Source organism: Alnus glutinosa, chromosome 2 (genome assembly GCF_958979055.1).
Source record: "Alnus glutinosa chromosome 2, dhAlnGlut1.1, whole genome shotgun sequence".
NCBI classification, from domain to species: Eukaryota; Viridiplantae; Streptophyta; class Magnoliopsida; order Fagales; family Betulaceae; genus Alnus; species Alnus glutinosa.
The window spans coordinates 2,969,398-3,028,075 of record NC_084887.1 but is presented as its reverse complement, the minus strand read 5'-3'; the positions used below and the strand labels follow the sequence as shown (position 1 = coordinate 3,028,075).

The 58,678-nt window shown below is 35.1% G+C and overlaps 6 protein-coding genes across 6 annotated transcripts in view; 1 reads left to right on the top strand and 5 right to left on the bottom strand.

The window, feature by feature from the left end:
- Positions 1-2,184: 2,184 nt before the first annotated feature.
- LOC133861185 (mitogen-activated protein kinase kinase kinase 18-like) lies at positions 2,185-3,609 on the bottom strand. Its single transcript, XM_062296908.1, has one exon. It carries the CDS (start codon positions 3,475-3,477, stop codon positions 2,188-2,190), a length of 1,290 nt encoding a protein of 429 aa, XP_062152892.1. The 5' UTR covers positions 3,478-3,609; the 3' UTR covers positions 2,185-2,187.
- Positions 3,610-8,897: 5,288 nt separating this feature from the next.
- Positions 8,898-16,144, bottom strand: LOC133860680 (aspartic proteinase A1-like). The gene is made up of 14 exons (XM_062296255.1): positions 15,987-16,144; positions 14,571-14,949; positions 14,421-14,481; positions 13,612-13,706; positions 13,412-13,524; positions 13,031-13,199; positions 12,835-12,874; positions 12,656-12,720; positions 11,944-12,057; positions 11,701-11,765; positions 11,409-11,568; positions 11,213-11,332; positions 10,815-10,903; positions 8,898-9,173 (listed from the first exon to the last, which is right to left on the bottom strand). The coding sequence occupies exons 2-14, from the start codon at positions 14,940-14,942 to the stop codon at positions 9,089-9,091; spliced, it is 1,548 nt and encodes a 515-aa protein (XP_062152239.1). The 5' UTR covers positions 14,943-14,949; positions 15,987-16,144; the 3' UTR covers positions 8,898-9,088.
- A 3,107-nt stretch (positions 16,145-19,251) lies between these two features.
- On the bottom strand, positions 19,252-21,662 carry LOC133861074 (probable WRKY transcription factor 31). Its single transcript, XM_062296773.1, has 5 exons — positions 21,115-21,662; positions 20,917-21,015; positions 20,298-20,825; positions 20,083-20,196; positions 19,252-19,970 (listed from the first exon to the last, which is right to left on the bottom strand). Exons 1-5 carry the CDS (start codon positions 21,487-21,489, stop codon positions 19,329-19,331), a joined length of 1,758 nt encoding a protein of 585 aa, XP_062152757.1. The 5' UTR covers positions 21,490-21,662; the 3' UTR covers positions 19,252-19,328.
- Positions 21,663-37,077: 15,415 nt separating this feature from the next.
- On the bottom strand, positions 37,078-42,751 carry LOC133861081 (uncharacterized). The gene is made up of 5 exons (XM_062296784.1): positions 42,584-42,751; positions 39,929-40,071; positions 39,688-39,817; positions 38,721-38,912; positions 37,078-37,482 (listed from the first exon to the last, which is right to left on the bottom strand). Exons 1-5 carry the CDS (start codon positions 42,734-42,736, stop codon positions 37,273-37,275), a joined length of 828 nt encoding a protein of 275 aa, XP_062152768.1. The 5' UTR covers positions 42,737-42,751; the 3' UTR covers positions 37,078-37,272.
- Positions 42,752-42,776: 25 nt separating this feature from the next.
- LOC133861078 (putative pentatricopeptide repeat-containing protein At1g10330) lies at positions 42,777-44,586 on the top strand. Its single transcript, XM_062296783.1, has one exon. It carries the CDS (start codon positions 42,906-42,908, stop codon positions 44,322-44,324), a length of 1,419 nt encoding a protein of 472 aa, XP_062152767.1. The 5' UTR covers positions 42,777-42,905; the 3' UTR covers positions 44,325-44,586.
- A 12,793-nt stretch (positions 44,587-57,379) lies between these two features.
- The window catches only part of LOC133859355 (uncharacterized), a 3,714-nt gene continuing 2,415 nt past the window's right edge, over positions 57,380-58,678 (bottom strand). Inside the window, exon 1 of the mRNA XM_062294744.1 lies at positions 57,380-58,678. This exon is cut by the window's right edge and continues 2,415 nt beyond it. Coding sequence (XP_062150728.1) covers positions 57,380-58,678 — 1,299 coding nt within the window.

The window sequence follows — 58,678 nt, the reverse complement described above, 5'->3', positions numbered from 1 at the left end:
GGTGTGTAGGGACCATTTATCAATTAGTTCAAAATTTTCCGTATGAAGTAAATTTTTTGCCACGACCCACACTTGCCTTAACGTGGCTCTGCCAATGTCAGGATACAATATTACCTGGATATAGTGTACATATTGCAAACTCCGAACACTATGTACATTCAACAAGAAATGTGTAACAGCAAAAGAGAGGAAGAAGAAAAAAGAAAAGTAGTAGTTCGAATTTAAGAAATTGTCATTTTATATATAATTATAATAGTAGTTTTTGACTGTTAAAACAACACTTACTGACCGTTGGAAAAGCAGTTATTAATGTTGAAATTTGAACCAAATTATGGCGGTTAGAAATGCAGTTGTATAAGTTCAAAAAATCGCATCAAATTTTCACATGAAAATAATAAGCACGTGGCTTGTGCGAATGTACAACTTACTACGACAATGCGTACATACCCCTAACGCGCCAATTGGTGACACCAAAAACATGTCTACCCAAAAGTTAATTTAGACTTAATGAAAGACAATTTGTTATAAAGCACCAAAAGTTCTTATAACTTTTCAATGTGTGGACAAAGTGAAATACACAAATGGAAAGAAAGTTGAATTTTTTTTTAAAAAAAAATGAGGGAAAAACTTATTTTATTAAAATAATCTAACAATATAACAAAATAATCAAAATAACTTATTTATCAAAACAATCAATGCCCTTAGACTGTCGAAACCCTTTGGCTACTAATAAGCCTTATTACACCGGGTTTCAACTTTTTCTTAAAAATTCATTTACATCCTATGAGTTTAGAACCAAAAGGTAAATTTCTAAGGATCCATGTGTTATTGGACATAATAGACCTCATTTCATTATCAATAGCTTCCTTCCAGAATGTGACATCTCTAAATTGCATAGCTTCTTCAAAGCTATAAGGTTCATTTTCCAAGTTATAAATCATTACAAATTGGAACACAATCTTGTGAGAGTTTCTTCTATAAAGTATATCATAAAATCATGACCAATACTCATTTCCTTTCATTTTTTTTTTTTTTGGATTTCCTAATTCCGAAATTCTCTTAAAACAACATTTTCAAAAATACTTTCATTATTAGAAGTACTTGCTTCAAAAAAAATTAGAGTTTTTAATAGTATTAGATTTAAAAAAAAAATATATCTGCATCTCTTGATTCAATAATAACATTAGAATCTAATTTTATTTATTTATGTTTTTTAAAACGATAAGCTTGACCATGTGAAGCGTAATCAGCAAAACACTAGAGTTGCTTAAGTTGGTGGTATGGGAAATTACATTTTGTGTGTGGCTTCACCCACTTGCCTCATGGAACTTGATCCTGTTTTACCTACCAAAAAGGGAAGACAGAGGAGATGGTGGACAACTCTATAACTGAAATGGCCACTTAGTTACCCCTTTTTGAGTCATGAAAGTTAATCCTCATTTACATACCTAACAAAGCAAAGTTAAGGGTGGGTGTATGATTTTATATTGGAAGTTGCCCAAAACTTTTTGTACGCGGTTGAACTTTTGTATATGTCCCTGGATATACCCAAAGTGCATTTGTGGGGTAAACTGAAACAGAGGATAGGGTGAGGCAATTAAGAAACTCCAATGTGGGCAGGATAAGGTGTGGGACTTGACAATGTCAAACTTGGGCAGATTGACTTGGAAACCATACCTTCATGAATGAGTTTTATCTTGAGTTCAGTTACATTGGAACTAGATCAATTGTACTTGGAATCGAACACGTGTTTCATAACAAGACACAAGAGCTACGTGTTCTATTCCAACGGATCTGATACTAACTGAAACTGAACCCAAGCTGAATCTTTTATGAGTTTGCTTCTTATTAGTGTTTACACTCTAACTTGTCCCGAGATGTAAAATTTGTTCATGTCCATGTCGGTACATGAGTTGGATGAGTTTCTTTTGAGGCTAGTTACAGTAGGAACTTGATTTATTAGGATTGGATAATGTGTTCCATAGTAAAACACAAGGGTTATGTGTCTCATCCCAATGGATCTAGTGCCAATTGGAACTGAACCCAGGCCGAATCCTTCGTAAGTTTGCTTCTCATTAGTCTTTACGCTCGAACTTGTTGTCCCGAGATGTAAACTTGTGCATATCCGTGTTGGGGCGTGTACGTGTGTGTGTATGTGTGTGTGAGAGAGAGAGGGAGATGATCTGTTTATGAACTTAAAAAACTTGAAATTGAAGGAAGAAACAGCTTGTCTTTGTCCCTCTCAAAACTAAAATTGCTCGAAGCTACCCTACTTTTCCTACATTTACAGAAACCCCGTAAATTCTCAGAGCTACTATTTACATTGTTACCTGAAAAACTCAACCACCCCTCACCACCAATTGTGCTCTCCAGCTCTTCCACACCGCTAACAATGGAATCTATGGCTGACCCACAAACTATATCGGCTTCACTTTCAAGATCATCCATAATAATATTGCTTTCCTCACCAATATTCCCTCTAACCGTGAACCAATTCTCATTCCATGTCCAACTGGGTACCCCTGAAAGTGACGACAACCGTCCGATCCTATCATCTGCCGGATTTTCCTCACGTGTACCAACCAGATTGCTCCGGCTTTCTGACACTTCTAGCGAGTTCCAAAAGCCTTGATCAAGAATACTTGTAGGAGAACTTGAATTGGATTCCTGAATCGGCTTTGCACCGGAATTGAATTCCACAAGAAATGGATGCTTTAGAAGTTGACTAGCTGTCCACCGCTCCTCTGGACTCCTTCTCAGGCACTTATCCAAGAAATCTTTTGCTTGCTCCGGCAGACAGCTTGGAAACTCCGGCAATTCCCCGGAACATGCAATGTGGTACAAGGCCGTTACTGGGTCAGCCACATTAGGCCACGGCGCACCACCGGTAGCCATTTCAATTATTGTGCACCCAAGTGCCCAAATGTCACAAGGGAACCCCTGGTCCTCTCCACGGGCCGCCTCCGGTGCCATAAACATCGGCGTGCCACCAATTGGCTCGGCGGTGTCGGCTTCTTTGGCCTTATCAACCCACTTAGCACACCCAAAGTCAGCAATTTTTGCACCATTTTCACTAATCAAAATGTTCCTACCTTTAATATCACAATGTACCAAGCCATGTGAGTGCAAGTACTCTAGCCCTTGTACAATCTGCCGGGTGTAATATCCGATCACCGATTCTTCAATCCGGCCTCCACGGTTGCGAATTGCATCGGTAAGCGTGCCTCCGGGGACATACTCCATGAAAAGGTTGTACAGGAGCATGTTGTTGTTCTCCATAGTAATGTCACACCCCTTGTAGCTAACTACATGAGGGCTGCTCAAAGAGGACAAAATATGTTGCTCTCTTTGCAAGAACCCGGATTGGGATAGCTCAGCGGACTTCACGGCAAAAACACCGCCGGACCGGTGAGAGGTGGCTAGGGAGACGGTGGCTGATGAGCCATGGCCTATGGTCTGGCCTCGAGTCCAGTCCATTTTGGTAAGCTGAAATGAGAAAGGCTTTGCTGGGTGTATTTAATTTTCGTTGCTTCATATATATATAGAGGGACTCTTATAGGTTGGTTGAGTCTCTCTCCCTACTTCTCTTTGGGAGTTGACAATTCCTTTAACGCCAGTCTAGCTACAACGTGTCAAAATTTGGGTGGGGTTGACGGCTTGGATTGGCTGGTCGGCGATGGATTGGCTAAACGGCACGTATTCACGTGTTAATTAAGAATAAGGTTATATAAGGCTTAAGAGTGTGGAAATGGGAAATAAATTTTGGAGTTATTGTTTGGTACATGTGATGGGAGAGGTTGGAGAGGGTAGCTTTGATGGATAATCCACATTAGATCCTCTTTTTTGTTTGAGAGTAGACTTTGAAAAGAAAGCTTTGGGAATATAAGGGCAGGGTGTATGGGGGTGGGTTGAACCACCAAAATGGTTGAAATTTAGTATCTTTTTGAGTTGAATACGTCTATAATTAAGCCACTGTATTGAAGTTTTCTGGATGGGGAAAAGTACAAATCAATAAATGGAAATATGGGAATTTATCAAAAATAAATTATTAATATATGTCAAAAATCAAAAATAAAAAAGAACAACCAGATGGTGCCACGTAGCCTAGGTTGTTAGACTGATCCCATCTTCTATAAGTAAGTAGGGGCGGTAATTCGTGTTCGCATGTCTGTTTTTTGGATCATATTGAGTCTCCTTAACCCTAATCTACTAATTTTGTTTTGGGATCGTGTCAAAAATTGGCATCCTTATAAATAGAAGACTACCACATGTAGCGGATAAGTTTCTAATTAAGCTCAATTTTCTAATCACTTTTCTCGCTTTTTATTAATTCACCCTCCAAGAACTTCCTATTGACTTAGGCATCAGAGTGTCTCTCGCCGGTACTTCCAGCGAGTCAATACTTTTACCTCTTTTATGTTCTCTACACAAGTCTCCTTAACTGGACTACTGACGCACGGTTATCTGTACATACTAACCGAAGTTATGCAATTACTTTTCTTTTTCAAAGTATATTTAATGGTGCTAATTCAAAATTTTGGTAAGCACAAGAAAAGCGTGGCTGCTGTAAAATATCTATATATTTGGGTGGTTGAACTATAATATTGGCTAAACGAAAGAAAAAGAAAGAAAGATTATTTTGTTTGAAAATACACTTTATTACATTCGTAGAATTGTGTCCATGATGCATGGGTTTGTCAAAATACAGCTAAAATTTGGTAATTTCTTTCAATTTTTTTTGACAACTTGCCAGAATTTTCAAATATAGAAACAGGACACAAAGAAAAATCACCTAATTAGTCCAAGATCATTTATTTAATGAATATATATATATATATATATATACCATGCTGACTTATTTTTGCAGTTGAATCATTTATATAATTCCTAATTAATCAATTAAGTTAATTAATCAGAGGATTAATTTGTGTCCCCTAAGTAAAGTAATCATGATAAAGAATTACACATGGACGTGTGGGTGAGAATGCTGATTACGGACCAAGCACCAATTTCTTTTGTCTAGATTGTATGCAAAGAAAATATTGCAAAAATTAATTGATTGTGATGATTGTGAAGTTGATCCTACCATAGTAGTCAAATCAATATATATGTTGCTTCTTAAAAATTACAACGTTAATCATATATAACAGAAAGCTACCCTCTAAATCAATCCAACACCTTTGACATTTAATTTGATGCTATTATGAACTCTTACAAGTCACACGTAGCCGCCCCCCTCTTTTCTTTCTTCCTCTTCGATCTTCTTCTTTTTTTATTTTATTTTTAATGATTACGAATTACGTTTTGTTGCTTCACGACTCATGATGTATTGGGAGAGATCTCACAAGAGTTTTTTTTTTTTTTTTTTTTTCCTTAAAAATAAAAAAATATGTCATTCATCTCTTAAATAACATTTTTTCTTAAACCGATAGAAAATAATAAATTTATTTATTTAATTAATAGTTTTAACACTCTTTTTGTCTGATCGAGCTCAAACTCCTCTTAAATAAAATTGGAAGTGAATCACGGCGACAACACCCCCCCCCCCCCCTCCCCCTTGTCTTTTTTTAAGAACTACGTGTTGTTTCAAGACTCATGATTTAGATCCCAAAAGTGTTTAAAAAAAAAAAAAAAAGGGGGGGGTCCTTTTCTTGTTAAAATATTGTCATTTATCCTGAAATTAAAGCTTGAGCCGATAGATTAATTAATATTCTATCACAGTCTCCTCACATCATATGTGGGCTCAAATTCCTCCTAATTAAAGTTGGAGGTGACTTACGTACATAAACATAAGACAATATTCAAATTCAAAATCTCTATTCTGATAGACTGATATGACCACGTTCACTCGTACACAAAAACAGAGACGGAACTAAAATTTTAGGATTAAGAGACAAACATTAATTGTGACTTGGGAGGCTGAAATCTCCCCAAATCATCATGTTGTTCCGCCCCTGCACATAAAGAACCTGGCCTATAGCATGCATGCTACATATGCATGCTATCCTAGTAGTGTATGCCTCATTATTAAGAAGGCAGAATATGGTAGAAAGTATGATACTAAAAGCCAAAAGGAGAGGAGGTGGTTTGGAGTAGAAGTTAAAAGGGGAGGGAATCAAAGAAAATGGTGTATAGCTAGAGAGACGACGTTGTAACCAATTATTCCAAAAGTAAACAAATCATGCACACTAGTAATAGCTATGTTAATCTAGGCAAAGCAGCAGGTGGGAGTGGGAGTTTAGTCGTTGCTTAATTACAAAACAAAACCCAACAACAACAACCACAACCACAACCCCCCTCTGCCCTCTGCTTTCGAACAAATTAAAAACCCTCCAGTACTACTGTTTCACACTAACTGTCAAGACCATATCTGTCGACTGTCGAGTTTAGCTCAGTTGGTTGCACCAATTGTAACGCTTTCCCATCTCTCTCTCTCTCTCTCTCTCTCTCTCTCTCTCTCTGTGTCTCAAAAATCTAATCTAATGCGTGGCTTCTAAGACTGCTAATCATGAAGGAAATGAGAGAGGCTTTACTCGCACGCAAGCCACGATTATATCTTTAGTATATGCTTTTTGCTTAAGCCTTTACGTATTTAATTTGGGAGGAAAGTAGGGTCCACGTGATGCATGAACTACGTACCAATAACGAAACACGTGTGCCTTGAACCTCAAACACCACGTTTTCGGTGTCGCTCTGTCACTGTGTGTGGTGGGTGTCACGGTGTGTAATCTATGTGACGACGTACCGTGTGAATATGGAAGTGCCAACGTTTCCTTCATTTATGTCACACCTATTCACAGTTTTTTTTTTTTTTTTTTTTTTTTTTTTTTTTTTTTTTTTAAATCAGGGTTAATTCAAAAGTTAACGAACACCCTTTCATCATCCCAGTAAAATTGAGTTTTTTTTTTTTTTTTTTTAGAAAAAAAGAAAAAGAAAACAGATTTGATTCAAAGGTCGATGAACACTAACACATTTAGTCTAATAGAATAGAGATTAGATAAGAGTATAGTATATAGCATTACTCATAATAAATTGTGGTGATGCTTTTAGTACTGCATATGTAGCATTAATTAAGTGTTTGTTTGATTCAGTAGTTTCAAAACGTGCTGTTTGAAGAAATAGTGATTTCAAAACATAAATTGGGTCTCTTTGGTTTTACAATTTCACAACATGCGACCTGAAAAATATAGATTTCAAGACATGCAATTTGAAAACACGATTTTTAAAAACGCAGTTAAGCATTTGGTAAATTCGCGGTTTGACCTTTAAAATATTGTCTATGATTTCATAATTGGAGCTTTTTAAAAGTGCGTTTTTCACGTTTTCAAAACAAGATATTTTCCACCATTTTGGTTTGAAATGCACTTTTGGCTTGTGAAATCACATGGTCAAATGGGCTCTTAATGGAAATGCAATTTTGAAGACAACTAAAAAAAATTTGGCAACAGGGCGGTTTCAAAACATAGTTAATAAAACATATATATATATATATATATATATATATATATATATATATATATATATATATATATATATATATATATATATATATATATATATATATATATATTATAATTTTTAAAAATGTAATTAAGTGTCTAGTAAAATCCGTAAAAGAGTAATTTTTTTTGTCAATTTAGTCTTAAAAAATCGTTATTTTCTAATAACGCATCTCCTTGCTTGTTGCGCGAAAATGTGGACTTTTATACGTTTTTAAATTGTCATTTTTTTCAAGTGCACTCAAAAACAAGGCATTTTGTACGATTTTGTTTAAAAATGCATGATGTTTGACCTACGAAATTAATCGCGTGGTCAAACGCACCCTAACTATTCTACTGTTGATATTGATGGAACTTTAAAAATAAGAATTCCAATTTATTGGTTTATCAATCTTCAAAACAATGTGAACATTATGGGAATTTTTTGGTCTTTTTTTTATATATTTTTTTATGATAGTTAGTTAGACCAAGATCAACTAAATTACACTCACTTAATGCATGATTAATATGTAAAACATCTTTTTGCTTTCCCATCAGTTGGTTACTCGTGGGAACGGTTTGATTTATTGATGTACTTCTTTCCTTGTTATTTTGAGTGAAAAACAGTCATGAGTGTTGCTTTAACGTTGCTATGATAAGGTTGTTAGCAGCCGGCTGTTTAATGAAAATAGATGTGTGTTCTTGAATCTTGATTGCTTTGAAGTTCCGTTATATGTACAGATCGAAAGTGATGTCTAGTGAATCCGACGGCCTAGATTTGTCACAAGTCACTCGTTGATTGGACTGCTAGAGACACGTGTATCGAAGTAGTTCTTATTATAGTCTCAAATTGTCTGCCACTTTGGTGCTTCTAGACCTTGGAGCAACCAATAAGATAAAATTTTCATTTTTTCTTTTTGGTAAAATAGCAAAAAGAGAGAATTAATCGTTTAGCTCACATCATTCCCTTATCAATAAAGGAATTCACTTGCAAGTCTTTGTCTCAATTATTAGCAGTTCGGATAGTAAATGAGAGAGAGACGATCTGAGCAAATCTTGGGCAGTCTACCTACTTGTTGGGACAAATAGATCACATAAGAACTCTCTCACATTTATTATCCGAATTGCTAGCAATCCGATCAAAAAATTGTTGAAAATCTATATCCTAAGTAAGGATCTCTTTCCATTTTGAGATGCCCTAAAAGCCTCTCAATTAAAGCTCTAACCTAACTCTGAAGGGTGTAGCTAATAAGCTTCCCAGCAAGTCTAGGGCTGAAGTTGTCACTTGCTATGACCTAGTGGTGGCAAAAACTAAAATGGGCACCATCCTCTACTGAATTTCATAAGACTCACCTATAAATTTGGAACAAATTAAAGTGGTAAAGTGGGTTTCAATCATGCTAGCTAGCAAGAGAATAATAATTTCAAAAGGTTCTTCCCTTTTCTTTTATCTATAAAAACAAGCACATTGTCATGATATATTTACATATAACAAGTTTAAGGCCAAGGTCCATCACTTAGACAAGTTCTACTGCAACACCACAATAATGTAAAGATTTTTACACGAGTATGATTATTGAAGAGACAAACGAGAACATAGATGGCTTGATTTATGCAGCTTCAGCAAACCCGACTCTCGAGTTCCCGTAGTCAAACACCGTGTGATAGCGACCCATGAAAACATCCCCCAGAATCCTGTATTACAGAACCAAAATTAGTGAATTCATGGCTTCATCATATGCAGCAGGCAGATAATAAACAGAAACTAACAGATCGCCACAATACAAAAGTCAATCAATCAAATTCCTTAATATGAAGCTAGCAACAATGAGTACATGTAACCTCACTAAGGTAGGGCCCTTCAGACCTACCCCGGATACACGATCCCACCCACCAGAATCGTGTCTCAAGTAATCTTGATAAACTTCTAGAGTGGAATCGAACTCAGAATGTCCGAGTCTACAGCTCATCCCAAACCCTCCCTTTGACACCTAGGCTGCATCCTAATGGGTTCTCATTCATTCTTATTCCACTCGATGGTTTAAAATCTGGTTTATGCTACATTTGCAACGATAATATACTAATTGGTTCATGTGTCAAGTGTTTTACCAATAGTAAAAGTACTAGATTTTAGTGATGGTGTTTGAAGACCATGTTCGTAATATGAGACACTATTGCTAGGGTTTAATCAGAGTTAAGGCCAAGATTTCACATCTAAGGTTAAACAAACTTTATAATATTTTAAAAACGGTTAATCAATTCAACAAGACAAATAAGTTTAATAAGTAAAAAATTTTATTGCTAGTCAAATAATAAAGAAATGAGATTTTCATTCTTTTTTCTTATGCCAATAGATTGTATATTTCAATCCAATATGGGTTTTACTACAAATTTAATTTCGTTTTGATGGAAAATACACCAATATTTTTTCCAATTCAAAATAAAACCAAATGGTCAATGCTTTGTTAGCTTTAACGGTCAATCTTTAAAATAGGAAATTATACAACCAACTAATTTAGCATAACTTAAACAAGTAAATAAAAAGAGTAACGTATTGCAAAAAGAAATTATTTAATGGCAAACAGAAATTATTTAATGACTAAAGATCAACCAAAATGAGAAACTGATGCAACTAAAAGTATATTAGAATAATCAACAATAATTCTTCCAAAAGAAATTTTATATTCTTTGCTTTCTCTGATGATATAAAAATAATGCTTCACTAGTTCTTTGTCTTTATCATATTACTGGAGGTTTCTGTTTTTCCTTGATCACATTTTTTAAGTAGGATTATTTAACAAAATAAAAAGAAAATACAAGAGGTAAAATACGAAAAAAAAATAAATATATATATATATATATATATATATATATTTTACTTCAATAAAGAAGGAAATTTTTGGCATGTTGTATTTCAATGTGACAAGAAAATAATACAATTCATAGGTACTATACTTTCCTTAGTTTTTACAAAAAATACCTAGTTATTTGTTATTTTCAGAAGGTATTCTCATTGTCTTTATAATCTTTCTATATATGCTTGGAAGTAATATCATTGAAACAAAGTAATCTTGTGAAGTTAGAAAATAAAAATGAAACAACAAAAAAGAATCTTTGTGAATAAGGGGACATTTTGCAGTGATAGGCATAGTGAGAATGCCATTGAGGGGGGGGGGGGGGTCCTCAGTTTTCCAGTGGGGGCAATAGCCCACCATCGGCCCCTCCTCCCTCCTCCTCCATTCAGCTTGATCATCAATACTTCTTAAAATTGGGTCCATTTACCGTCAAAAAAGAAAATATTAAAGATGCTATTAGTAACAATAGGAAGAAATATACCAGAGAGGTCCACGAGGCGGGCCGACATCCAAAGCAATAAATCCACTAATGCATTGAGCTGCAACTCCCTCTCCTACTTTGAGAATATACTGATACATGACAACACCATCCAGAAAAAAAATACAGAAAAAATATTAGCACAGTGAGAAGACCAATTCATAGTGGTTCATGGATGGGAAGATTACATACATATACATGATCAAGTATATAAGACTATTTTCCAAAATTGAATTTAGAGAAGTGTCGATGCTAACAGGTGGAACGAAAAGTGACACAAGCATTTGACTACAACTAACATTACTTCAGTGATCTGAACTTTAAGGAAGATCAGATGGCATAGTTCATTGTCTAGATGGAACTCAAACTCATAAGCTTTTAAAATCAGCATGACACTGTACCTGATCTGGTGCAAGATCGAGCACTTTACCACCAATGGTGAATGAAACATTGGGCATGGAAGATAGACTGCTACAATCAACTGCTGATTCTCCATTTGGACTGGGAAGGCGGTCACAGAGCTGCAAGTGCAACTAAAGGCTTGAGCTCTCTGCAAGGCCATTTATTCCAGAAATGTGAACAAAAAGGCTAGTTTACCTCATTGACATAATCCAATATCTGATCTTCTGTCTGATTCTTCTTTATCTGATTTTGCATCCATACCACTGCCATCTCACAAGCAGTACACATGGCGTCATTCACCCCACCAGATGTCTTCTCTTTGTTCTTCTCATTGACCACACTCTCGATGCCCATACTGTACAAACAAAGTAGAAATTGTTGGATGATCACAATTAAGTACTAACATGGCTGCTTGCTTGCATAGAAAGATGCTGGTGATATTATTCTACCATTTATTATAACTATAAGAAAAATGTTTAACTCTAACCTAACACCATGAGTCCCATCAAAAGTACAGAAACCAATCTGGGAGCAGATTTTTTGTGGTCTCGCCTACAAAACACCACCAGAAAAAGTAGAAGTCAGTTCATTGGGAGGGATTTTAAGATGAAGTTGGCCAAAGTAAAATAGAAAACTAGCATCATATTTTACCCACACATTCCATCTAAAAGGGAAGAATGGTGATATGCAACAGAGTTTCATAAGAAATTGAAAAAAGTAAAATATCTACCTCGGCTACAATCATGTCCAGTATGGTTTTTCCATATTGTGTAACCACTGTCTTGCATTCTTGGCTTACAATACCAGAAGCTCCAATTGCATGATTGATTTGAGTAACGACAGTCTGAAAATAAGATATCAAACAATAATACCCATCACAAGTCACTAGATTTCAGTAGGTATAAGCTCAATCACAGTGAAGCACGGGGGGACCTAGATTGGCCTAGGGGAGACATGGCGCCCCATTAAGATTTGAAATTTTTTCTGTTAGCAAACAATAATAACCATTTTATATAAAGAGTAATGCTATACACTATCCTTTTATCCTCCTTTATCCCCCCAAAACTGATCTGGCTTTTAAAATAATTATTGGATTTATGATAAATCACTATTAAATTTTGATTTAATGGTGATTTTAAAAGCCACATAAGGATAATGTATAACATTACTCTTATAGCTTTTACATATATCATTACCATAAATGAATAAAAGTTAACCTTTCCTAAACTTAGGGATGAAGCCCTAAATTAACTATATTGAGCTTTTTTACATAGTAAATAGTAAATAAATAATATATCTTATGAATATTGAGTTTAGAAAATCCATATACATATATGAAAACTATTTTTTGTTAGCTGATTTGTGGTGTTTCTGCTGCTCAACATAGAGCAGAACTCCTTATGGACAAAAAAGAAATGGACATAGCTGTCCAAAGTACGTACCGTAGGGCCTGCCAACAAAGATGTTCCAGAGTCGGCAATTGCTGAACAACCATCAGCGCAAAATCCTGAAAAATGATATGCTTAATTTTCAATACAATAACTAGCATATTCGACCAAAACCGTAGAAAAAGAAATGTCTCCAAATAACGAGGACACAAAGAAAAGCTCAATATAATTACCAGTTGTTTCACCATCAACTAGTACATCGTCCAAATCAAACTGCCAATAAGATAAATAAATAATTAAAATCTAAACATTAAACAAAAATAAAAAAATAAAAAAATAAAAAATAAAAAAAGAAGAAGAAAGAAAGGATGATGAATAAATCATATGGGCAACAGCAAAAACGGATGGTGGCAATTTAGGAAGGCTAACCTGCCAATAACCTTTCTGAGTCACAGGAACATATGTGTGCTCACCAATGTAATGATCAGAATCAATCCCACCAAACACAATCTCACCCCCTTCTTCCCCTTCAATATTGCGGTTTAACCAAAATGAAAAAACCGGTTCGTTTACAAGACCTTGATTGACCATATTATACCTGCCAGAATTGCATATACACAGTTAAAAAATATTAGTCAGTCTGAAGGCAATACCAAAAACAATAAGTTAACAAGCCAACACCTAAGACGATATATCATGCAAAAGCACTGAGTCAATCAATCTGCTAAAATAAGCACATTTTATCATGTAGACTTCAACCATTAATCAAGTTATTCTTAGTATATTAGCAGCTGAGATGCCCTGACTTACCAGACAGGAACAGCATTCCCAACTGAGATCTCTTGAAATCCAAGTCCGAGTAGACCATCAAACTTGGCTGCCACGAATGTGATGCTAGGCTCTCTGGTTGCCTCAATAAAATCCTAATGACCAGCAGCATTAGTATCGGTAAACTCCAACTACAATGCTGAGCTGAAGAGAACTAAAATGTGCATTTTATCGAACTTTACCTGATTCTTAACAGCCAGATCACCAAGTGTTACATGGTCCTGGCTAAAGAAACCTGAAATTGCTCCTGTTCCATAATGGATCTCAGCAGATTTACCTGCACCAAAAATGAAGATTGAAACATCGTAACATATTAAAACTACTGCTAGCAAAGAAAGAGTAAGACCATTATTGAATTGACAAAAAAAGTATGTTTTCCTAATGCTTATTTAATGCAAGAGAAAGTATAGCCATAATTGAGAAAAGTTTAGCAGTTACTTCACATTTCATATTCCAGTGATTGTAATTGACAGATTCTCTTAGCCATCAATCTTTTTCAGTTTCACATCAACATGCTCACTCAATGCTGGAGAATAAAACTATATAGAGTTCTCATCAGTTTATATAAGAATGGATGCATTCATACAACATAACATGCAGGTAGTAGAGAACAGGTTAGAATGGTGAACTGTCCCAATAGACATCACCATGCATAATCGTGATTCATTTTATCATATGAAGAACATTTAGCACTCATAAACTAGAAGACTAGGATAAATACAGGTTACAGGAATTTATACACAAAAGTATAACTCTTTACGATTAGTCTCTCAATAAAGTTTTGTTGTTCAAAAAGTTAATGCTTTGATTAGCTCTCTTTAATGGACTTCCTTCATCCTTTTAATCTAGGCTTGAGAAATTAGTCATCTGAGAGTACATCCCAGTCTTTGTAAATAATCCCAAGTGTAGACAACAAGGAAAACGAGGAGTGCGAGAAGGCAAAAGGGAATGAGAAGTGATGATCAAGGAAAACCAAGGAAATTGATAATACCATTCTTTTGATAAGTACTTGATTGGCTGGACTTGTACTTTGAGTGAAAAAAGCAAGCAACCTGCACCCAAACACAAAAGCATATATCTTTTCTCCTTCCCAACCAATTGCAACAAAAATCCATTGAGTAAATATTCGAAAGATACTTACTGAGAAATAACACTTTGACGACGGCACCCAAAGATTAGAACTTCCTGTGTCAAATATCACGGTGAATTTTTGAGAAGGCGTGCCAATACCAATCTCACCAAAATACTGAGCATCCATGTAGTTCTTTAGCTCAACAACACTAGTATCCTCAGAGTCGCCAAGATTCCCATGGAGATAATATTTTCTGATAGGCGCTCTTAGCGTCGCGCGCTCCTTAGAGTCAATTTGTCCAGCAAGTCGGTTGCTTTGATCCAATTTCTGCTTTTTCAGTCCAATTCGGATCAACCCATTATTGGGCACGGAAAACACCATCGGGGACAGAAGGAACAAGAGAAGAAGAGTGGCCAAACTAGCTCTAGATTTGGTATTCATCTTGGAACTGCAAAATAAATAATCCATATTTTTTCTTTCATAGAGATCATTCACAAAAAGCAACCCAAAAGTTACACCAATTCCCACAAACCAATGACATATACTCTGCTCAATTACTTAGGACATTTAGGGAGTGAAAAGAAATTAGGAGTGCACTTAGCACTGCGATTTTGCAAACCGAAAGTGCGTTTTTAAACCAAATCGCAAAAAATGTATCGTTTGGGAGTATGTTTTTTAAAAAATTGCGATTTGATAACGTAGAAAAAATCTGTGTTTTCAAATCGTAGGCAATGAAGTGTTTTAAAAAACACAATTTTAAATGCTAAGTAGCAATTTTAAAGGTGAAACAACAATTTTACTAAACGCTTAACTGCTTTTTTTAAAATCAAATTTTCGAATCACACGTTTTAAAATTGCTATTTTTAAGTCGTATGTTTTGAAATCGCAAACCCAAATGAAACCTAAAACTGTTACACTTGTAACTCTCAAACTAACCGGTCATAATACAATCATGTGGGCTAGTCATGCCAACCTTTTTCCTCTTTCTTTTTGGCATGGGAAATCAAATAACAAACTGGGTTGTTTGAAATATATTCATTCTCTTATTCCGATCCTAAGAATCAGCAAAGAACGACAGAAAATTACAAGACCGCTAACATGCAATATTAGCCCTAATTGAAGAACCTGATTGAAATTTTAAAATAAAATAAAAAAAACGCTGCTAAGGTGAGAGTTATTAACAAAACCATTATCTTCAGCTCACACATGAACATTACACCACTAGTAAAAAGTCCAACCAAACAAAAATTCTACGAAATTTATTTTCTTTTTTTCTCTCTAATATTTTCTCATCAAACAAACGGAGCTCATAGAACCCAAAAATCAACTCGCTAGAACAGTCCCAAATAAAACTAGAATATCCGAATTTTCACAGCCAGTTACCGATCAAAGAACAGAGATTTAACCACAACAATCGTTGAAAATATATAATTAAGGGAAAAAAAAGAACAGGAAAATATAATAATGGGAAAATTTGTTCCATACCTGAAATTGCTACGAAGGGAGCAGAACCAAGTACAGGGGCAAGAAGACCACCGAGGAAACCAAGTCTGAGGTACCGAAGGAACTGATACAGAGAGAGAGGTATTTGTCTACTTCAGAAGTAGGTACTCTCAGGTATTTTGACTGTTGATTTCAGTTGGAGCTTTTGGATCTAACGGTTAAGGAACTGGTTTAATTTCGGTGGCGTTTAATATGGGGACGTGGAGAGTTTCGATTGGTTGATGGTGCACGGTATTGAATATTGCCGTATTTCAAAGATCAACTACCAGTCAACTTAGAGAAAGACGGTCAAGTGACTTTGGTTCCTGGCCGTTGGATCTCCAACTAAACTTATTGCTGTTTAGCGGTGTGGGTGCTGGGCTTTTATTTGATCCTCACGCTTCAGGCCCAGGATAAGGCCCTTGGACTTTAAAATAATTGGGTGGCCCAAAAAAGAATATTTGGACATGAGAATTTGGTAGTGGGCTTTCATTCGTTTTCTCCGTACTATTTTTCTCCAAATAGAGCTTATTACAATAAATGTGGCAAAGATTTTCAGAATCGCGGACAGAGTTTTCTTTTAAATTGAGTTAAATTAATTATTTAAATTCAGTTTATTAAACTAATATTTATCTTTAGAGAATACAATTCTATTATTCATTTAATAGGATTAATAGAGCATGTAATAATGCATGTGATAAACACCAAAAAAAAATTGAGGAAAAAAAAAAAATTAGTACACAAAGAAGAGAAACTTGAGTACTACTGCTAGGTTTGTTGGGCAGGTTCAATAACTCTTTTGGGGTGCTGTTTGTTTGAAATTTGAAAATTGTAATTTTTAGAGTTTTCCACGTACCCTGTAAAATGCTAAACACGTGTGGTTTGTCATTTGGGTAAACAAAACTGAGAGATAAGACATTGCAGGTTGAAAAATTAACCCAAAAAAACTTTATCAAATGGATATGTCTTTTGCTTTTTGGGTAAAAAGCCTCCCCCCCCCCCCCACCCAAAAAAAAAGGCCTAAAACACGTTAGCAACAAAGCCCATTGTCTTCATCCTTTTGATCCCTCTCAATAAGAATTTTGCACCAGTACTTTTGATTCAAAGCTATTTCTTACTTGGTATGCTAATATGTAAGCAAAATGCTGTAAAAGATCAAACCTAACTTGTCCATGGAACATGAGCCTTTCAATAGCTAGGATTGCCTTCTTCAAAAACCTATATATATAGTTGTTAAAAAAGAAATTTTTTTTCTTTTTTTCTGTCTCACCAATCACCATATTGTCAACCTAGCTAGAATCAACAGTAGTGTTAATGAAGCCAAACACATGCATGCGTACTTAACCTAGTTACTAGCTATAGGCTTCCCCCACCTCGATCAGAACCCAAATGCCGAACCCCATATGCAACCTGAGCTGCGCGCAGCCTTAATTTAAACCTCAATTTTAAGTGCTATTAATTAGTTGAGAGACTTTGGATACCGGCGGCAACCGGCCATCTTAATTGATTAATTATTAAGTCTTTACAACTATATTATTCTTGTTAGCAAATTTGACAAATTGCCCCTAGCTAATTAATTACGTAGCCCTTCATATCTTCACCACTTTTCATGGTTAAAATTAAATTCGATCGTGGTTAACTTAATTGGTAGGTCTCAGATTGTTTACTTTTGACATGAATAAACTTCTCTTCTTAATTATTTGTTCTTTCACTTTACAGTACTTGTACAACAACGATGTTAATTTAATTAGTGCATTGAGTATATGAGAAAGGGTGGCATGTAGTAATTAAAGAATAATTCTCCATCCATGCATGTACACAGTCAGTGAGAGGTTATTGTATTAGGAAAATGCTCGAAGTATTACAGTTTTTACTATAATCCACGTGTATGACAATCTACATGCTCTCCACGTTACACAATTCATGCACGTACAGGTGAAAAAATTATGCAATAAATTAAAATTTGATAAATAAATTTAATTATTTAGTGGCTAACATAATAATTAAGCGCCATGTGAAATACACATCGGTTTGTAAGAGACTAAAAAACTGTAATATCCCTAACTACACTCATTGAATTATGCCATCAATTAATTAATATGGTTGAAAAAGATATCCTAACCAAGCGTGGGCATGAATTGTTCAAGTATTAACTAAATTTATTATTTTTCTATCAAGTTAAGTTTTTGTAATTTGTGATGATTTAAAAAGTTATCAAAGTCGAGGTCCTAACTTCGAAGAGTATGTTACATTTTACACCCATTTATTGCACCCATGTCACACCGATTAACATGACGTGTTTTAACTTTCAAGTGACTTACACTTTTATTTTTTGAAGTAGCTGCATTATAAGTCATTTAAAACATGCATTGTCAGCTAATGTTTCGTGGGTATGAAAAATGACATTATTCAAGTTCGAAACTAAATAACCCTACCGTTTATTATTCAATTTTAATCAAAATATTCCGCATGTTGTCTAATCCGACGCGAGTCCAACATGAAGTGTTTTGAACGGAGAAGGCATTTTGAAACTCAAGGCATTATGAAAAGAACATTTTTCTAATTCTTTTTTGCTAGGGTAGAAGAATACACGGCACTACAAGTCTTTCATTATTACTTCATTGAATGTAAATGGACAATGACTGTGGAAAAGAGAGGAAAGACCAAAACACTATCAATCGAAAGAAACCCATCTACTTAACCACTCTCAAGTAGAATCAAATGCCTAAAGACAAGATCGAATGTGACAAGAGCATAAGTCTCTCTCTCTCTCTCTCTCTCTCAGGTTTCATTACGTGTCAAACAAACCCCATCTTTTTCTAACAACTCTTAGACGGTTTTCTTGACTCATTCCATGGAGTATTGACTACAACATATATGAAGCACTTTTAATTTCTTTTTTGGCAAGTGCCATGTGATTCACACGTAACTCCAAGAAAGAATAAAATCTATTGCACTCTTCTCTTCAATTCCTTTATCTTTTTCCTTGTTCATCTTTTCCTTTGGCTTACTCTTTAGGAACAAAACAGATTAATGTCCATTCACGAATCACGAAAATAAAAGATGCAAGACAAAACAAGGAAAAGAGACAAAATACGATTCTTCTATTTATTTCTTGTTTTCCTCTTTTGATTTTTTTTTTTTTTTTCACTATGTATATATTGAGTCAATTCTATTGACGTACAATTTGGAACAGATTAATTATTCAAATAACAAAGAATACAAGGAGATCTATGCTTAATCCCAGGGGAAAAAAACAAAAAACCAATGAAGAAAAACAAAGAAAATGAACATGTATAGTCTCATTTTTTGGCCCCGAAAAGGAAATTAAACAGAAAAGTAGCCTTATTTGCCTTGAAAACTTGAATTGCTGTTGCTAGTAGTACTAGTAATATTGTTGCCATTGCTGTTGGCGGTGTTTGTGAGGTTAGCATTATTGCTACCAATAATAGAAGTGATGGCTGCTGCAAGCGCCGCAGTGAAGTTGGGATCCGCCGCAATGGCGGCGGTGGCGGCGGAAACCGTGTCGGAAAGCGAGTTTTGCTGCGCCTGGTTCATCGGCAATGCTTGTAGCTGGTGACTCAAATGGGCAGGGTCCATGTCTTGTGACATCTGTAGACCAGAAAATTTTGACTGGTTTTGAAGTGCTTGACCAAATATTTGAGGCAGCTGCAATGGGATTTGGAATTGGCTTGGTGGCCTTTGGAATTGTAATGGGTTGGGGGATTGAGTTAAATCCAATGTAACAGTGGGAAATGGAGCTGATGCTGAGATTGTTGCCATGCTGGAGGAGCATGGCAGGAGTGTTCTTGTGAGGAAATTCGAGTTCATTAGCCCGTCGGCGCTAGACATAGACCCCGACAGCAGCATTTTTGCTGCTGATGATGTTGTGGATGCCATTGCCATGGCGTTCGGCGGCAAGGGATGGCTGTGATTGCCTTCGTATGTTGTTATCAGGATTGTCCGATCTTCTGCACATCTTTGTACCTGTTTAAGAAATCAAACGTACCTCACTTAGAAAAAAGTGACAGCTTCCTTAAAATAGAAGCAAGTTTAATTTTGTAAAACTTATCCACAAAATTAAAGCAAACAAACATACTTGTTTCCGAACTGGGCAACCATTGGCCATGGTGCATCGATAGTAAGCTCGAGGACATGGGTTTCCCTTAGCCATCTTCTGCCCATACTTCCGCCATTGGCACCCATCAGTGATCTAACATCAACGGATCAAATTCAATTTAACCTTGATGAATACAATTATGATACTACGTTAAATTTAATCATTTAATTAATACTTTAACAATAATCACATACCATGGCTGCCTCCGATCGAGCTCTAACGGAGACGCGGGCCTTCCTCATTGTGGCCTCCGTTTGATCGACTTCTTTTGGAGAATTGAATCTAGGAAGCTTATTAGGAGTCCATCCTTGTTGATCCGGGCTATCCTCTCTCCCAATTTTACAACCATGTTCTTCCTTCTTATCCTGATGATCAAACACGATCCCCTCCTTGGGTGCCTTGACTTCTCCGTTAGTTCCGGGCGGCGATCCTGACCGATCGTGGCTTCTCCCTTCCGATGAAGACAGCGAATTCTCATCAGCAATATCGCCATTAGTAGCAAGTCTAAGATCCATGAACTGTCTTGGCACTACTATATTTTTACCCTCTACTTTCCCATCTACCAAACCATTTTCTTCAGTCTTTTGGGCTTTCTGAGAATCCGTAAGAGTAACGAAATGCATCTGGAGGGCATTGTGATTAGTAGTAACCTGATTAAGCATCTCTTTTAGACGCTGATTCTCCGCCTTCATTCGCTCAAGCTCAGCTTGAAGAACAGCCAGCTGAGAGATCACAATAATATAAACTGATTCAACATCAGCAAATCTAAAACCAACCCATGATAGAATTCAATAAGGCTTTTCATTCTCTTACCTCGCTTTTAGCTCGTTTATCTTCCACGTTCGGTGATATGCCGTCGTCCACCATGGATTGGTCGCTACTGGTGTTCGTAGTAAGAAGATTCAAGCCAGTCTATATATATATATATATATATATGAAAAATTATTCGAGATAATATGGTAAATAAAAATGATGGAGAAATTAAACTTATAATACGGGTCGGGCACGTACGTTAACGTTAAACTCTAACGAGGTCGGACAGTCTAAATCTTTTTTATCGGTAGAGAAAGCCTCGTTGTCGTGGCTTTTCTCGGCGAAGAAGTCCATCTCATCGATGACCATCCGTTTATCATCGGACAGCGGAGGAGAATCTTCGTGGTGATGGGAGCAGTTAAGGTTGAGTGGGAATTGGATAGTACTGGATGAAGGAGGCGACCTGTTGAGCGTGGCATCCATGGTAGAGAGCTTCCACTTGTGAATATTTCTGCTGATGATGTTGTTGTTGTTGTTGCTGTCTTCAGGGAATGAGTTGAGTACTATTGGCCGGTGTGGAAAGAACCCAAATGGATCTGCTGAATCAATGGATAGTCCACTTCCTTTGGCCATAAATGCAAAGGAAATGAGAAGAGAGAGAGAGAGATAGAGAGAGATGTGTAAAAGTCTCTGAAACGGTGCAATGGACTCGGCAATAAAAGGGGGGGTTGGAGACTCTAGAAGATGACCAAAGAAGAAGTAGTCGAGTGGTGCTGGTGTTTGAATAATGAATATTTTGTGTATTAGATTTTGATGGAGAGAAAATATCAAAATAAAGGGCTTTTGAAGAGGTAAGGTGGCTGTACTTTCGTGGGTTGCTTTTAAGAAAGCCTCTAATCTTTATGACTGTACTTTGTAATTAAACAATGACAACATTTTATATAATTTTCCTTTTATTTTTTTTTATTTTTTTTTAGAACATAGTAAATACTATGAGGGAAACAATTATAATTAAATTTGTTAATGCTTCTTTTTTTTTATTTTTTAAAGAGTGATTTTTAGTTTTGGTTTTAAAAAGTGTTATGATGTAAGGTAGTTTGAACCAGTTTTAAGGATGCGTTTGGTATTGTGATTTTTAATTTGTAGATAAAAAGTGTGATTTTAAACCGAATTACAAAAAATAATAGTTTGAAATTGCGATTTGAAAATGCATAAAATCCAAATCGCAAGTAAGGGGGTGCTGCATATTTTGAAAATACATAATTTTAAAGGCTAAACTTTAATTTTAAAGATCAAACTATAATTTTGTCAAACGTTTAACTGTATTTTTATAACTTAGGTTTTTAAATTACACTTTTTGAAATTTTAAACCCAATCGAGCCCTAAATTGTTTGTTAATTTTTTTAAAAAAATATATATATATTATAACAAACAAAATGTTTTTAACCTTCTTATTAAAACGAAAAGCCAAAATGAAGATGGGTTTATAGTCGTAGAAATGATGACACATGAATATGTTTTCCACCGTATAATTAGTGCACTAAACCCTCCCATATGATGCACAAATTAGAAAGGACAATTGTCGCTGAGGTAATCGCGTCCGTCAGATTCCCAAATGGGCCCCACGCGGCAGGTGGGGGCCACGTAGGAAAGTTGTTTGAAATAAATTTTCTTTTTCCTTTTTTTTTTTTTTTTTTTTTTTTTGGGTCAAAATGTGGAGTGGGAGGAGATTGACGCGCTCCAAAAATTCACCGCCCCAATTGGCCCGGCGCCTCTCACTCGTGAAAAGGAGTAGTCCCAGTCAACGGTCCTGATGGCAACCTGGGCCCACACAGCCGACTAGAAGTGGGCCCCTGATCTGTCTTTTCCTGATTGGACACGTAGCAGATCCGGACCGAGCGTAGCGGCTGGTTGACTCTGTCGGCTCAATTGGACCGAATCCCTATCTTGAGCTAAATTGTCCTTTTAATCTTTTCTACATTTTTGTAAGAATTTCTTTGGAGGAATTTGATAAATCGTAAGATTGGCCTGATTTGATTTTGAATTAAAGTTATAATAAAATTGAAATCGAAATTTGTTTTATTTTGTCCTATTATAAGTGATTTTGCATATCAAACCAACATTTTTAAGCAAAATTATATATATATATATATTATAAAAAAAAAAATATTAACATTTTTTTCGGCATTTATGTTTGGTACGAGATAATGTTTTGAGATTTTCAAAATTCTTAAAAGATTACTGCAATTTAAACACCCCATAATAATTCATTTAATGTTACACACAAATAATATGTAGTTAAAAACTTCATTAAAAAAAAAAAAACAAATAAATAAAATCAGAAAAATGAAATAAAAACCTTGTGGGTGTGTTTGGTGAAGCTTTATTAGTGATCATTTTTTTTTTGAATAATAATAAAAAAATATTAATGTGATATAAAGTTGAAAGAAGTTTTGAATTTTTTGTATCAAAAAATGAAAAATATTTTGTTTTGTAGTAAATTTTTTTTAAAAAAAAATTATTTATGTAACATTAAAAGTGAAAAAAAAAAATGGAATATTTTGTTCTTAAAATGTCTTTTTGTTGCATTATTAATTAAGTTAATTATATTGGTAGGTTGGTTTGAACTTTAATTAATATCCCACATAAGCATCAAATGTAGAGGAGCTAGTGACTCAAAAGTCTTAAAATCTTGTAATTAATTGTGTAAACATCTAATGTAATTATCTTCTTGGCCTGCAATTATTAGGCTTAAAAAAATGATTGATATGGATTGATCGCTCATTAGGATGAAATAGTAAATTATTTTTTCCAAATTTGACATTTACGAAAGCATCAAATCATATATCCACATCAATTTGAACCATAATTGAATGGACCCGTTGAATGGTTGATCAATTATATCAAATAAAAATATGTCTAAATGTTGTCTTGATATCAAAACGGTGATAGCGGCTCCTAATTATTTACTTAGATGTAAACAATTGATAGGATTAAGGTAAATCCAAAAGAGAATGAAAGTTTAATAGAGAGATAGAGAAAGAAAGCTTTTCTCTCTCTCTCTCTTTTTATTTATTTACCAATATAAAGAGAGATAGCTAGCTAGATAATGACATTTACAGCGGTACAGAGTCGAACCATGTGAATTAACGACTTCCTTTATTAATGGTTTTTGGAAAGTACTTTTTTGTTTTTGATTGAAAAAAGAGAGAAATATTATGTACTACACCCTAATTTTATTGGATTGATGTTAAATTGTTCATCGGCCCTTGAATATATATATATATATATATATATATATATATATATTAACAGTAATTAGTTCAAGGGTTAATGAGCATTATCGCATTAACTCAATGAGAAGGGTCAGGACGTAGTAGTATGTAGCATTACTCTTAAAAAAATATTCTAAAGTGATATCAAGATGGAAACAATTTTAAACGTGTTTATGAGTGTTTTAAATTTTTTATTAATATTTTCATTTTAAAAAGAGAATAACAAATAAAGGACGAAAAAGCTTTAACAAACAAAGCTAAGATCACTATTACAATTCCAAACATCTATCAAAAATATGTTCTCACACTTTTTGCTCGAGGTTGTAACTTTGTAAAACTCAAGAAAATTAAATGACTTGCTTTATAATAATAATAATAATAAAAAATCAAAGAAAAATATTTGGGGCATTACAAATTTTATTACAATTTTCTTACAGTATCATATGACAGTATTTTAATAGTGAAAAAAATTTAAGCAACAAAATTTGACAGATAAATTTAATTTTTTAGTGGCTGACGTAGTAAGTGTCACATAAATTGCCACATTAATTTGTAAGAAAGTTATAGTAAAAGTTGTTAGTACCACAAACAACACTCAAAATCTTATATCATTTTCTTAGAAAATTTGAGGTTGTATATATATGTCACAAAGAAAATTAATTATCAAATGAAGTCTAAACATATCTATGACCTTATCTACAATTTTTTTTTTTAAAAAAAAAAAAAAAAAAAAAAAATCTTAAATTTATAGTCACTTAAAGTAGCAAATAAATTAGGTATAATCATGCTCCTTACAATATCACTAACAACTTGTGGAATTTCATTAAATTATCAAGGAACAACTTGCTCAGCAATTACAATATTTTTAACAATTACAATATCTCTAAGAAAGACAAGATAATCTTCCACCCAAACATGTTCCAAAAAGATTGATTGATAGCTGCATTATATTCGTTAAACGGTGAGCAACAAAATTGGCTTCCCTCGTAATTAATATGTTCCATAAACCGTGAATGGAGACTATTCAGCACAATCTTCGCAACATCGGTAAGTTGCTCATATTGACTCCCACACTATCACTCCTTCATAAGGCCTGTCCTATTTTCAAAGCATCTCATTCCACAAAAATATATATTTGAAACTTCAAGTCTTTGTTGAAATGCACAATTTTTTAGGCTGTAAAAACTTAAAATTTTAAGATAAGTGATGATTTAACAATTTTACCATATGTTAAGCACATAATTAAATTGAAATTGGCTTAATTATTGAGTAAACAAGCCAAAAAAAAAAAAAATCTATTTTTGTTTGTGAAGTGTGAGCTATATATATATATAGCTTAATTTTTGAGCATATTGTTTTCATTGCACCAAAGAATTTAATGAATTTTTTTTTTTTTTAATTTTTTGAAGGGAAGAATTTAATGAATTATGTTTATGCAAAGGACCCGGATTCGTTGCAAACTGGGATGCTTTCATAACAAGAAAGTGGAGGCGGCCGCATTATTTGAAGAGCAAGTGGGTCTTCTTTCTCCTCTCTCCCCTTCCCTATTTACCAGCTTTTTTGTTTATATTTTTAAGGAAAAAACTATTAGATTTTACAAAAAAAAAAAAAAAAAAAAAAAAAAAAAAAAAAAAAACCCAAATATATTTCTTTTTCTTATTTTTTTAGAAAGGTAAGGATTTTTTTTTTCTTTCTAATTTTTGAAGAATTTAAAGGTTTTTTTTTTTTTTTTTTTTTTTTGAAAAAAAAAATTGAGAGAGTTAAGTGGGGTATTTTCATAATTAGAGAAGGGTTTGGGGGCCGGGGGGTTTTTTCAAATTTTTGGGAGGACAATGAAAAGTCAAGGTTTTTTTTTTTTTTTTTCAAAACTTTAAAGCTAACTAGGGAATCACCTTGTCACATAAGCAAGATGGTTAAGAGTTGTGTCTTGAGGTGGCAAAAGATCATATCTCATTAACTTATTCATTCATTATATAATGTAAATATCATGATTGTTTATTTTTTATTTTTGGTAAATCTATACTAATTATTAGTTAATTAAACATTTGAGTTAATTAAACAATTAACTTGAATCTTAAAAAGTCTAATTTTGAATTTATATGTATGTATATAAATTCATTATGCACACAAACATATATATATATATATACACACCTACACACAATCACACTCATGTACACATAAATACATATATTTATATCAAGACTCACAATAAAAATAATTCAAGCTATATCTATATTATATTTGGGAGAGAATTCCGCTTTAATTAAGTTGTTCTAATTATGAAATTAAAATAATATATACTATAAAAAATAATAAAAATGAATTTATATATACGAGTTTCTATGACTCAAGCCGAGGTTATACGAATATACCTCATTTAATAATTGAGCCTAATTTTGTGTTAAAGATCAGCTCATTTATTAAACGAACCGAATTTGAGTCAAGTTTATATGAGTGGATATCAATCGAATTGTCAAACGAACTTGTTCATTTACATCTCTATCCATTAGATTCAAATACGACAACTTTTGTTAAAAAATTTGTTTATTCTTTTCAAAAAAAAAATTGACAAAAAACACAAATATAAAAGTATTCCAATTAAAAAACACACAAAGACATATTTTACATTTATGTCACGTTCCGAAAAACATAAAACACTCTCAAAACACGTTAATAAACAAAGCCCATGGTTGTTAATTATATATATATATATTTCTAGATTGAACTCTTATTTGATGACCCCTTTAGAGGTATCATTCAACAATATCGATCATTTGATTTAACAGCTAGAATTCATGTGACAGACAAATCTAGTTACTTTCCAATTCTTTTAATTAACCAATTGTTGATGAACATATATAATAACTAATTGATCCTTTTTGTAGTGGAAAAGAGAGAGAGATCGAAAAGACTCGAAGTCCTCTAATGTGAATGGAAAAGAAACAGTAGCAAAACGTGATTCAATTAATTGAGATCTTTTGGGTCATCACTCATCAGAAAGCTTTGGAAATACTTTTGAAAGTGAGTGCAGCTAAGCAACTTTAAAAGCCACTCTCGTGAGTATTCATTTGCCATCATAATAATGATGATTTAAAATACTTCTTTCTCGACCTCCCTTTCTCTCTCCTCATGAAAAATCTTTAAAATTAAGGATAAATCTATTTGCACAAGGCATCAACAATTGTGGGTAGGATCTGAGCTTCAACAATTTTGTTATCGGAATTGTTAGATAGATATAATTTTTATAGGGTTCATTTCTCTAAACCGATAGGCATGCATCTTAAAATTTATTTAGACAATTAGGTCCTATATTAGTTTTATCATATTTACTATTCGAATCGTTAACAATCTGAATGAGTAATGCTAAATGTATGTAAGACCTATATTCTCCTTGTGTTTCTTAAAATTGACGTGACTCTTAAAATTATTATTAGATTAGTGATTTCAAAAGATACATCAATTTTAAGAAAACACAAAAAAGAAATGAGAGCTAGAGACATCTAGCATTACTCAATTCGAATAGTAACTTTAATACCTTAGCTTAAAATTTTAATCCAAGACTTTTATATATTTTTATGTCATTTTTTATTCTATTTTTTTCAAAAGAAAAAAAAAAGCTAAGGCCAACCATGATCCCATTACATTAAACCGGCCCTTCTTTTAGGGGTGGTGGCGCAAGCGAGGCCATTTAACATATGAAGGGGTTGGTAGGGTTGGCAGGGTTGGCCATCTCAATTCAAGAGAGTGGCTAATGGGCATCTCAGGGATGATTCATTGTTATCGGTACAGCTACGTACGGCTATTCTTTCAGAGGCCGGGTGACTCACCATCACCCTAGTTATAGAGTTGTAACTTTTATTGTTGTCACCTCTTTTTATTTTTGCTTTCTTTATTTGTTTAAAAAAATAAATAAATTTTTTAATAGGAAGGATGGTTGTACTTTCAAATCACTTTTGTTAATTATTTGAACAAAAAATTGGCGAGGGTATTAGATGATATATTTATTTATTTATTTTCGGGAACCGTGTGGCACTGGACCAAGGATATCCCTATGTGTATCAAGTATGATCTGTCACAGTATTATAAAAGAACGCTACAAAGATAATATATTATTTCGCTATAAAATATAGGTTTATGAAAATAAATAAATAAATAAATAGAGAAGACTGAGATTACGATGACCATAAGGGTTGTTTACACATATCAACTTCAGACTTTGAATAAATGGATAATAATTGACCGCCAAATTTAAAAATAGGTAAAAAAGAAAAAAAAAATCTTTAAATTCAATCTATTAAAGAAATTGGAGGGAAATTTATCCAAATAAAAAACAAAGATTTAACTTAAGACTTAAGAGGTGGAGAGGGCAAAGTGTAGTAGAATTTATGGAAAAAGATACTTTTCAGACACAATTGATTCTTGTGTCGTAAACGAGGGAGAAACGTGTAAGCTTATATCCCAATAAAAAAAGGGCATTGTTTTCAACGGTTTCAATATATAAAATTATAAAAAATATAAAATTTCAGTCAACAATAATAATAAAATCACTTGTGTCAATGTTCAGCACGATTTCTCTTAGAATTTCAAACCCACTTTGATGACCAAAAGAGATCTGTTTCCAAAAGGCCCGTTTATCCTTTGGATCTATATATACTAGTATTATTTTTCTGGATCAATAAATCTATATATATATAAAGGTAAACCCCATCATTTATTGTCAAGCAAACTGCAAACTTGTTTGCCATTCTTTTGATCAGTTTTGTCATGCCTATTACCAAACCATGTGATGGGAGTTGTCTCCAGCTTTGTGCAAAGGGAGAGCCCTTATGTAAAAAGACAAATCTATGTTTGTTATTTGTCAATGTGTTTAGACCCTGTTTCTTTGAAAAAGTGTTATTATATATATATATATATATATATATATATATATATATATATATATATATATATATTGGTACTTATAATATTGTTTAGTATTTTGAGTTCGTTTGTTTGATAATGTTTTTGTTTTGATAACAGAAAACAAAAGAGAAATACTACATATTATACCTTAATCACACCTCATTATACTGGACTGATGTACGTAACTGTGTTTATTAGTCCTTCATTTTATTTATTTATTTATTTTTAAATAAGAGTTTATGGGCACTTAGTCCAATGAAATGAATATGGGATAACTGTGTATGTTGTATGTAGTATTACTCAGAAAACACAAATTTTAAGAAAAAAATTAAAAAAAATTAAAGAAATTAGTGCACATTGCTCTCACTTGGGTTGAGGTTCATGCAAAGGAAAATTTTGATGAGACACTCTTTTTTTTTTCTCCAATTTAATGATTTTGATATTAAGACCTTAGTTTTTAATTATTTTTAAATTAAGTTCAAGATCATTTGGAAGTTCAGGCATTCGTTCATTTTTTTTTATCAAATAAATAATAAAAGTAGTATGAAAATATAATTATGTCCATATTAAATAACTTCATAGAGAACAAAGCCTGAATCTATATCGATTTTGTGACTAGTTCAAAAAATTTGGTTAATTTCTTTTGAAGGAAAACCGAAAACGTGGGTCTAAAAGATAATTTAATATTAAGAAAATTGAAACGAGCAAGGAAAAAAGAAGAAGCCCTCGTTTAAGTCAAGGCCACACTTTATGACCAGATATGAACGCAACCCAAGTCTTCATCTGCTGAATAAATGTGCCATCCATAGACCATTTCATTGCTCCCACAGTGACTTAATTCTACGAGTGATAAGGTTCGGGATTTTTTTTTTTTTTTTTTATATAGATTGATAAGGTTCGGGATTGGTTTGCAGTTTATGAGACTCGTCTATTCGAACAGGTAATCGGTCGGTAAGTAAATTTTGTCAGAACTCTCTGTTAATTATTTATCTAAATTAATTGCAATCCGAACAGATAATTGCAAGGAATTCTTATCAGTATGTTACAAGTCATTTATCAAAGGGAAAGCGATATTATATTTGTAGTTATATATGGCTTTCAACACATAAAGTTGACACGACTAGTTGAGTGAATGATTTGGGTAAAATAAACCATATCAAGAGTCTTAACAGTCAACATGTATACAGTTAATGTTGTTTAAAGTATGATGACATAATCCGATTAAAGTTATTCAATTAAAGAATTCAAATCCAACTTGGTGTAGTTTCTTGTATTGGGCCAACTTTACCATAGAGAAAGCAATATGGTTCATAAAAAGAGTCGAGATTCGGTGAATATTCAGAATAATTATTATTTTTATGTCATATTTAAAAGGGATGAATTCGACAACTCATAAGCTTAAAAAAAAAGAAACCCAACCTTGACCCAAATCAAATATGAATTGATTGTATTTTGACATGTGTTTGTAAAATTGTACTATCATAGACCCCGACCGATCCGGATATTTAGAGCCTTGAGGCTCTAGTTGTTTTTTCATGTTATATGAATGAAATTCAGAAATCTTTATTAAAAAAAAAATACAAAAATCACCTAATTAAATAAACATTAACAAAAGTAAACCATTTTTATACAAGGTAGCCAAATTGTCACCGACATTTAATCACTGATTCCCAAGAAGATTTGGATCTGAGCCGACAGAGGAGCAGGAGGCAGGGAGTAGATAATTTATATATATAAAAAAAAACATAAAATATTAATAATAATAAATAAATAAACATGTCATGCATTAAGAAAACTGTCCACACGCATGGAATTTGTGGCTTCTCCTTCAAAGTATAATTTCTTACGAACTAATATCTTTGGCAGCTTCTCTCCACCTCAATAGGTTCATCCTTGAAGGTGATTCTCAAGTTGTCATCCTTACTCTTCAATGTCCAACGATTGTCCAAGACTGGCGTATCACCGACATCATCAAATCCACATTAGACTCTATTCCTCCTGATTCTTCTTGGTCAGCACGGAAAGTCAATAGAAGTGCAAACTTCGGTGCCCATTATGTGGCACATTGGGCCGCAGCTAGATTTATTTCAAGCAGCATTCCCACCTCCTCTGGTTTTCAATCATCTCCTATTCCATTAGTCGGTGGCACTGTTCCTTTGTGCAATGTTGTACTATCTCCGGATGCTCCTTGTAGTTTGATTCCAAGGTCTTCTACCTTTGGTTAGTTTGTAATTTTGAAACGTACTTATATAAAAAAAAAAAATATCTGGGACGAAATTAGGATTTATATTTAATTATATCCAAATATTTTTTTTTTTTTAAAAAAATGGCTCCTAGCCCCTTGTTCGGTCTCTAATTAGTGATTATTATTATTCTTTTTTATTATGAAAGATTAGCCTGTTCGTTATAGACGTATTATAATTCTCATACAACATGAATGCCCTTCTTTTTGAGGTAGGGATTTTTTATTTTACTTTTTAATTATTCACTGTTTGGAATGGTCAAACCAACATAATCTGGTCAAGCTAATCAGGGAGAGAAACTTGAATAATCAAAAGATTTTATTTGAAAATCAAGTAAAGATTAACCGCATTGTGCGGCCTTTTCTTGGTCTTTAGAAGACCAAATTAAATTCAAAGTATTATTACTATTTGTATTTTTATGCATTATAATTTCATTTGAATTTGTTGTTATAAAACTGTTAAAGTATTAATTAAATGTTGAAATTTATCAATTCCTATCAACTTAAACTTTTCAAAAAAATAATAACATTTTAATAGATCGAGCTAGCCCACCTCCTATTGATTTTTATTTCCTCGTAACCCTTTTCCCATTTGGCTTAGTAAAGTTAACCCATGAAATCATGAGCTCCAACAACTAAACAATTTTTTTTTTTCTTTTTTCTTTTCTGGTTTAACGACATTAATTACCCCCTCTAACTAATATCTTTCTTACAATATCCCTCGATGTTTATTTTTATTTTGTGCAAATTATTTTTGGTCGCGGACGAGGGACAATATAAAAATTAAAACATTAAAAGGACATAATTGTAACAATAATAATAATTAGAGGAAAATAAATTAATGTAGTATTTTTTTTTTTTCAATGATAAATGATTTGGAAGCCATATGGGAAAATTAAAGGCCCGAAAGGGCTCATTGGCTGTTAAAGTCGGCTGAAATATTGGTGGGAGGACTATGTACGTAGCATATGCAGTCATGGGGGCAGCCGCGCCGCAATTAATTCTATCAGTCAGGTTCACACTCGCGTTCTAGCTAGTTTCTACTTCTACAGCTGGCCTTCGCCTAACTCCAAGGGATTTCTTTCTTTCTTTCTTTCTTTCTTCATATATATATCCAAGTTGATCGATCGAAGGGACTCGTGAAAAATATGTGAAATCCCAATAGTGTATGTCTTATATATATATAGTAGGTAGCAAGGATAATAAAAATGGTTGACAGGAGTTTCAACATTTGATTGTGATTTAAATGTAGTGGTTGAAAGGTTGGACCATGACTCCAAAGTTTTGGTATGCAGTCCAAAGTATTAGTTGATTAAACAATCGTTAGTCACGGGGAATGGGGATGGAGCTTGTAAGTATTGGCCAAGCCCTCTTAGCTTGGTTTTCAAATTAGGTTTGCCTTTTGGATTCTTATTATTAGCGGTCCCGGTCCGCTAATTCGAACAACAAATGTGAGAGTATTGGCCAAGCAGAAAGTTGTGTTTTCAATATCTGTTTAGACATGTGAATTGAACCATATAAAAAGATAGACTCGTTCACATTCGCTATCCGAACTGAAATAACAGAACTAGTACCCTTCACGTCTCATTCATACTTTGGTCTTCTAAGTAAAAAATTCTAACTCCTGTCCCCACGTAACCACAAAAGTTGTGATTTGATGAATTTGGTCACGAGCATCTCATCTCATCTCAAGCTTTCACATGATGCATGCATGCATGCATGCTCTCAAGTGGTGAGAAAAAGAGACCACTTGCCCTTGCGTGCTTATCAAGAAGAGCTGCACATTTATGTAAAGATGGCTGTATTTTCAAATTAAAGAGGCTACGTACACCACGCAAGCTAAGCAAATTGCATTTGTTTGGTAAAGTCTCGATCTGCCAGCACCACCCTCGAGAAATTCAACCTTGAAGTTCAATTTTTTTTGGCTATTTTCTACCAACTTTTGCACTTTTGGCTTTGTTTGGTAAGCTTAATTGCATGGTTAATTCATACTTAGCTGATCAGGCCCTATTAACACGTGAGAGTACTGTGAAACAGGGTCCATAAGTTGGTGAATGCAACATTGAGTTAATCATACATTCACACCCCGCTAGCCAAAAAAATTATTTTAACGGGTTAATTAAAATAGAATTTTGGATAAAAAATTACTTACATCCAGCTAACTACTTTGACAAAAAATTAGTAAGCTGCTATAGTGCATGCTAACCAAATTTGGTGAGCACTATTGTTCGCTCACCAAAAAAAAAAATTCTATCATTTTTTTTTCTTACAAAAAATAAAGAAATTATTGAGAAAAAAAATTTAAATGGGATAGTACTGAAAGTGGATAGCTAAATTAATAGAAAGTGATCGAGATATCGATACTTTGAAAAAATTGATGGTTAAAATAGAAAAATATAATTTTTTTTAGTTAAAAGAGAAAGAAAATTTGCCGAGCCGAATGTAAATGCTCGTAAGGATGCTAGCTTGAGAGTAAATTTTGATAGAGAATTTTGGAATGATATAGAATAAAAACAAATCATTCTTTAGGTAAACTATATATGTTGATGCAGATTTTGCACAGTAAGATTGAATGATGGGCTCTTGCAAAACAAAGGAAAAGACAATGTAGGTGACACTAGCGTGACGGGGTCGGCGGGAAAACCTCCGATGATTAAGCCATATAATTTTTCTAAGATTACCTCAATAGAGTTTTAGGGTTAATTACTTTATGTCATACCATTTCTGGATTTCTACGACCCGTTTTACGCAAGAAATTTTTTTTAATTTTATTTTTTGGGAAGGATGACGTTTTCTAATTTTTCACCACATAATGGGCACATATATGTGTAGTAACGGTCTAATTAAGAGCATTCGCATATGACTCATAAAATTTTAGCTAAAAAAACAACATTTTTGTATTGAAAAATGTTAGATATTATAATTATATTCAACAAGGTTGATGTGACACTCTCAACTAACTCTTGAATTAATTATTTTTGAAAAGAAAAGAAAGAAAGATCGAATGGTTGATTTGGAGTGTCATATCAATATTATTGAGTAATTTTAGGATAAAAATATATATAGTATCTAACATTATTTATTTTCTATTTTAGCTATTCACTTTCATAATTCCTTAAAAATATTCCATCTTCATACACTTTCAATACAATTCCCAAACAACAACGAGAATTTGATTAATTTTTCTCTTAATTCTTTTTATACATTGTTGAGCTACTTTTAAGTTAAAAATAGCTAGCCGAATGAGGTTTGTTTGTTTTTTGTTTTTTTTTGGTAGAGCCATTGACTAGCACAATAAAAGAATGCTCTAAAGAGTACGTAACCGTGGGAATAAGATTCTCTCGATTTCAAATGAAATTGATAATATCTATTTTATGATAATGAGTTGAAGTTGATGTATTTATCGGTGTACGTGATTTCACATTATTTAAATTTTTAAAAAGCGTTCTAACATCAATTTCATATACATCGTTAAATACACCAACTTTAAATTTTAACGATAAAATAATATCTATTTCATTTAAAATGAAGATAATCTCGTTTTGTAACCGTAGAGTAGCTGTCCTTCAATCAAATGATTTGATTGAAGGGCCCTTCAATCAAGTGGGCTATTGATTATTTATTTTCCATATATATGAAAGTCCTTTTTTCTATTTTAAGATATATATATATATATATCTGAGAGTAGAAAGCTCCCAACCCAGATTTGAGACCGCCTTAATAGACACAAGGGGTGATAATTGGTTGTTATGTCAATTCCGAATGCTTTGGATAAAACTGCCATAATACAGACAATCTTGATAAGATCGAAGATCCACGATGAAGTAAACCCCAAAACAAGAAAAAGGCAGTATGGAATACAACAAATGATGCTGTCGCCATTCTTCCCTCGAGACAATGATGGATGGACCAAGAGACTTGTTTCTTTGTGGTACTCGTCTTGTTTAGTATTTGGAAAACAGTCTACTTTTTACACCATATTTTTTCGAGTTCTCGGAGTTGATTTATCGTGTTTTAAGTGGTTAACCTAGTAGTTTTAAAAGTTGTAGTACCCGACTATCCGTTTGTTTCGGTGTAGAATATTTTTTGAAAAAAATTAGTTATTTTTTGCTATTTATTTGCAACCTTGAAAATAGTTTGAAAATATTTTTTGGCGTTTGACTTGTATGAAAAATAGCCAAAATATTTCTTATTTCATATAATGTAAGGAGTCGTGAGGAAGAGAGAGATTATGAAGATGAGCCACAGAGGGAGAGGGTGCGAGAAAAGAAAGCATTCGGTGGTGGGATTGAAATTTATTACAATTATTTGCAATTTGAACAGACAATTGTGAGAGAGTCCTTGCACTCTTGTAGAGCCTATCTGCCCGAGTAGGTGATCGAGCAACTTGAGAAGGGTATGTAGGCTCCATAAAGGGCCCTTTCACAATTACATATTCGGAGAGTGTAAGAGAGTGATGAAAAATAGTTTACGCAGATGAGAAACGTAAACCATTTTACTAATCTTGAATGTTATTTTCTTAGGTGAACTGAAAATATTTTTAAATTTATTAATATTTTAGTCCACAACAAACACTCAAAAGAATAGATAAAACCTTTTCTATAAAATATGTGTTTTCTTTTAATTTTAATCCTTTGGTCAGGCACCTACCAATTTCCAGCATCTTCTCCAAGGTTTAATATGGGCTTAGGGCTCCATCAGGGCCTGGGTTTTCCAACCCCACTTCCCATAAAAGTTATAAAACAACCCTAAAAATTCAACAGTTGGACCAAATAATCAAACATTTGACAGAACAATGGTAGACTTGGTGGCCAATTATTCAGGTCCAACACTTGGAAACTCTGGGGCCACATGAAGACAATATTTAGCTCCCATTCGCACGGGAAATCATCTGTACGGACAAAGTAAGGAAACTGAAATTATTGTGCCCCTAAATATCTAGAAATGTCTAGGGAAAAAATAAAGAAAAAACAAGTCAAATAATCTATATAAACCAGATGGTAACTTTGATTAGGGGTGTGTGTGACGTAGATGCGAGCGGATATTAATCATTTGCATTTGCTATTCACAATTATTCGTACACGCAGATGCAGACATAGTTAGCAAAAACTACTATCCGCATATGTAAATATGATTAGCGGTTTTAGAGTATACATATACAGTTATTAACTAAAATAACTGCATCCACATATATATATATGTTATGTTAAAATTGATTTAGTTGGTTGTGTTGTTTTCTTGTGTAACACTTGGTCAAAAAAGTAAAAGTAATGTGAAATCAATATATTTTCAAAATATTAAGGCTTAAAAAAATTAAAACAAGCCTAAAATATTAAAAATCGGCCTAAATTATTTTTCAAAATCATTTAAAATAGGCTCTAATGGATACTCAAAGAAGACCCAAAAGACTAAATAGGCCAATTACCTAATAACCGCATGGACGCGGTTAGTAAAAAATGATGCGGATATCTAAAAGTGATTATCGCATTTTGCGAATGCGGCTGTGAATATTACAAATAACTACATCCGCGTCCACATCCACATTTACACCCCTAACTCTGATAGACAAACCACATTTAAGTAAATATATACAAACGTTCTAGAAATTTCAGCACCAAATAGAATCCTCAGAATCGTGTCCATTACGTGTGGACCCAAACTCTCTTTCAACAAGTGAGATCAAACACGTGGAACGTTTAACTAAAATCAAACTGAACAACAGATACAATGTTCGAGAATCGAACTCAACATATTTGCTATGATACCATGTTAAATCACCATTTATCTTAAAAGCTTAAATTGATAAGAAATAATAAATTTAATCTTTTAAATTAATATTTTAACCATCATAACAGTAATTTATTTGATAAGTAACCACCATAACAGTAATAACAGCATCTTGGGCAGCGAAGATGTCCTGCTAATACAAAGGGCCACCATTGAAGGTAGAAGTAGCATAAGAGGGATATGTATAAAACAAGGAAGCTTAGCTACTTAAGCAGACAAGTAAAGTGTCATCCATGACTGGAAGCGAGACCAAGCCAACTCAACTGCAGTTTCATCCTCATCAGGCAATCCCATGCTCTTCCTTCTCTTCACACCATCTGGAGACCTGTTCATGAAAGCATGTGCGTTGCCTGGATAAATGTGTACTTCATATGGAACTCCTGACACTTTCAGCTTCTCCTCCAAACCCTTGGCAGCCTGAAAACACAACGAATAAATATATATTCCACATGTAACCCAGAAAAAGTCAGTTTTACTTGCCGGCATTCATTTTAACTGTAGAGTTAGTCAAATTTGAGATGTATGGGCCGGTTTACAATGTAATTTGATCAATACACAACCTCGATTTTAGTCCTTACATTCTCATCTCATAGTTTTCAACAATTTCCCCCCCTGCTTCAATTGCTCCCAACAATGTAAGATGCAAATGGTAATCACTTGCGCCATCAGCCAAAAAGATTGTTTATATGGCCATTGCCATTTTTGTAAGGTTTTAAATGCCTGAAGCTAGAGTGATGCAAAAGTCAAAGATCGAAATATTGGTTTATGGGGTTATTAGAATTAAATTTTATGTTTTATTTAGTTTTAAGAGTCAATGGTATTGTCTTTGGTAATTCAATAAATAGGTAATTGTCCTAGAGTATTTTAGGCAATTTAATAAAGGGAAAAGATTAAAAAAAAAAAAAAAAAAAAAAAAAAAAAAAAAAATCTTTATACACCCCTTACACACCCTCTCGCATAGGGTGGGGCCAATGTGATGTGGGTCCCACCCCATATGAGAGGGTGTGTGCGTAAGAAGTGTTTTTGTAACACTCCTTTTAATAAATGAGCATTGCCCTAAATTATGTTAGATAAGTCAATAAATGAGCGTTGCCCTAAATAAAGTGTCTTTTCTACTCCAATGGAAGCAGATTTGATGGAATAAAAAAAAAAAATGAAGAATTGATTCTTCTCCCTTCCCCTTTTTCTTTCTCTCTCTTTCCCTTAGCTTCTTCTTCTTCTTCTTCTTCTTCTTCTTCTTCTTCTTCTCTCTCTCTCTCTCTCCTTTTCCTCCCCTGGCTTCTAGCTTCTTTCTCTCTCCACTCTTAGCTTCTTTCTCCTTACTTTTGCCCTAATTTCACTGTATATTTTTTAGATTAGTGTTTTTCCCGCATCATAGAGGTTGCAAATGTATAACAAAAAAGGAGGAATCCTTTTTCATAAGAAAGTCATTTTGATTTCTATTTATAAGAATAATACATGGAACTAGACCATTTATGAATGGGCAATTAAGGCATTTGTGAATGCAAATGGCTAAAACCAATGAAAGAAAAAAGATATGTAAACAAAAGCTGATAAGCATCAACAATTCAGCCAGGGGCAATGGAGAATTTTAACATACAACAGAAGATAGCCTGCTATGATAAAACTGAGAGGGACGAAAGAAAATGCCATACCGTCACATCTGAAAAGCCAACAAAATTATCAAGCTCCCCAAAATGAGCCTGAACAGGAGTCTTAGCCTGGCCAGGGTCTGCAAGTTCTGGTGGAGGAACTCCATAGAATGCGACAACAGCATCAACCCCAGGCACCAGAACAGAACTTGCAATAGTGAGAGCACCCCCCATGCAAAAACCAGTTACACCAACCTATTGCAATGAAGCCATGAGTTTGCTTCTTCGAAATTCAATATCACTGATATCTCTGCTAGTTCTAGCTATGTAAATGAGGATAGTTAATGATATATATATATATATATATTTTGTGGAGAGACATCGTAGTAAAAATGTTCCAAAGAGTCAAAACAATACTATTCGCATGCTTTTGGTTTTATGTAATAAACATTCTCGTACCAGGTTAACTAACACCAACACCACAAAAGATAAAGTTCATTTTATTATACCTACTACTATAAACTCTGTAGGATGTATTGACCATCTGCAAAACAGATCAAAAGAATGGTCTACTTTGCTGTGGCAAATTCGTTTAAAAGCTTTCCAGTGTGCCATAACTAAGGTAAGGCACAAGTCATGAATCATTGAACCTATTAAAGGATTTAAAACAAAACACAAGGATAACAAAGCTGCACCATACATGAAGGAAAATTTTAAATCTTTTCTTAGACAAAAAAGCATCCTAAAATACCAGCATCTGTAATAGTTTGCCTCATTAATGCCAAACCTCTTAGGATGCAAACTTGAGTGAACTCAAGGCAACTTCTACTAAATCTCAACCCGAGGCCAAGCATGGTTCTCAAGAACTTTCCAGAACTACAGCATGGCATCACAAATGAAACGCAAGGAATGAAATGGAACCCTCACAAATTTAAATATAGCAGATCTAAGAGGATGTATAATGCTGTTATTATAATGCAGCTTAAATCAGTAATCTATTATTGATCCAACAAGTAAACAACAGCCGCACCTTTTTTGAACCATTTGCTTTAAGCCAGTTAACTGAAGCACGGATATCTTTGACAGCACCTTGCCAATCAAGACCATCAAACAAGTGTTGTGCTTCTGCAACATCCAAACCGACCTTTCCCCGGTACAAACTGAAGCAAGAAGTGAAAAGTACTCAACACTCAAATGAATCAAATAAAATTATGGCATAATCATGAGATTGACAAAGAACAATATTTAAAAACAAGCATATATGTGTATACTCTGGGATAAGTGCTTTAAATCCAGGGCCAAGTTGAGAAATTTTCACAGCATGGTTCTTGATTTCAAAATCCACACCCCACCACTCTTGAAGCACAACGATGCCAGGAGCATCTTCTTTGCCAACCACATACGCATCAAATGCCTGATTAATTATGAAAAAAGAAATAAATAACTAAGAAAGGAGTTTATCTAGAAGCTAACAATGCCTAAAAACTACCATAGTTCACAATGAAATAAAAGTATGACTATTCAGCTTTATGGTGGAGTTTGGAATGGCAAGGAAGCTCCTTAACTTGGGACAATACACGAGTTGACGTAGCTGGTCAATTTTTATACTTAAATTTGTTAAAAAAAAATATAGCTAATAGTGCGTTTTCTTTTCTCCAAGCATTTATACATTATAAACATATCCCGCAGGTGAACAATACTCCTATATGTATTTTTAGTAGCTCTCGTGGCTTGAGACAAGGGAACTCTTTGTCTCCTTTGTTGTTTGTCATTGTAATGGAGGCGTTGGGTAGGATGATTTCTGCAGCAGTTAGTGGGGCTGACCCAGATCATCTACAACATTTGCGATGACACTTTGATTTTCTGTGGGGCTGAACTAGATTACCTACATCATCTGCGATGCTTATTCTTATGTTTTGAAGCTGTTTCAAGCTTGAAGATAAACCTGGCTAAATCAGGATTGGTTTCTGGGGGAAATGTCGATAATATAGATGGGTTGGTTGGTATTTTGGGTTGTGGGGGGTTTTTCTCTGCCTTTGAAGTATCTTGGCCTACCGTTGGGGGACTCCTGTAAGGTAAAGCATATTTGAGACGGTGTTATTGAGAAGATAGAGCGTTGTTTGGATAGTTGAAAAATGATGTATCTGTCTAAGGGTAGGGTTACCCTCATCAAGAGCACACTTTCCAATTTACCTAAGTACTTCATATCCCTACTTCCTCTCCCTACGGGTGTCGCTTACCGTATTGAGAAGCTTCAACGTGATATCTTATGGGGTGGGCTAGGCGAAGAGTTCAAACATCACCTAGTAAGCTGGGCTAAGGTTTGTGTAGGGTTATGGAAGAATATTAAGAAGGGCAGGAGGAAGTTTTTAAGTCATACCAGATTTGAGGTGGGAGATGGCTCTAAAGTTAGATTCTACCATAACCTATGGTGTGGGGATAGGGCTTTTAAGGATGCCTTTCCAGATTTATATGGTACTGCTTGCGTAAAAGGATGCTTTTGTTGCAGCTCTCTTGGAGCTTTCTAGTGGCTCCATTCAATGGAATGTGATCTTTGCTAGAGCGACTCATGATTGACAGATGGATGTCTTTCCCTCATTCTTCAAGATGTTGTATTTAGTTAGAGTGAGATGGGAAGGTGAAGAAAAGTCGTAGTGGGAAATAGTTGTTTGCTCTTAAATCCTTCTACAGTCATGGGTTGTAATGATGGCTTTCATTTCCCATGGAAGAGTATTTGGCAAACTAAGGTTCCTTTGAGAGCGGCTTTTTTTGGCTTGGTCGGCGGCCCTATGAAAGATCTTTGCCATGGATAATCTTAGGAAGCGGCATGTCATTGTGGTCGATAGGTGCTGCATGTGTAAAAGGAATGTGGAGTCCGTAGACCATCTTCTTCTCCATTGTGAGGTTGCCTGTGTCATGTGGAATGTGTTCTTCAATTAATTTGGACTGTCTTGAGTTATACCTAGACGACTAGTCAACTGGTATGCTTGTTGGAGAACTATTGGCAGCTCTCGGAGTGTTGCTATGTGGAAGATGGTGCCTTCATGCCTTTTTAGTGTTTATGATGAGAAAGGAATGGCACAAGTTTCGAGGACCGTGAGAGAACTTTGAAGGATATTCAATATTTATTATCCCACAACCGAGAAATATCACACACTTACACCCCACATTAGATAACTTTCAGAGACATAATCTCCAACTATGGAGAAGCACTAATTCTAAGTTTTAGAAATCTGAGTATGGATGAAAGGAAATGACAATGCTTAAAATTTGCTCCATCCATAAGTACTTCAAATCAATCCCCAACCCTCTTACGTCATTCTTTCGGATACCCACACATAGACTAAAAGACCAAAGACTTGATCCACAATCTCCACAATACGGCTCACTTTTCAATTATCTAGGCATTCTCAGCAGGTGTTTTTGCTCATCCATGGAGCCAGAAAAATTCAATCACTTCTTTAAAATTCATGATCGTCTGTGAGGGCACAGGAAACATCTAACATTTTTTCTTTATAAATGATGCAGTTTTGATAAGTCATCCAAGATGGCTATCATTTTCATTTATTTCCTGTTTCTTTGCTTATGCAGTTATACTTCAATACCTCCATACAAGAAGATCATGGATAGCCAAAAACATACTCAAATGCTACGTAATACACAAATGCAGCCATTCAATTAAGGAAGGAGATCCAAACGTAATTCAGCTGCCAAAACACATTCCTAATAACAATAGTAAAAAGAAAACCCTTCCCATTAATCAAAACTATATATAAAAAAAATTCCCAAAAACCGACTTCAACAAACGAAATTCCAACAAGAAAACACAAACCCATTATCAAAACCACCAAATAACTCAACCCCATTACTCAAAATCCCTCACAAAATCAAAAGCAAAAAAATGAAGTAGCTAGCGCAAAACTCACAGTGTCGTCCCTTTGAATCTGGATTTTCTTGAAGACGGAGTCAGCCATGGAACGGACTTGAAAGCGAGAAAAAGTGGAGGTCCGTGAGAGAGAGAAGGCTGTGCGCTTGGGTAAGAGTATCGAAGCCGATGATGTGAAAATGGAAGCCAACATTCTTCACTCCCATTACACCGTAGGGATCATAATATAGCTGGTTCTAGCAAAATCAACACGGCGCCGTTTCATTCGTTTCACCTTCAAAACGCAGTCGTTGTAGCTAACTTAGGATTGACAAGATTAGACACGGTGTCATTGGAAGCCACCGACCCTTGACGTGGATGTTATGCCACACTCGCCGGAATTCCTACTACAACTCCTCCAACGCTTTCCCAGACTTCCAAACCAAATCAAACAAATCCATTCACTGTTAATCTCCGAAGGACACCTTCTTTATAGCCCAAACGCTGCCTATACAAGTTTGAAATGGATGAGCACCCTCCTCTACAACGCTTTGACGAGAGCGTATCTCGGTCTTGGGCAAGCCCACAACACGCTTGTCCTCTTCACCCACATGCTTGCCCACCAAGCCCCTCCAAACAGCCACACCTTCCCTTCGATCATCAAAGCCGCAGCCTCTTCTTCGGCGTCTTTGGGGAAACCCATTCACACCCAAGTCATTAAACGTGGTGTCCTACACGACCCATTTGTTCAAACGTCGTTTGTGGGGTTGTACGCGCAACTTGGTGAAATATTCGATGCACGTAAGGTGTTTGAGGAAATGTCGCAACCTTGTGTTGTTGCGTGCAATGCGATGCTTGATGCGTTTGGCAAGAATGGGGATATGGGTTCTGCTATTTTGCTTTTTGAACGCATGCCTGAGAGAGATGTGGTTTCTTGGACGAGTGTTATTAATGGGTTTGGGAAGAATGGGTGTTTTAGTGAGGCGGTTAAGTTTTTTGAGAAGATGATGGCGAATGAGGATGTGATGGGGTGCTTTGTAAAGCCTAATGAAGCTACATACGTTAGTGTGCTCTCTTCGTGTGCTAATTTAGATGGGGGGGGAGCTCTTTGTCGTGGAAAGCAAATTCATGGATATGCTATTAGGAATGAGATTGAATTTACTGTTTTTACGCGGACTGCATTGATAGATCTTTATGGTAAGACAGGTTGTTTGAGAAGTGCACTAAATGTTTTCAACCAAATGGTGTTTAAGGAGGTTTGCACTTGGAATGCCATGATAACTTCACTGGCTGCCAATGGGAGAGAGGCGGAGGTTTTGGATATGTTTGAGAAGATGAAAGTGGAAGGGCAGCGTCCTAATGAGGTCACATTTGTTGCTGTTCTAACGGCCTGTGCTCGCGGCAAGCTTGTGGAGTTGGGTTTGAAATTGTTTCAATCAATGCTGCATGAGATTGGGATTGCACCCTTAATGGAACACTATGGATGCGTAGTTGATCTCTTGGGGAGAGCAGGGCTACTTAAGGAAGCAACTGATTTTATAAGAAGTATGCCTTTTGAGCCTGATAGTTCTGTGTTGGGGGCTCTTTTTGGTGCTTGTAAGATTCATGGAGCCATTGAGCTTGGAAATGTAGTGGGAGAAAGGCTGCTTGAATTGCAGCCCCGGCATTCTGGGAGATATGTGGTGTTATCGAACATCAATGCTGGGATGGAGAGATGGGATCATGCCGCTGATCTAAGGAAAGCAATGGTGGTGGGTGGAATTCAGAAAATTCCAGCCTATAGTTTGGTTGACTTCATGTAAAAAGTTCGCAATGTATTGAGGGTTTCTCGTAGTGTCTTCATACTAATTAACTTGTAATCAGTTGATAATTTCAGGGGGTTGGCTCAAGTGATAAGGGCCTTGGTCTTTGTGGTAGTCTCATAAGGTCTAAGGTTTGAATCCCTTTACATATAAGCACGCGCGTGTACACACACGTACAGATAGATATATGAACAAGCTAAAGAGTCGAGCAGAACTTATATGAGCTATGTTCACAAATATTAATTGAGTGAAGTCGAATTTATACGAATATGTCTTGTTTAATAATTTAACGTAAGTAATTGTGTGTTCTAAGACAATTCATATAATAAATGAACCGAGATCGAGTGGCAAGCATGAATGGATTCTCAAATGGACTACAGCTCTATAGGAAGGCATATGGGTATGTTCAACCCTTGCAGTTGGGTTTGGAATTAATTTTATATCTCTAGTTAATTTGGCTCCTCAATGACACCCGACCCAAACTGATCTTATAATTGCATGGTTAAATAAAAATATGACTTATCAATTTAATTAGTTAATTACTGACTTTTCAACTATATACAATTAATCATTTCATAAATTATAGAATGCCACCCAATTCATGAGAAAATTATAATAATATTTATTGTATCGAAATTTTTTCCTTCCACGTCGTATGTAAGACACTCACAATGAACAAGTCATTAGTAAGTGGAAAGTCACAAATTGAAATTGTAGGTTGGTTTATTTATTTTTTAATTTTTTGATGAAAAATTGTATGTCGGTTTAATAGGAACAAGACTGAGAGGCCACCTCATGTAAATTAAAGACTTATAAACGTGGTTTGATCCCACAAATGTTGTCACTCAAGGTCCCCAAAAAATAATACCACGTGGGAATTTCATTTCACATAAATGGTCAACAGCAATTGTCCAGCAGAATTATGTCATTGCTTTCACTTGTCCCAAGAATCATATTTTATATATGTCATTATAGGTGGAGGTCAAAATAAATAATTTTGTTACTTTAAAAGCGATAAATAACTTCATATGTTATGCTTGAAAGGTATGCGAGCGCCATCAACTCAACATCACACAACTGACCATCAACTATAATTCTTGCATTAGAGTCAATTCCCTGGTTGAGAAATACTCACCTCCGAGTTGATTTTGTCACTGTCATTACCAGTAAAGCAAGGAGTTAAGTGATTTATGCTGAACACATTAGAATTCTTTAATTAAGTGATTTGGAAGACGCAACCTATACTCATTGTCGTTGATATTCTATAGGATCTCACAAAGTCCAATCTTCCTTTATCGGAGCATATAATACTCTTCGACAGGGAAGCAATCATAGATGAGGACAACCTAAATTAGATCACCAACTTCAAAAGTTACCTTGCGTCCGTGACTGTTAGATTGCGTTTTATATCTAGCGTTGCTCTCTTCTATTGTTTGCTTCACCTGATCATGAACTCTTTGAGAGATATTCTATCATCTTATCAGCTTTGATACTCAATTGAACAATATGGGGAATGGGCCCAAGATCAAGTACCCTTGACGGGTGAGCCCTTTTGAGGAAGGTTGAGAAGACACTAACAATGGTGGTAGTGGCAATGGCGTGTGGAGATTGTAATGACCCTGATCCTCTGTTGAGGGGAGAATGGTCAATTGCTATTTATGAAAATGGATAAAAAAAATGATTATATTTAAATCTTATTATTTTATTGAACACCCGTTTTTATATTAAGTATCCGCTTCTATATTTTTTGAAGACCTGGTTTTATATTAAATACTCACTTTCATATTTTATTTAATATCTACTTTTATATTTAATAATTTTATATTAATATTGAATGTCTCTTTACACTAAATATTTTATACCCAATTTTAGTCTTACTTGTAAAAGCCCTAACTGAAAAAAAAAAAAAAAAAAAAAAAAACCCTAACCCTATAAATATACCCCTTAGAGCACTAGTAGCAGATGCCCTATAAGTGGTTTTGTTCCCTAAAATAGGGAAAATTTGAAAAAAAGTTACAAAATACAGTCCATAGCAGTCTCCTTATTATCCATGGACTTGCTTGGGTAGTTACAGTGCTACCCAATACATTGGGTAGCACTGTTGCTACCAAACACATTTTTTTAATGAAATAAAAGAACACATCTCTCTCCTCTCTCCTTCACGCCCTTGTCCTCATACATCTGTGTTTCCTGTTCTTAGCTTCTCCTTCACGCCCTTGTAGACCATTTCTACAGAATTTCTCCCTCTTCTCCAAGGATATACGAGAGAAGTTGTGAATGAATGACCATTTCTCATAAAAACAAAGAAATCCACAGAGCAACAAGCCAACAAGATATCCAACCCAGGACTGTAAAAGCGTATTTCTAGAGAGAGAAAGTAATAGAGAGGGATTGGTACCAATGGTGGCTGGGAAGGTGAGAATGGCAATGGGGCTGTAAAATTTGCCGGTGCATTTGAAGCAGGAAACGCCGCCTCCAAAACCACCGTTGCCGTCGCCGAGCTCGACCAAGGTACCCCAGAAAGGCGGTAGTCTCACATCCATTCGGCGTGTACTTCCCACGCTCCTCTGCACAGGTCTAGCCTCGCCCGCTCGACGTCACGGAGCTGCTTCGTCTGGTGGAAGAGCTCCGCGAGAGAGAGTCGCTGTTGAAGATCGAGCGAGCTGCAAAGCAAATCGACGGCTTGGAGGTGGAGAACCAGAGTTTGAGAACGGATGGAGGAGATGAAGGAGCAAACGGGAGAGAAAGAGAGAGAAGAAAATAAATGAATAAAAAAAATAAAAGAAAAAATTAAAAATATTATTTTAATATATAGGGAAAGATAAAGGGAAGATGTTGTGAAGTGTTTTTGTATAGGAAAAGAAAAAGTGGTTTGGTTCCCCAAATTTTCTCTAAATTTTCCCTAAATTAGGAAAAATGGTTGGGAAGCTGCTGCTAGTGCTCTTAGCCGCCAGCCTCTCTTCTTTGCTCAAACTTTCACAGTCGCCTCTTCCATTTGGTGAACCACCGAAGGTATACTCTCTTATCCCTTTGTTCTTCTTTCTTCCATTTTCTTGATTTAGCCGTAGAGCATATGCGTTATCCCTTTTCATTGCTTTCTTTTGTTTGTTTCCCTTTCTGTTAACTAGAGTGTACTGATTTTATTCTTCTTTTCTTTTCTTGTTGGATCTAATCCGTAGCAGCCCACAACCTTGTCATTTTCTTTCTTCTTCTCTCCTAGCCGTGAGCATAGGAGTAGCCCTCATTTTTCTTCTTCTTTTCTTGTGGACAGCTTGGTCCCACGTCCTTGTCCTGCTTTTGTTTTTCTCCCCTTTCTTTTGTTCCTCCTTTTTGATACCAAGACATATCTAGTTCATTTGTCCTTTTCTCTTCCTTTCAAAAAATTGAGAACTTGCTTATTATTATTTTTATTAAATGTTTTATTTTTGTTGTTTTCTTCTTTCTTTTGCCTTTCATTCTGCAGATCTACTACAGGCCTTGTGGTTATTGCTTTGTCCTTTAATTCCCTTTTAGTTGCCCCATCCAAAGCATGGTTTTCTTTTGTGGATTATTTGTTCTTTTCTCTCTTATTTTACTGCTCTTTCCCTGTATCCCTTCTAAACCCAAAACCATTCGTAACAAATATATGTGATTGGTTTCCATTATTTTTCCTTGTACTTAATGCGGTAGGTCATGTGACGAAATTTTGTGCTCTTTCCTTTTCTTTCCTATTCCGCGTTTCTGCTTTTTTTTTTTTTTCTTTCATGGGTAATTAATAATTTCCTATTGTATTTTATGGAACTAATTTAACTACTAATAATATTTCAGTATGCTTCTAATAATTTATTTGAGTATATGTATAATTTTGTGATAACTAAGTTTATCAAAATTATAGTTGTTACAAAGTGTAAAGGGACAGGTATTGATCAACCCTATTATATATTTTATGGAGCTACTTTAACAACCAGTAATATTTCAGTAACTTATGTGTGTGTGTGTGTGTGTGTGTATGTCTTCTTAGCACATGCCGCCTTTTTCCTTATTATATCAACAACATGAAACTTCATCAAATTATACGACTCCAATAGAAAATGTTTCTTATGATATTTGTCTTTATTGAATCCTATTTCTAATAATAAAAATATGTTATTTTCTATTTAATAGTTAAATTATTATACGGTTAATGTTGTTAAACGTACATCAGGAATCCATTCTCAATAGGCTAGCAAGACGAACCGTAATAGTATCTGGATGTTTTCTAGTGACAAGTATGCAGTATTAATTTGTTGCAACCTGTACTCAGGTAACTAGCTAGCTCTTAAGGAATTTGCCTTAGCTACATTCGGAGAGGTAAGTAGATCCTCTACCCCTTCTAAAATTGTTTCACGTCATGTTATTTCATCAATTATCTTTTAGCATAATTGTGAACAATTGTTTTATTTATGCATTGCAAATTTACCTTACGTACATAAAATATTTCTAAAGAGTGTTGAAATGAAAAGTTGTTTGTGGAAAAAGGATGCTTTTGGAATCCGAAATTTGTTGAGAAAAGTAGTAGTATGAAATACATTCCAATATAGTAAATTCTTTATTTTCTTAAACTTCTTGATATGGGAAAATCACTACTTTTAGAAAGTGATGAAAAAGAAAAGCGTATAATTGTAAAACCCTCCTACACATTGCCTCTAGATATACAAGAAAAGTGAAAGAATGAGAAAAGTTTTATGAGATAAATAATGAGAAAGGTTTTGTGAGATAAGGGCACGTGTGTGGAAGAGATTATTTTGGCCCTAGAGATATTGACAGAGATTCACAGAGGATTAAGCTTGGTACTGTTGCTTGAGATGGAAGCGCACCCGCTGAAGAACGTTGAGATCGAAGGCGGTAATCCATCTCTAGGTCATGCTAAGTGCACTTTGATTAATTAGCTGACGGGGCAGGCCTGCGGCCACAGTTACCTTCCATGGTCACAGCAAAGACCGCGCAACCCTAAGTACACAGGGCGTAATAGTGTACATGAGCCCTATTATAAGAAATCAGTTTTATGCATATATGAATAATTATATGTTTCAAAGGAAAGAATATGCTCTCACTTGGTTTTATTGAAGATTGTATTGCATTTAATTAGCAATATGAGACAAAGAGGTTTAGGAAGGTTTTCAAGAAATTCAATTTTGAAAAGGGGTTTTAAAGAAGAAGGTTTATTTTGTTTAAATAGTGATGTGTTAACTGTGCCTTGAATTGCTACAAAAAAAAAAAAAAAATTTGTTTTAAGTCAGGGGTTTTAAAGAAAATGAATTTAACCAAATCGTTTTCTAGTTGTGGATTTACTTATTGAGCTTTTTGGCTCATTCAGTTTTACTTTTGTTTTCAGGTGATCAAGAGTTCAATCTAAGAGCCGGAATGGGGGCAAGGTTAATTATTAGAGTCCTTTTAAGTTGCATACATTTATTTTTTATTTATTTATTTATTTTTTTTTATAATAAGTGCATTGACACGATTTTCAGGATGGTGACCTTTTAATAAAGAATGATCGTTACATTTTTGTTTACAAAAAAACTTTTCCACATTTTATGTAGTATAAAATTTGATGTTTTTATTCTATTATGCATTTGGTATCGCAAATTGCAATTGCTCTGGTAAAAATTTCGTAATCCTTGCGCCTCAGAAAGAGTAAATTGACAATCCTACCCTTTTCTGGGCCGGGGTTGTTACAGAGATGGTAACAAAATGTTCATGCGGTCACTACAAAAAAAATTATTTTTTGCCACTTGCAGTTCGCCACGTGTACGATCACTGTACACGTGGCGAACTGTTGGCCACGTGCAAGTGGCCACGTAAATACACGTGGTGGATCCGGGTGACACTAATTGCACAATTGGCCGCGTATATAATAATACACGCGGCTAATTGTTGGCCGCGCGTACATTAATACACGTGGCCAACTGTGAAATTTTTTTCTTAATATTTAATTCTGTTTTTTAATTTCTTTTTATTTAATATATATATATATATATATATATATATATATATATATATATATATATATATATATATATATATATATATATATATTTATTTATTTATTTATTTTTTTACTAAAATTCTCCAAATTTATTTTATCCAAAAATATCACAGAATCAAATTACACAAATTAATCAAAACAACAATATTTAAAAATTTGAATACCATGTACTAATAAATGTATTCGTTACTAACAACAAATACTTACACAACAATATTAACAAATTTGAAAATCTTGATCTAATAAAGTTATTCGTTACTAACAAAAAAAAAATACATAAAATATCTACAAATCTGGAGGACGTCGTTGCAGATCACGAGGTGCAGTCCCGGGCGTGAACTCGCCAACCGGCGATTGTTCCGCAAGAGATGGTGTAACGGGCGATGGAGTCCCGAGAGGGGATTGTTGGCTCAGCAATTGTCCAACAGGTGACAACGGACCAATCGTTGTCGCATTACCTGCAAGTAATAAAAATAATTAACCTATATAATATTATATGCAAATTTAAAAAAGTAATGAGAACAAATTAAAAATAAACCTAAGTGTATACATAATATGAACCACACCTGCAGGCGCACTACTAACACACGACGTACTACCTACGTGTGCAGATGAAGACTGCTGAGCACCAGGGCATACGAACGATAATTCTGTAGAGGACATGAATGCCTCAAATTGTCGCATGCGCTGCTCCATAGCATCAAACTATCGTATGCGTTGCTACATGCTGTCAGCCCGCTCTCTCTCGGCCCGCACTATGCCCTCCAACCCGTCATTCCTCTCTCTCTCGGCTCGTAACATGATATCCATCTCCGTAATTTTGTGGGCAGCCCAATCCTGAGACGTGCCCTCGGCCGGTCCCCCCCGTGTGTGGGCCTTATACGAGAAACAAGACCCGCGAACAGGAGTAACGTTTGGCCCAACCTGCCGAACCCTACCCCATACTCGGGTCGCCCAACCGCCTGCTCGTACGCGTCGCCAGGTGCCCAACGCACCGTATCTGATGAGACGGGATCCGTCGCAGTAGGATCAGTGGACAAACTCTGTGTCATCCGCTCCTGTATGTCGTCAACATACAATACACTGGTAATTAATAAATACTTTATCACACGCATAACTAATAAATATTAATAACATAGAACAGTAGCATACGTATAGGTCCCGTGTCCGCTCGTTCAGATAAATGCCATCTTTCCTTGTGTGCGTCTTCACAAACGACTCGGCGCGAGTGGGGGGCGTGCCAGATGTAGATGCCTGTCGCCATACAGTATAAATATATAACAAACATTGGATATTCATTTAATGTTAAGAAAGAACAATTATGCACAAATAAGAATTAAAAAATTTACATATTGTTTCATACCTCATCGTGATTAAATCTGGCATAACTTTTGGACCCCAGACTATGGGGGATGTCATTCTGCTCCCGCAGCCACTTCATTTCTTCTTAAAAAACCCAAAAATTGTTGAAATAGTACCGCATACTTATTTATATTTTATTGGTTTGCGTCATTGATTTTATGATGAAGTTAATAAAATAATGGCGAGATTGTTTATTCTGTTCAAATGTTTTAGCATAAATTGCCACAAATAATAATCCCCACACCAATTCGTAGTACAGTAAAACATATTACAAAAAGAAAAATAACACAATTGTAAGAATATTTTCCATGCATAACGACCAACCACATCAAAACACATAAAATTACACAACAATAGATATTCAAACCCAACAAAATTAACAGCATTGCATGGACCATTATTAATTGCTAAATCCACAATTATTATATGAAACTATTAAAACAATTAGAAACAGATTTTAAACAAATTAATTTAAATGCACCAAGTTTATTATAGCCAAAAATAAAGAAAACAAATTAATGCCAAAATTACGCACAAATATTTTTTTGGGGTGTATTTTATGCTCCTTAGCCAAAATGTACCTGCATTAAAACATATTAGCCAAAATGTACCTGCATTAAAACATATTAATCCCAAAACAATATCCCAAAACAAGTCCCAAAATAGCAATCACGTACAAGGCAGAGAGAGAGAGAGAGAGAGAGAAACACACACACACACACACACACAGAGACCGGGAGAGGGGTGGTCACCGGTTTAGGGTTCCGGCTGGCGAGGTTTCAGAGAGAGAGAGAGAGAGATGTAGAGAGAGATAGAGACAGAGAGATGGATGTAGAGAGAGAGAGGTCCGGACTTAGGTTAGGGTTCCTACTGTGGTTCGGTTAGAGAGAGAGAGAGAGAGAGAGAGAGAGAGAGAGACAGACAGACAGACAGAGACAGAGAGACAGAGAGAGAGAGAGCATGCACCTATAGGTTGGTGCACGCGTGGTGCAATGACGGCCGGAGAGGGAGCTGGCCGGAGAAGACAGCGGAGGGGCGGTGGTCGGTGCGGACGTGCGTGACGGAGACGGAGAGGGAGAGAGAGAGAGTGAGAGTGAGAGTGAGAGCGAGAAGGACTGAGAGACGTGTATTTGTAAACACAAACACAAACACAAACCCTAATCCGACCCTAAGTGTATGTAATATATATAGTGTTAAGGTTTACGTAAACTCTAACCCATAAAACCAAACCCTAAACGATCACCCTAAAACTAATTCTTAAACCCTAAGTCTGTGTATATAAAATTCATGACGTGAATACTGTATAATATTATATATAAATGATATATTTCATATATATATATATATATAGGTCCTATATATATATAGGGTTAGGGTTTTATTAGATTAGTATTCCATTAACGCAAATCTTAATTAGAGTTAGGGTTTACTTATAAGTATACCATATATATGTAAAGTACTCAACACGTAAAACGTAAATATATTATAAACATATTGCACGTAGCCCATAACCCCTAACCCTATATCTATATACTATATATAGCCATAAACCCTAACCCTAAGTGTATGTACTTTGTTATGTTGCATATTTTTTTTTTGTTCCTCGCCGTATAATTATGCATTTAGTACTCTATATAAACATAAACCTTAACACTAAGTGTATATACCTATTATATATATATCTATAAACTCTAACCCTAAGTGTATATACTATATATAGCTATACTGTATATAGCTATACTGTATATAGCTATATAAGTATACTATATATATATATAGCCATAAACCCCAATGTTAGGGTATACACAAGTCGTTATAAATGTATATAGTTTCGGCACGCCATTTGCATGCATGCATGCATATATTATATATATGTATATACAAATATGACAAGATAGTTTTGAAATACAAATACAAATAAAAACACATACACAAACACATGCAACCCTAAGTGTATGTACTGTACACATTGCTAAACTCTAAGCCATAAAACTAAACCGTAAACTATAAATTAAAACTAAATCCTAACCCTAAATTGAAACCCTACCACTAAGTATATATATATATATATATATACTATACTAAACCCTGACCATAAAATTGAACCCTAAAACCCATAATCTTAACCCTAATCTTAAGTGTATGTACTATATGTAAGCCATAAACCTTAACCTTAACCCTAATCTTAAGTGTATGTACTATATATAGCTATAAACCCTAACCCTAAATATATATACTATATATATAGTTATAAACCCTAACTCTAGGATCAAATGATAGTTCGACCAAGTTTTGAACATTGAACTGGATCAAATGATAGAGGCATGCAATTTTATACTTGTGTAAGTTATGCTATAATGATCGGGACCACAAGGCCAACACATTCAGATGGATGTTCTACGAACCCTAACCCTGAGAGTATGTACTACACATACAATAAATTAAGTCCTAACGCATAAACCATATTCAAGAAACTCAACCTACATGTAAACCCTAAAACATAACCATAAGTACAATACATACTATATGTAATTATAAACCATAACTAAATATAGCACAAATTTAAGGTTGGGGTATATAATAAGAATTTTTTATAAAAATAAATTCAAAAAAATTTAAATACAAGTACTGTACAAAACTAATTAGTTTATAAACTCTAATTTGGTATAGGGTACATAGTAATATTATCATGTACATACTATTTGTTTGTTTGTTTGTTTTTTTTTTTTTTTTTTAAAAAAAAAATTCCAAAACTATTTTTTCAAAAAACACCAGTTGGCCACGTGTATTTTTATACACGTGTCCAACAGAATGCCACGTGTAATTTATACACGCGGCCAATTGACCGCGTGTATAAGTACACGCGGCCAATTGTTTTTACACCACATATGGCCACGTGGCCAGTAAAACACGTAGTCATCTGGCCGCGTGTTTACAATAACCGGTACTGTAGACACGCAGCGATTTGCCGTGTATTTTGTAGTGGGTGTGTGGAGGCGTGTGAAAGGGCAAGTTGGACGTATTTCGATGAAGTTGGCAAGGCCAAATTCTCAGCACTTGATTGGTGCGGTCATTGACTTGAGAAGACACTTGCGAGCTCATTTTGGTGACACCTAGGGGAGGATCGCCGCCGCGTGCAGGAGCATGACAAACGTGAAACAACTGACAAGTTTTTCGGGTGGCACATGCGGGGTTGGGTTGAACTGAAACTGCGCGCATAGATCCATCGATTTGGGGCTAAAAAAACCAATTTTGATGGTTATGTTGCTGAGAAAAGATATTGTGGCGACGTGTAGATGTATGGTTGGTGGCGCGTGTGGGTGATTCATTGGTGTCAGGCCTTTTATTGATCAACATGTATGTATTATTGTATTTTGAAAACCTGATTCTGGTTTTAGATTTCCAAAATCAGCTTCAAGAAAGGCTAGGAAATGCTGATAGCGACGACAAAGCGTTGAGTGTTTGATTAGACTGATTCTGGCAGTGTTAGAAAGATTGAAAATCCAAGCTTTTGACTGGTTTTTTCACCGAATCAAAGAGACACTTGGAACAACGATGAGATCATCGGAGAACCAAGAGAAAGTGCAAGAAAATGCCTGAAGAAGATGCTTGTGAAATTAAGGTCACAGAAAAGTGGATATGATATCGTGTATACATATATATAATAAAATATATAAAATATAAAAGAGAGCGAAAGGAGAGAAAAAAAGAATTAAGGCTACATCTTGTTATATTGAGCTGGATTGATTAATTGTATTACATTATGTGATATTTATACTGTGGTAAACAAGGAAAAGTACGTAGACCAAATAAGGTAGGGGATTGATGATGGTCATGGACCTAGCTAGATCGATGGAAATTAATTAAATCATAGCTAATATGAAAATTATTCTAACAAGATGATCAATTGATGTTGCTCATAACTTTGAATGTGTTGGGTATTAATTAAACTTAATTTTAATAATATCTATCTAATTCTTTTTTACATTCTTGCGAGTTACTAAATTATATTTAGTGTCTTAAAGAGTTTGTCTTTTGTTAATTATTTCAAGCAAATGGGAGTTACATAAAAGTTATATGAGATTCATTTTACACGTGGGAGTTGCATAAGATTTATTCTACATGTAGGATTTACTTAGAATTTACAATGCAATTGGGACTTATATTTGATGTAAATGAGTGAGGTTAATGTCGTTATAACCTAGAATACTCAAATTGAATAAAAGAATGAAAGCCCTCTACTAGTTTTTGTTCTCTCTCTAAGTGTACATGAGTTCTCCGGTCAACTTTCAACGGAAAAACGATATGATCGATGTCTTGCCAGGGTAACCGAGCTTCCCTCAGTGGACATGTTTGTGACAACTGCGGATCCTGTGCTAGAACCTCCTATCATCACGATAAACAAGGCCCTCCTCTCTTTGTTGGCATGCGCAGTTGATTACCCAGCTCACAAGCTTGCTTGTTATGTTTCCGATGATGGCTGTTCTCCTCTCACCTTCTTCTCTCTTGTCGAGGCCTCAAAGTTTGCCAAGCTTTGGGTTCCATTCTGTAAGAAGTACAATATACAAGTCAGAGCTCCTTTCAAATATTTCTCCAATGACTCCCCATCATTCAGTGATAGCTCTTGGGAGTTCCAACAAGAATGGAAAAGGATGAAGGTAACCCATAACCCGAGTTAGGAATGACAAATGCCTGCCATCCACTTATGCACAAACTTGTTTGTCTTTATCTTTTGCAGGATGAGTATGAGCAGCTTGGAAGCAAAGTTGAGCATGCAGTCAAGGATTCCGTGCCATGTCATTTTGCTGGGGAGTTTTCAGAATTCTCGAATGTAGAACGCAAAAACCATCCGACTATATATTATCAAGGTACGTAAATTCCAGATTGATTGGCTGGGACCTGCACAAAGTTTACAATATATATAATTAATCCCAGGACGTGACCTGCAAAAGTTTACAATATTGTGGGAATTTACTAAATTATAGTTTACAATATTGTGGGAATTTAAACAAGTAATTTTAATTTTTTTTTTTAGTTTTATAAATGTGTATTTTCAATAAATTTATATTTTTTTTTATTAAAAATGACACGTGTCATCATTTATTGGCTCTGATATGACATTTAATGCAATCCGTCAAATGTTGTAATGGGATTTGATATCAGGGACTAATTTTTATTTTTATTTTTGGTATAGCCCAGAGAACTCTAAATTCAATTTGATGCGGCCAAGAGCGATTTGTAATTTAGGTTAACTACATGTATTGATTTTGCATTTATCCCTTTGATTAAATTGTGGAACCATTTTTTTTTTTAGTTTTATGGTCATTATTTTTTTTTTTTTGGGGGGGGGGGGGGGCATGGGTCGAAACGATAATATTATAATCATCATCAATGTCACTGTCACACTGTCCTTATTATTTATTTATTTCGTTTGGTCCACTCCCATGTTTGTGGATTCGCCATTTCAGCTGGGTTGGAGATATGGAATTTGGATCAACAACAGAGGACAGCAACACCGGGCTAACGATCCATAAAATGGGTTGGAGGTCAGTCTATTGTGCGCCTGACCCACCGGCCTTTTTAGGGTGTACACCCTCGGGTGGGCCTACTGTAATGACCCAACAGAAGAGGTGGGCTACCAGCTTGCTTGAAATTCTTTTTTTTTTTTTTTTTGATAAAGAGAATTTCATTAATCATCAATCAAGTACAGGGGAAAACATTTTTGATAGACATTCCGAATCAAGGAAGGACAAACCCCCACCCAGACACCTTCTAAAAACTGGGAACAAGCTAAATTAGCCAATCTAACAGCAGCATCATTTGTTTGTTTGCTAACAAAATGAAAATCAACTTCAGGCAGACTTTGGATCCTAAGATTGGCATCCTCAATCAAATGCCCATAACTGCTATCACTTGGCCCGCCCCTCATCAAAGCATTTATCACCTCCCTCCTATCACCCTCCAGGTGCACGTGGGATGCACCCAACTCCCCAGCCATCTTAACCGCCCACCAAGCCCCTAAAGCAGAGGCTATAGAAGGGTTCAACAGGGAGGGAAAAAACTTAGTTTGAGCTGCAACAAACTCACCTCTATCGTTCCTTGAAAGCACCCCGATACCTGTTCTATTAACAAAACTGTTGGCAACAACAGCCCAATTAATTTTGATGGCTCCAGGAAGGGGGGGCTGCCAGGAGATAGACTGACCAGGGGGAGGGGCCAGAGACCTATCAGCTAAGGAGACAGCAGAGGAGAACTCCCTCACCATTCTTTGGGCATCAAGGACAATCCGCTCAAGGGGGGAGAACGCCTTCTCAAAAACGAACGCGTTCCTTCTCAACCATATCAGTCGGAGCACTACCAAAGCCAAAAGCAACTCCTCCCCTTCAAGTTTACCCATCAGAAATTGGATCAGACCCTTACCATCCACTTGCTCGACAGTCATCTTCTGAATTTTCTTACCACAACCTTGCCAAACTGCCATTGCTGATTTGCACTTCCATAGAATGTGAATAGCATCCTCTGGGTCTTGGGAGCAGATGGGACAGGTCGGAACAGGAATTACCTTCTTGTTGAAAAGGTTAAGTTTTGTTGGGAGGAGATTATTTCCCACTTTCCACAAAAATTTTTTTATCACCCCCGGAGCTTCCACTCTCCACAACTTTTGCCAAAAAATCACCTCCTCGCCCGCACCCGAGCTCTCTCCCCTGGATTGATTTTTCCGACGCTGCTCCAATAGATAGGCACTTTTAACCGAGAACTGACCATTTGCTGTACCCTGCCAGGTCGGAGTATCAGGGGCTAGGAACGGACTCGGGCAAATACGGCAGATCCGGGCGATTTCATCCTCCCTGAAATTTGCTTGAAGAAGCTGAATATTCCACCAACCAGAGGTCCTATCAATGAGGTTGCTCACTTTAGAATTAGCATCCAAACCATGTTGAGGGGAAGGGATTAGAGAGGTTAAAGGGGACGAGAGCCACTTATCCTT

Coding starts and splice junctions, on each gene's coding strand:
- LOC133861185 (XM_062296908.1), bottom strand. CDS start 3,477: ATGGACTGGACTCGAGGCCAGACCATAGGCCATGGCTCATCAGCCACC.
- LOC133860680 (XM_062296255.1), bottom strand. CDS start 14,942: ATGAATACCAAATCTAGAGCTAGTTTGGCCACTCTTCTTCTCTTGTTC. Junction 10,904..11,212: donor TCGATCTTGCACCAGATCAG/GTACAGTGTCAT, acceptor GTCATGTATCAG/TATATTCTCAAAGTAGGAGA. Junction 9,174..10,814: donor CCGCCTCGTGGACCTCTCTG/GTATATTTCTTC, acceptor TCTGTAATACAG/GATTCTGGGGGATGTTTTCA.
- LOC133861074 (XM_062296773.1), bottom strand. CDS start 21,489: ATGGCCAAAGGAAGTGGACTATCCATTGATTCAGCAGATCCATTTGGG. Junction 21,016..21,114: donor CGTTAGAGTTTAACGTTAAC/GTACGTGCCCGA, acceptor ATATATATATAG/ACTGGCTTGAATCTTCTTAC. Junction 20,826..20,916: donor ATAAACGAGCTAAAAGCGAG/GTAAGAGAATGA, acceptor GTGATCTCTCAG/CTGGCTGTTCTTCAAGCTGA.
- LOC133861081 (XM_062296784.1), bottom strand. CDS start 42,736: ATGTTGGCTTCCATTTTCACATCATCGGCTTCGATACTCTTACCCAAG. Junction 39,818..39,928: donor TTTAAAGCACTTATCCCAGA/GTATACACATAT, acceptor TTCTTGCTTCAG/TTTGTACCGGGGAAAGGTCG. Junction 37,483..38,720: donor TTGGCTTTTCAGATGTGACG/GTATGGCATTTT, acceptor TTGTGTTTTCAG/GCTGCCAAGGGTTTGGAGGA.
- LOC133861078 (XM_062296783.1), top strand. CDS start 42,906: ATGCCACACTCGCCGGAATTCCTACTACAACTCCTCCAACGCTTTCCC.